Source organism: Thalia democratica, chromosome 6, assembly GCF_965202585.1.
Source record: "Thalia democratica chromosome 6, ktThaDemo2.hap1.1, whole genome shotgun sequence".
NCBI lineage: Eukaryota > Metazoa > Chordata > Thaliacea > Salpida > Salpidae > Thalia > Thalia democratica.
In genome coordinates this window covers 5,560,566-5,632,654 of record NC_139170.1, presented here as the reverse complement: position 1 = coordinate 5,632,654, position 72,089 = coordinate 5,560,566, and the positions used below count along the sequence as shown (strand labels likewise).

Genomic DNA, 72,089 nt, shown 5'->3' with positions numbered 1-72,089 from the left:
CTCTCTATATATATAACAGTATTATATATAATATCTCACTGCTTACTGAAATGTTTGTTTAAGAGAATGTAAACTGCCTAAACATATAGTTTATATTAAATTTAGAGAAGTTTATTTTATAAAATTATAGTTTCACATCTGGGTTTAAATAGAATTAATTGTATATTAGCTACAATCTAAAAAGTGAACATATACTTAAACCTTTTGTTTTAAAAATGTCTTTTAAATTACAACTTATTTCTATTAATAAGTTTATCATTAACTTTTTCATTGTTCTTACAGCGTTCATTTTAAAATGACAAAATTTGAAACCAGTCAAGCGGAAGAAAAAACTCTTCAAACTGAAGCTCTAACCCAAAGTGGTCCGCAAAATAAAACCGTGAAGAATGAAGCTGCTGGCTCAAGCAAGGTGGAAAGTCGAGCTGGTGAAAAAGAAAGTCCTCCAATAGAGACAAATGAAGACCCAGCAAAATCATCAGAAGCCACTGAGAACACGGCAGATAATTCAAATAGAAGAAGTAAAAGGATCGCGGCACAGCCTAAAAAAGAAAAAGACTCGACAAGATTAAAAAGAAAACAGGAAGAAACAATTTATAGCAGCTTAAGAAAGGCAAAACAGAACTCAAAGAAAAACGTCAGACTAGCCGAGGCTAGGAGTGATGATGAACATAACCAAAGGAGATCGACCGAAAGTAGACGTGTTACCTTCGATGAGACTGAGAACAAGGTTGTTTATTTTTTAATTTGCTTAATATTTTGCCAGTTTGTACATATCAGACAAAAAATTAATTTTCTAATTGTCAAAATTAATACGCAAGTTTTTGGTTTCAAGATGTTTTTAATGAAATAATATTTATTTTGTATTTTGAGAAATTTTAAGCTTCCTCGTTTACAAAACGAAATAGAACCAGTACTTTTTATTTAAAAGAAAAACAGCATTGTGTACTTTAAATTTTAAACTAATAGAAAAAGTTCTTATAGCCATGTAGCTATTTATATTTTCTAATGAATGAGTAGATGGTAGTATGCAAAATAGTTACTAGTAGATTTAATACTAAACGCATTGAAAAAATTAAAACTAATTACAACTCTAAGATTATTTCTTTACTTTAAGAACTACGAAAAACTATGCTTATTTTTATGTAATAAATATGCTAAAGTATATATTAAATTTAGGTTAAAAGTTTCGACAAAATAAAGAGGGTAACTGATGTTAAGGTTGCTTCTGATCCAGAAAAAGAAGACGAAAATGGATATTAAGAAAAATATGTAGTTAAATCTCCATTAAGATTTTAATAGAACTGTTATATTCTTCAAATCTGAGCTATTAGTTAAATGTGTTTATTTCATAAATAAATTAACGTTTGATCAAGCAATCTGTTATTTCTAAATTGTGTTTTTTAGAATTTCAGTATTGTACCTTTAAAAAAATGATTTTTAATTAAACCTTCTAATAAATAACAGTAAGCAACAGAATACATTTATGTGAAGTTGTGTGAAATTTGAAAATATTGCAACAAGCCATTTATCTATTACCAAATCTCTGATCATTCAATTGAGAGTGGTCAGATTCTTAGATAATTGTTTTCTAAAATATTAATATGAGATTCCCAGCTTGGGCCCGGTCAGTGAAGTTGGAAGTAGTAAATATATTTAAAATAAACATTTGTTAACATGTTTAATCAGCTCAACTTCAACGGTGAAAACAAAAAACTAAACTTGATTAATCCTTTGATAAATATTAAATTAAAAAGTTTTGACAAAAAAGAGGTGTAGTTGATTGCTATACAGTTTTAACGTAAATTTATATGAACTTCAGCTATATATGTTTTAACTTATGTTAAGAAGTTTTTAAGTCCGAAATATTAATTAAATTTAAAATAAACAGTATTTCTACACGATTTATCCACACAAAGCCATATTTTCTTCGACCCTAAACTAAAAAAAAACCTTTAATGTGGTTTAAGTTAAAGTTTCAATGTTTACAAACAGCTTTATTTGAATTTTTTTATTGACAATTTTAATTTAAAACTTTCTTCTGCTTTAACTTATTAGTATGTATTATATTAAATAATTGTTTTTATTAAATCATTTATTACGAACTATTAAAGATATTGTGTAGTTAGGATTTTACTGGTATTGAAATTGCATCTTGTTGCAGAAACTTCTAATAATTGTTGTTAAACCCGTTACTAACTTAGCGTAGATTGACTTATAGTTTGAAAATATTTGATGACGCCTTTGAACATATACTAGACTTTCAATGTATCGAGTTATTACAAAATAAACACTTAAGTTTAAGTTATGTATGATTTATAACGATAACTTCATTTGAGTGACCTGCATCGTCCATTTATTAAAATTTACCTATTTTAAAATTTAAGCGGTATGTTTTAGTAGTCTATTAAAAGTTGAATTACTATTTTTACGATAAATCATTTAAATCTATTTAACCATTCAATATTTTTATCATTGTTCGATAAATAGCCTTGACATGCTGATGGAATTAACAGTATTTTATTTTTAACAACTTTTTCAAGCTTACACAGAGTTACGTATTGCTGAATTTAAACACTTAAACTGTTAACCATTAACCGTAAAATTAAATAATTTAATTCAAGAACTGTTTTGATACGATTTGTTTTTCAATGAATAAGTTTGTTTAAGAAAAGCAGCTAAAACTACAAATCCAAGTTTATAATCGTAGTAAAAGTTGTATCCTCACCGACCTCAAATTCAGTTCCGACCTAAAACTTAACTAAACTTCAGTTCAATCTAAAAAGTGAGGTTATTTATTTAGATCCGGTAGAAAAACTTTAAACTTTTTGAACTTTACTCAATTGTTTGTCAAAATTCAAATTAAATTTAAAACTAATTAGTGATTTCATGCTTGAGTGGATAAAACAGCGCTTTTCACCATTTTAAAAGCCTTCTGAACTTTGATTTAGAGTTTTGGACACAGTATAAGAACTATGATAACTTTTATTTTTATTTGACTCTCAAATAAAATTAAGTACACAGTTTAGGCGTTTAATCTCAGCTTTTTGGATTACCGCGCTTACTTATTCATCATATGTTAATTTTTTTTATTATTGCTTGTGATCCTGTTTCAATTCAAATAAAATTTTGGTTTTTCTCCTGCGAGAATATAAAACTAAATAAACATGTAGGGGATTTATGTGTTTTCATTTTAGTAAGGTTTTCCTCAGGTCACCTAAGTTCAGTAGAATCTTATATGCATAGCTCAGGCCTAAGCGGGATTTTTTTCTAAACATCTATGTTAAAGGTTATCTTGAAGATTAATACATATATTTTATTGAGTTTTTAGTAGGGAGGTCTGGTTTACAAAGACCATGTAATCATTTAAAGTATCTTTTTTTTTTGTTAATATTGTTTTCAGTCTCCATTTTGATGTTATTGATTATCTATTTAGTTGTGTCATAAATGACTTGTGACAAGGATCAACAGGATTTACAAATTTTACTTTTTTTTTATAATTTATCAGTTTATAATATTTATTTTGAGAGCCTGTTAGTTGGAATAAAAAATCTCAGTTACAATAAGGTATTTTTTTTAAGGTTTTTCATATTCATTTTAATTTATACAAAGAAAGAATATGTACGCAGATGCTTACATACTTTTAGCTATATAATTTTATTACTTATTAAATGGATAGTTTTAATTTATGATATATATGTTATAACTTCACACAATTTTTTTTCAAAACAATAATAAATCATAGATTATTTTTTTACATTATTTAATTTTATAATCAACTTTTTGGAATGAAATAATATTATAAAAACACAGTCTTAAGATAATTAAAGTTATATCAATCTCTCTAGCAGTAAGTGTAGACCTTTAAATTTTATTTGTCTTTAAAAACAAAACCTTTGATAAAAATGATATGACTAATTTTATACTGTCTTAGCGCGGAGGTGTAGTTTACGAAATCCATATATTTTTAAGTAGTTTGTTTGTTAGCTTTTATAACTTTTAGCAATCAAGGGTTGCCAAACACTCAGGGTACTTAGGGAAACGCAGGGTATTTTTTAATTAAAAAAATCTCTGTTAGACTCCGGGAGATACAGGGAAAATAATAAAGTATGTTCACTATTTGCAGTTTACCGGAGATTGCAGTTTAGTTTCAAACCACATACATAGCTATTAAACTTAGCTACGGTTACAATACAGTTCAATTCAAATTCTGACAACTTAAGTTCTTAAAATATCTTTAAAAGACAATATTATTAATAGTATTTCTTTTAAATATAGGTTTGTACGTCTTACTAACATCTATAAGCCATTTTTAATATTTGCAAAGTTATAAATATTAAAAAAATAAGAATTATTATAAACAGCAATATTTTAAAACTTATCTTAGCCTTACCAAAAAATATTTAAAGTTTTGCAAACACTAAAAAATGACCCGTAAATGTTAATAAGACCTGAATAACTTTTTATTTTTTTTTGAAATATATATTAATTTTTGAGTTGTGGCCCATTCAACATTTTTTAAATAATTTGAATTGTTGGAATTTGAATTGTCCTTAACTTAGTTGCCGTGCACCCCTTAACTACATACTTGTGAAAATGAACACTTTTGTAGCAACCTTCTACTTATTTTTCTCTGTAGCAATAGAAATTGGGCTATATTTAAGCAGATTTCTGTACCAAGTTAATTCAGGTTTGCCACAAATTGAGGCTACTCAGGATAACTCAGACTAATTCAAAATTTTGAGAACTTCAGATCAATCTACAGGAAGGTTTGTAGTATTTTGTTAAACACAGGCTAAATTTCATTCATCAATTTGAAGCTTTGATAAATTTAAGTTTGTTTGGATTTTTTTTTGCAAACCTCTATCTATTTTAAATGTTTTTCTTAAATTTTAGACTATTTTTTCAACTTTAACTTATCATTTTTGAAAAAAAAAGCTTTTTATAAAGTCCACTTTTATCATGTTGGCCTTTTTAATTATTTAAGCTTTATTACTATAAATTTCTCTTCAGGTTTTAACTTAAGTTGTAACTTGTACAATTTTTTACAGACTCTGACCAACTCAGGCTAGCTGATTGTAACTCAAAAACTTTTACAATATCTCGCTATTTGTGTGAAAACTTACCATATTTTCCTTTAATAACTAAAATAACGTAAAACAATAAAAAAAAATTAACATAAAAACGTACTATAAAAGTAGTGTATGACAAAACAATGTTAATAAAAATATCAAAAATAAAACAATAATGTAAGTTATTTTTATTTTGTAAAAATAAAAAACTTTGATTTATGTTTAAAAGTTAAGTTTAGCAATTTTGAATTTATTTTACCAGTTATTTATTACTTATTTATTACATGTAGAGTTGATTATTTTTTAACTCTCTATGATACAAGTTTTTGATTTCTTTCAGTACTAAATATAACAGAAAATTAAAAACACTTTTTGTAGTAGTATTTCATTTTGGTTACTTATAAACTGAAGTTAGACAAAAAAAATCAAAAACCTAAAACGTATGTTTCAGACTTAAACAAAATTAATACTTTTTATAAATTGTCTCTCGAAAATTATCAGTATGAATTCTATTCAACATAAAGAAGTAAAAGCTTTTCAAAACTTTATGCGTCTTGATCAAGCTTATAGTTCAGAAGGTGGTGGTTTTATTAACATCTGCAACAATAACTGTCTTACAAAATTGAAGAGTATCAGCTTATTAAATTTTAAGGGACTAAATAAGTCTGGTAAGTTTTATTTTACTTATTTTTTCTACAAAAAAAAACATTTTACACATTTGTTTCTTATACCTACTTTAAGTCATTTTAAATTAGTTATAAAACTTTATAACTCTTTTTTTATTCTGTAGTTCACAATTTTTACCATGTATATGATTAAAACTTATATATATATGTTTATTTATTATATGAATAACACCTATATTTCAAGTTTCTTACAAATGATTTAAGCGCTTAAAGCGTCTCTTCAGAGCTTAAATAAAGTTATTTTCCCATAATTGTTTTAAAAGTTACAAAAATACATAGCGTTAAAATTGTTGTAATTAATTTGAAAAAACTTTATTTTTGCTCCTAAGAGAAGCTTTGAAATTGTTGTAATCAACTGATTAAAACTAAATGTCTGCTCAGCATTTTCCTTAGAGAACTTTGAGTTTCGAAATTAAAAAAACAACTTTAAATGTATTTGATATATTTTTATAGTATCATTATAGTTCAAGTATTTTTTGTGAATTTTTCTCACAGAATTTGTTACTTTTTATTTTTTTTGCAAAGTTATTATCTTTTACACAAAAAAAAATTAAACAATACTTTTAAAACTTACTTGGTAAATTTAGTTCGAAAGTTGTCTATACAACAACGAGTTGTAAAAAGTTACAATATTTACTCAAAATATTTTTTCAAAAAAAAAAAAAAAAACTCAGTACCAAAAAAATTAACAAATTTATAGAAATTACTTTACTACAATTCTAAAAGTAAAAATTTATTGGTACTTCAAAACTTTTATGCTCCTGTGTTTAGCGAATCGAATTACTACTTCATTTAGAAATTAATTACAAGTTTTTCTTTTTCGTTTTGGTAGTTTTAACTAGGTATTTAGTTGAAAAATTGCAATGAAAACTCAATGCTTATAGTTTATTTTGTACTTTTTCCATTAGATATGTTAAAACTTGATAAGAAATACTCAAGCTCATTATAAAAAAAAGGTTAAAAATATTAATATATATTTGTTACTAACATTGCTTGCAGTGCTAACTAAAATAATTTCTATGTAAACTGGTGCAGACGAATAAACTCTTTCTACAACACTGGGTTTTTAAAGATACTAAGCTTAGCTATTTTATTTGTGCTCGTCATACTAAAACAAGTAAAAAGTTATTATCTTTTTAGAGCATTATAGAATTTATTTATCGTTATTTCTAGGTAAAACAAAACTTGAAGACACTGAACTAGCATCGATACTACAATCAAACAAGGTTATCCTCAACCCTAAAACGGAAGCTGGAATAAGCAAGCACTTACAAGATAGTGTAGTCATCAAAAACGTCGTTAATTTCTACAGCCTGTCCAAGCTTTTCAATTTCAGCGGTCTCTCTGAAGTCACGCTGAAATTCATAGAACGCTGCTACGCCATGCTCGTAGAAAGCATGAACTTTTTGGAGCTGGATTATTCGCTCGTTGCTAAAATATTGGGAAGCTCTGGACTGAGCGTAGATTCGGAACTTGAAGTGTTGAGCGCGGCAGACGCTTGGTGCCGCCATTACTTTGGTGAGCGAAAGAAGTACGGAAAGCCCCTCTTCCGCAAAGTTCGCCTGCACTCACTGCCAGATTCTTCTTTAAAGCGCATTTTCAGCAACGAGTCGCCCATCGCTAAATACGTCGATTGCGTCGACACGCTCAAAGGCGACTTGTTTGCAAATGGAGAACCGCTTCAACGCAGGTCGAGGGCTCACTTTTCAAGCAGGCATTGCAACCAAAACGAGTTTGACGTGCTCGTTTGCGGAGGGTCCAACCGCGACGTCAAGACGAAACAAAGCGGATGTGACGTCATTACCGTCACACGAGTCAATGGCAATGACGTCAGCAAGCAAACGCTCCTTTGCCCGATGGAAAACAAGCGGCGCTTCGGAGTGGCGGTGTGTTTGAAGGGCGAGATCTTCATGTTCGGGGGTTTTCGCAAAAACAGCATTGTGAGCTGCGTTGACAAATACTCGCCCTCCGACGGCTGCTGGACCAGGGTGGGCGAAATGCGCGACCGGCGGTACAATTTTTGCGCGAGCTCTTTCATGGGAAAAATATACGTTTTCGGGGGAGCCTTGTTCGAGCACGACGACTCGTTCGACGGGGAAAGCGTGGCGCCCCTGAGCTCCTGCTCGGAGTTCGACGCCGAGCTGGGCGTTTGGCGGGAAACTTTCCGCATGTCGGACGCCAGAAGGCTGGCGGCGTGCACCGCGTTCGAGGGCAGAGTGGTGGTCTGCAGCGGGGAAGGCAGGGACGAGGTGTGTCTGAAAACAGTTGAGTCTTACGATGGGGGCAGCGACAAATGGGAGCCGATGCCGGGCGTGATAAACGGCCAGATCATGCACAGCTTGGTCGCTGCGGGAAGCAAGCTGTTCGTGATCGGGACCATGAAGGGACTTTGCGAAGTTTTCGATAGAAAGGTTAATAAGTTCGTCGCTCTCAAATCGCCCGGTGTTCTCGGGTTGAACAAGGCTTTGGTGGTGGGAAGTAAAATTAAAATGTTTAGAAACGGAACGGAAGTCGTTTTGTGTTACGATGTCGACAAAAACGAATGGACGGAAGAAAGGTGTCAAGCTACGAAAAGTCTCGAGTATTATTCGTGCGTTAGAATTCCTTTTTGTTAGAAAACAATAACATTTTACCTAACAAGACGTAAAACTGTATCCAAGATAACCGAATGGTTTCTTCACGCACTAGGTCCTAGGATCAAATATTTTTAGCGTATTTTCTATCGTTCAATAAACTAATAATAATAAAACTTTAGTGTACAAATATAAAGCACTATCTACACATAGGGTTACTTTAAACATTGCTCAAATGTTTAACCTTAAAATTTTTTTTCAAACATAGTTTGTATTTTGCACTCATTCAAACAGATTTGTTTTTTAAGTTGAAGTCCATTTTTTTTACAGACATAATGATAATTTTTTTTTTATTGCATAATCAATTGCTTTGGTTGTCATTTTATTAATTCACTAAACAATAATCAATTTTCGTTTAAACTTGGCTCAAATTCGTTTAAATATTTCTGTATCTAATACTTTTAGGTTTGATGTAATCTTACAAAAACTGGTTTTCTAAAAAGTAGTATTATACACGGATTGTTTAAGTTCTTTAATTTTGTATTTATAAGTAACTCAAGTGTTAGTGAATTTTAAAATCAAAGACTAAAAAGATATTTTTAAGTACAAAAAAGGTTTTTAGTATAACCTTAAAATATAAGTTATTTTTTTTCCTCATTTAAAAGTTTTGTATCTAAACAGTTTTATTTATAGTACCTTATTTAATCAACATAACGTAACTTATTTTATATTAAACACTGCTAGAGTAATGAAACTTACGAATGTAGTAGTAAAAGTTAAATAAAATGTTTCAAAAAGTAGTTTACATTGACCGCAAAGCAAACTCAAAACAAACAACTTGTCAACAATTAAACTTAACTTTATGAAAATAGAAAATAGTTGCAAGCTAGTTTACAGCAAAATATCACCCAAAACTTGTTTTCAATGTAAATTATGTAAAAAATTCATATCAAACAAAACAAGTTTATTACAGGTTCGTGTCTGGATTAGTTTTAGTGGAGTTACACAGTTTTTAGTTAAATAATAGAGAGTTTTGTGTAGCAGCTTGTAGTTAAACACTGTAGAAAAATATAAAGTGTCTAAAATTTCTCAGGTACATATTTTTTTGAAACTTTGAACATTTTAAAATACCAGTAAAACAGAATGCAAAATCTTAATAAGTAATCGACTTTCTTAACTTTAAATAAAATAATTTTAATATAAACCTAAACTACTTATTGAAAAAGTAAAAATTTTGTGTTAATTTGTTAATCTAACATGAAAATAAATTATGTATAAAAAACTGAAAATGAAATACTAATCAAAACTAGTAATTAGCCTGTCTTAATATTGGAAAAATATTTTTGATAAAATGTAATTAAATTACTTAGTAAAACAGTTCCAGGTAGAATAGTTTAGCTAAAATTAAAATTTATAAAAAATTATAGCAGAAAATTAACATTTATTTAAAAAAATTATGAAAACAATAATTTGTATGTTTACGGTATTTTTAATGTTGTAAAAAAACAATATGTGGCCTGGTCAAAAGTTTCTAAAGTTGAAAATGTTTCAAATTTGTTCAAAAATAGTTTTTACAAAGTTTTTTAATTACCTAATTTTGAACGACAAGTTTCCTTTTACTATTTGTGCAGCACTTGTATTCAAAACATTTATCAACTTTTTTTGATAGGTAAAACTAAATTAAAAAAAAAGTTTTGTTGAGATTAAACTACAAAACATGTGCATTAGTACAGATGTTTTGTGAAATAAACGTAGTTAAGTATGCATTAAAAGTAATGATTTTAGAAATTGTAGCAAAAAGAAACAAAATTAAGGTAAAAAATTGTGTTGTAAACGTTTTTATTTTTACTTAACCATAAAATTACTATCAATTAAACAACGTTAAAAGCTAAAAATTTTTTTTTTTATATAATAAATATTTTCAGAAAATTACCAAGACTCTATATATTAAAAACTAAAGCTAGAAAACTATTCAAATTGAAAAATGACTTAGAGTAAACAAAAAAGTTTGTTTTCTTTAAATGTAGAAATAAGTGTTTTTAGACAATTTGTTCTTATTTACTTGTGTGAAATGGTTTCAAAAGTGAAAATAAATCAAAATGTCAAGTTAGAGAGAAACTAGATACAAACGAAAATTAGCAATTGATCATTTTTTCTAAACACAGATAGTAAAATATTATAGTCAATCAAATACGGTTGTATTAAATTTGAATAACCATCAATACTATACTGGTGTTGTCTTGGTCAAACAGTATTGCATTCTTAACTTTTTAGTTTGTCTTTTTTAACTCGTAAGTACTCAGAATGGTTTATACAGAACTACAAAAAACCTTTTTCTACTTATACTTTTACTTTTAAGTGTGGCACTTGCATTAAAATATTACTTATACATATTACAGAAAACACATGTATCTAAACTCAAGATATAGTATACTAATGTACCTTTTGTAACAGTATTTATTATTGAAGTAGGAGCAGTAATTTTATTAACAATACTTGTCAACTTTTTTTAGTAGGTTCTGTTTTTTTTTTTAACTAAATAGATCGGGCTTTATAAAATCGTTAAAAATATAAATATAAACTTGAATTTAAAAACACAACCGTTTAGCTAGCAACTGCACCTTTTTTTATCATTATTTTTAACCTAAACTTAATAACTGTCAACTTATTATTTAACTTCAAAGTTATTTGCTTTCAACGTCGAAGTCAAGCTAATTAAACATGTGCTTAAAACATTGTTCATTTTAAGTTTATTTACTTATTCCAAACTCACTGACCAAGGAAAAGCTCATATTACAACTTTAGCAAATGATAATGTAGGCATTTATCTTTCTCAATTTAATGATCACAGATATTTGGTAATAAATAAGGATAGATCGATTTTTTAAAGTTTTACCCTTTTCAGTTTTTAAGAGTCAATTTTACATCAAATAACTATTCACGTAAAGCTTTTCTGTTGATTATTGTCATTATTAGAAGGTTTAATTAAAATCTTTCTTATATAATAAGGATCAATATTTAAGTTCTCCTAAATATAATTACTAATAGAAAATTGCTTGATCATGTGATATTTATTTTTTAAATAAGAATGTTTAACTAAAAGTACAAATTCGATGAACAGAATAACACTAACAGCGAAAATTTAATAGTTTATTAGATACTGCCTAGAAACTAAACTACACCTTTTTTCTTAATATTCGTTTTTGTCTTCTTTATCTAGATTAGAAGCAACTTTATTATCTTTTACACTTTTTTCTTCGTCGAAGAATTTAACCTAAATTTAGTATTTACGTAGGCTTATTATTTCTTTTTAAATAAATACCATAGTTCTTTAAGTAAAAAATAATTTTGGAGTCGAAGTCTGTTTTAACTTTTCAAATGCACTTAGTAAAAATCTAACAGTAACTTATTTGCATAATACAGTATACTCATTTCATTAGAAAATATAAAGAATGATTTACATGGTTTTAATTCAATTTTTATATTTAGAAAAATTTAACTATTCATGGTTCTTTAATTTTTGAATAAAAAGCATTGGTTTAGTATAGTTCTGTTCACAAGAGAATATAATTCTAAAAAGTAAAATCAATGTTAATTAATTAAAAACATCTTAAAACCAAAATCTTCCTTACAAACTTTGGTTTAATATGTGTTGCAATTTAAATTAATCTTCTATATATAAACTGGCAAGAAACTAAGCTACTAAACCAACTACCTTGTTTTCTGTCTCGTTGATGGTAACACGCCTTCTTTTTGCAGCTTTACTTTTGCTCGATCTCCTTTGGTTATGTTCATCATCACTCCTAGCCTCGGCTAGTCTGGCGTTTTTCTTTGAGTTCTGTTTTGCCTTTCTTAAGCTACTATAAATTGGTTCTTCCGATTTTCTTTTTAGTCTTGTCGAGTATTTTTTCTTTTTAGGCTGTGCCGCGATCCTTTTACTTCTTCTATTTGAACTATCTGTCGTGTCCTCAGTGGCTTCTGATGATTTTGCTGGGTCTTCATTTGTCTCTATTGGAGGACTGTCTTTTTCACAAGCTTGACTTTCCACCTTGCTTGAGCCAGCAGCTTCATTCTTCACGGTTTTATTTTGCGGACCACTTTCGGTTGAAGCTTCAGTTTGAAGAGTTTTTCCTTCCGCTTGACTGGTTTCAAATTTTGTCATTTTAAAATGAATGCTGAATGAGCAATTGAAAAGTTGTAACTTAAAATTTCTTAAAAAGTAATTAAAATTTTAACAGGCAATTTTTAAAATAGGTTTAAGTTATATGTTTTTTATTATGTAAAATACTAAAAGATATTTACATCATTTTAATCCAGTTACAAACAATCAATTTAAAAAAATTAAATCTCATTTTCACAAGTATTTCGTTTAGGTATTTAATTTAAGTATTTAGTTTAAGTAGTATACATTCGTTTAATTAAACTCTTTATTAAACAGTAAGTTAGGAATAAAAGATTGTTGTATATACATAGTGCTATATTAGTATAATAATAAACGTTGATTTTATTTGTAATCTACAAAGACAAATGAATTATATTTTCCAATATGGTCTTATAACTTTTATATGCCTAGTTTCATAATAAGTCAAAAGTTTTATAAGAAACAGTAGTCGCTCTTCCGAATTTTATTTATTTTATAACATTGTTCGAAAAATAACCAATAAAAATAAAGCCTAAAACTTGTTCATGTTAAATTTTTTTTAACTACTATAGTTTTGTTTATGCTTTAAAATAAAAAATATTACAGATTGTTTAAAGTTGTTTTCATAAAAAAATCTATCTGTTTAAAAACATTAAATAAAATATTTTTTTTATATACTTACAAAACTGAGAACCTCTTCAAATATAGCAGTATACATAAACAGTTCAACAGAATTAAATATTATAATTGTTTTAAAAAGTATTAAACTTAGCTCCAAAAACAACACAACTATTAGTAATATAAATTGGCGCATACTGATTTACTTTTGCGTAAAATAACCTTCCATTTAGGAAAAAATAAACCTGAGAAAATCGTTAAAAACTTTTTAATTATTGTTTGAAATCCTCATAAAAATACAACGGTTTGATAGAAGGTTCTTTACTTATTAAAAAAAAGTTAAATTTTGATAAATAAATATGTTTATTTCTAATGTACCTAAAAAAATAATTAGAACTACCTTTTATTAAAGCTGTTAGAAAAGTTAAATACCCTTGTCTAAAAAAGTGGTATTTAGGTTTTGTTATCAAATAAAATCATGTTTTATAATAAAGATACGAGTTTTATCTGATACCAAATTATTTAACTAGAAAACAAATAAAGTCCTACAAAATATTTGGTCACTACTATTAACTTTATTAAAACAAATAACTTAAAACTACATATATTCCTATCCTAGTAAATTTAGTTTTAAACTACTGTTTATAAAAACCTTTTACCTCATCAATTGCTTAAAATATTTTTACGAATAAAGTTTTGAATATTTAATAGATAGCTAGTTTTCAAAGTTAAAATGGTATATTTTACTACTTTTCTCTAGTTAAAACAAACAGATTATGATATTAAAAAAAGTTAAAAGGGTTGATATTGTATTCTATTTCTATTTTTGTGCTTATTATGAATAACTTTCAAATAACTTAAGATAATATAAACAAGTTTGTTATTCGTATACAACTGTTAGAAATAAAGTATTTAAAAAAGTTTATTGAAAGTTTAACAAAAATTATTTATTCAAAAGGACTATACTCAATCAGTTACAATAAATATAATGACTATATTTTTAGTAGTTAAGTCATTGCATTTTTCATTATTCCTAAGTTAATACTGAAAATGTTATGGTAAATTTTAAACAGGAAATAAAATTGAAATAAAAGTTAAAGTTGTATTATAGTTCACTAAAGTTCGGTAGGTCACAGAGAAATATTAAATTTATTGTTGCATTAAATATACTAACACTTATTATGAGTTACAAACAAGTTTTTAAGAAAACTTAGTGTGAACATTTAGTTCATATTAAATATTGCAAATTGTCGCAGGCTATAAAATTAAAAAAAAGTTTTTGTTTTGAATCAACAAAAATATTTAAACTTTTTTTTCAAAAACGTACACAAACAAGTGGTTCCAAATATTTTTGTGCGTTGCTTATTGAAAGACTAAGTATCAAAACGTTTGATCTAAGGACCTGGTGTACAAGAAAGTCCGAGTCGTACACAATTGGATGCAGACTAATGGGTTACAGTATAACTCAAATTCAACCAATTCAAACTGTTAAAAAGTTTTTATGAAACCATATCTTAAACAGTTACATAAATTTGAAATAAATAAAGTGGCTATGGATATATCTAATAAAACTATGTTAGCAAAATATAAACTAAAAAAATAATTAAAAAGAAGGAATTTTTTTAAATTGCTAAAAAATACTATACTTTTAAACACGTTTTAACTATATCTCCAAAAACATTAAAATTTTTTAAAAAGTAAAACAATGGTCTTGCAGATATAAATTAGACCTACATACATATTTTTTATTATGTTCAAAAACTTATTTCTTTGTTTAAAATTATATATGTTTATTTTGTTCTTTTTGATTTGAGGCCCTTTTGATTTTTTTTAAAGAACTTGAATTGTCCTGTATCGAGATTAATGTCTTGTCCAGGACGTCATTTATAAAAATTTCTCATAACTTCACTTTTAAGTGTGGCACTTACAAAAAATATCACTTTCACATATTACAGAAAAAACATGTACCTAAACTTAAGAGATAATATACTAATGTACCTTTTGTAATATGTTTATTATTTTAGTAGGAGCAGCACTTGTATCTAAAACATTTATCAACTTTTTTTAAATGGTAAAACTAAATTTAAAAACAAGTTTTGTTGAAGATGAAACTACAAAACATGTGCATTAGTACAGGTATTTAGTAAAACAAGCGTAGCTAAGTATGCATTAAAAGTTATGATTTTAGAAATTCTCACAAAAAGAAACGTAAGTTTGGTTAAAAAAAAGGTTGTAAAAATATTTTTTTTTACCTAACAATAAACTTACTTTTAATTAAAAGTACAAAAGGCTCAAAAATTGTTTTTTATCTTATCTAAATATTTAAAAAAACTAAAAAGACTTTAAATACTAAAAAACACAACTACAAAACTTTTTAATTTGAGAAATGATTTAGAAAAGTGATCAAAATAAGTTAATTTTTTGTTAATGTAGAAAGGAGTGTTTTTAGCCAGTAGATTCTTATTTGCTTGTGTAAACTTATTTCAAAAGTTAAAATAAAACAAAATGTTAACTTAGATAGAAACTAGATACAAACTAAAAGTAGCAATTGATAATTTTATCTAGTTAAAGATAGAAAAATATTACAACTAATCAAACACTATAGTTTAGACGTGTGTAAGCATTTTACAATAGATTTTACTAAAATGCAAAATCTGCTGTTTTTTAAGAACAGCAAAAATGTTCTAAATACTAGAAACCATGCAATATAAGTTAATAACACCAAAGTGTTTGTAGAAGAAATATATCAACATAACTTTTTATATATAGCTTTTTGAATGAAATAAGTGCAGTTTTAAAGCTGTTTTATAAAGGTATGTTAATAAGTAATTATAAACAATGTAGTTATTCTAGTAACTATATATTGACGGAGTTTGCAGAAAAAGCAAAAAAATCTATAAAAGTATCGTAAAATTATTTCAACATCATCATTTTTTTACTAAATCAAAAAATTATGCTACATAAAAACTTTTTTTAAAAGTATAAGATAACACAACAAAATATAATTACTATTTAGAATTTAAAAAGAAATTTCATTGTAGTTTTAATTTAAAATAACTTTTTTTTTATAACTAGTGCTTTGGTAAATTGATCTTTTAATGTTTTCGAACTTAAAAAAAAGTTATACCAAAAAAAACAACCAAAGTAAGTAATTTACTATTAAATCTTATGACATATATTAAAACACAATATCCGAATATAGTTGTTTAAAAAATTTTTTTACAATAAATTTCATCAAAACTTGTCGCATTCTTATCAAAAGTACAGCTGATAAAAATGCTCAAAATATTAAAGTCTTTTCAATATTCACAATTAATACCTAAGGTTTTCAAAAGTACAACTTTAATGTACAAACAACATTTACAACATCCTTGTCACATTACAATTATTTCAAAAGCATCTCCACGTTATCCACTTTGCTTTCTTCATCTTCCAAGTTCTTCTTACTTTTCTTCACCACCCTCTTCAGCAAACAGAACACGGCGGTCTCCAGCACCGCGAACGCGACGCAGAACGGAACCAGGAACCGCTCGACGTCGACGCCGACAATCAGGGGGACCACCATTTCGCCCAACGACGCCCCGACCACCATGGTCACCGCCGTCCTGCTGGTCACCCGGATCTTGCCCTCGGCCCACGCGAAGCACGACCCGAACAGGGTGGCTATGGACAGGCCGAACACGCCGATGCCGACGAAGAGGGCGAAGGAGGCTCGGGCGGGGAACAGGTAGGAGGCGACGACGAAGCAGACCGAGACCACGACGCCGACCAGGTTGGCACCGATCTGCTTGGACGGCTTCGTCACCATGGCGACGAATATGGCGGCGAACCTGCCCGCCGCGAAACCGGCCAGGAACGTGGTGGTGAGCGCCACCGCCTGCCCGGTGGTCATGTTCAGCCGGCAGCCGGTGGCGAAGCGGTGGAGGAAGCCGATCAGGGACGCCTCGGCTCCCACGTACAAGAAGAAGAAGGCGAAGAGGAGGATTTTCGCGATGAGGAGCTTGTACGGCTTGATGCTTTCTTTTGGTTCTTCCTCGCCCTCTTCGCTTTTGTGTTTCGCTTCGCGTTCGCTTTCAAAGCTCATGGAGCAGCTGATGGCGAACAGGAACAGCGCCGACAGCGTGGCGATGCCGGCGTAGATGAAGTAGGCCCACTTGACGTCGGCGCTCGAAGTCTCGTTTTCATCAAAACCGCTCAAAGCAGTCACGTTCGAGGTCGTGTTTCGAACGCTGCTGCAGGAAGCCGCCTGCTCTTTGGAGGACAAGATGAAAGGCGACGCGATCATCGGCGACAGGGAAGCTCCGAGGGCGAAGGAGAACTTTGTGGTCTGGATGTAGGGACCGCACCTCTTCCTCCACATCCTGATCAGGAGGACGTTGCCCAGAGTGTCCGCCGACCCCTGGTGAAACCCCTCGATCGAGAATACGAGCACGACCAGGTAGACTGTTGAAACGAAGGGGATCGCGTAGAGGCAGCAGGAAACGAGCAGCATCGTCACGAACAAGTAGAAGTAGGAGTTGATCCGCACTCCGAGGATCCCGCTCAGGATGGAACCGAACAGGTATCCAAGACCTGGGAATATTTTAAATTTTAAAGAAAAAAATAGAAGCTAAACTAGTTTAGTGTGTGTTACTTACCTCTTGCGGTGAATATGATGGAAAGTTGTTCCTGGTCCGAAGAAGTGTTTTCGGAAATGGACGGTAAGGTCGGTCCCACACCACCGTAGACTAGCCCCATGCAGAACTGTGTGCATGCTATTGACAGCGTCTTTACCACTTCACTTTTCATGATATTTTTACGTTATTAATGTGACTATTTTTTAAATCTATTAATTATATTTTGAGACTTTTTTTTAGTTTAACAATTTAGTAGCTAAAATTTAAAGAAAGTAAAACTTCTATGTTTTTGTATTCGAATGAGTTACTCATTGTAGTTTTATTCACATCAGTAGGAAAAAGCTACTTATGACTTATAAACTAAAACTTCAATCGTTCAAGTATTGGTAGGTTATTTTGCTGTTATATTCTAAATTAGTTTTGTGTTTTAAACTTACAATAAAACTTAACTTATAATAAAAAACCATAAAAATTGTTTGTTGTTATATATTCATTAATTCTTTTTAACATGAAAAAGCTTAGAAGCTTTAAAAAACTACTTTTAATTAAATTAACTTTAAATAAAAAGCCTTTAATTTAAAAACTGCTTTGTAAAATAACAAACCTTTAAAAAACGTAAAACAAGCTTTGTAAAAACAAAACAAGCTTTTAATGTTTTTTCAAACTGTTAAACCGCTTTACTTTTCTAAACGAAAGTGGTTAAAATAATAAAACATAATAAAACTAACAAAACTTTCATAAAACAATTACTCTAAAAACACTTATACTGATCCACTTAAAAACGAATTAAAAAACGAAACGCATTTATCAAGCTACATTGATTTTATAGTAAAAACACACTTGTGCAAAGCAAGAAAGTGAACAAAGCATGCAACGATATGAGTGTAAGCTATAGAAGAAAGTAGTTTTTCAACAAACGAGAGAAGGAATTTCAACTGCTCAAACGAGAGAGTGAATTTGTGTGGAAAACAGTATTAGCTTTAAGCAGTTTGAAAACACTAGCGATTTTAGGAATTTTGAACAACGAAGAAAAAAATAACAATGTTAAGTTTACAAACAAGTAGTTGAAATTCAACAAAAAATAGATATTTATGATAAATGTATGACTAACTTAACTTATCTTAGTTATGCTCTTGTATAACTGTTTTATAAACACAGTGTTAAGTTGTTTTTTTTTGATATATTTAAACTATACTTATCACTGTGCGGAGTAATAATTACAAGTGATAAGAACAAAAAAAATTTTAAATTTATTTTTGCAGTAAGGTATCAAAAGTACTGCAGTTTTTTATACTTATGCTTAACAACTTTAAACACCTTTAACACAATTTTTAAAGTGTTAAATTTGTATCAAATGTATTTTTCTTTGGATAATACTTTAGTTTTTCGCTAAACCATTATAGAGTATAGATACATTGATGAATAAAATAAAAAATATTTCAAATGTTATGCTATTCACACGAAAAAGTACTTAGAAACTTTATAATTAACAAGACAAGAACAAGCTTACCCTTTTAACACTTTAAAAACCACATAAATAAGATCAAACGTTTTTACATAATACTTGTAAAATATGATATAGAGTAAAAATTTTAAAAACTGTACTGTAATTTTGTTGTGTTATAAAAGTTTTTAATCTTATTGTAATATAATTTTTTCAAATAAAGTTATGTGGTAATATCCTCTTATTCTATATAGTTTTGAATAACAACAACTAAAAACAATTTTTTATTTTGTTACCAATTAGAAAGAAAATAAAGAGCTAAAAAAAATTAATACTTTTGATTATAAAAACAAATTATACAGTAATGTTCCTTTATTCTACCAACATATTCATACCAAAGATTATCTTTCCTATTAACAACCCAGTTGAAGTGTGTTGATTCGTTGACACACAGAAACATATGTTGGTAGAATAAAGGAAGATTACTGTATAATTTGTTTTTATTTATATTCCAGTGAAGTTACTTTACTAAGATCTTTTGTTAGCAAACAATTAAAACTATATTTTGAACAGTTACTTTTGATTTTACTTATACTACAGAGCAAGGGCCGGCAAGCTGCGGTCCGAGGGCCAGAAATACTTTTTAGCACGAAAATAAATCGTGGTAAACACCAAAAACTAAGTTTATAAATACTTACGTTAAGTGTGGTCGTGAGCAAGCACGGCTGCTGTAAATAGAAGTTTTTATTGCATTTTTGCTTTTATAACATTTATAACATTATATACATTTAAATTAGATAAATATATATTTCTTTAACCGTAAAGTTGATAAAAAAAAGCTATTTTATATAACACAAATTTAGTAATATTATTTTTATATAGTATTAGTTCTAAAAAAGTAAAATTTCGTTACATAAAAACTAATATCTACAGTTTTAAACTGTCGTGCAATCTTTTTATAATTATCTAAACAAGTTGATAATAAATCATGATCTAAATGCATGCTAGTGCTTAACTGTACTTGGGTAAGTTTTTTGAACATATTTTTATTTTAAGTAGATTTTTTTGCATGTTTTATAAACTTTGTTTATAATTCTTAATATAGTTTATAAATTTAACAACTAGCTTTTAAGTTCCATCGTTTATTTCAGGGACTCTATTCTAGATAAACTAAAAGTTAGTCTTAATAGTTAAACTATGCAAAATAAGTTTTGTTTATTAAAATAAGCCTTAAAAAAGATCAGCGTAAAGAATTGTAAGAAAATATCAAAGATTTAAAATAAATAAATTAAAAATTCGCATAAAAACAACAAAAAATATTAAACAAAACGTTGTTAAATTAAAATAATTTCAAACCACCAATGATTACTATAAAAATAAAGTAAAAAATATATATTGTTAACTTACCTAGCAATAAACATTTTTTAATACAAACTTTACTGTTTTCTGACTAACTATTTGAAAAAAAAGTAGTACAAACCATTATAACAGAAGCCACGTACGGAAATTTAAAATTAAGTCTGTTTTAAAATAACAGTTTACATATTTAATATGCAGATCAAGGTATTACAACTAGATGTCTCTAGATCAAAAAACTCAAAAAAATCCAAAAAGGTACGTGTAAAACATGTGACAAAAACTTGTTAAAATGAGATACTAAATGAAACTAATTAGCAAATGCACGTTAAAACAATATACATTGTTATGTGTTTTAAGTGTATATGTATATATATATAGTTTAATTTATGTGTTTCAATTTGAAAAGTCTTTCGCATTATACACACAGTTTAAAGGTTAGCACTTAACCGGCAGTGGCATTTCAGTAAAACCCTAAATTATTTAAGTGTGCAAACTAACATGTTGATACGACACAGATATTAATATAATCAGCGTTTTTACATGTGTACAAATAACAATTTAAGTTGTTTACAGATTACTTCGTTTTCAAATTATTTTTTATCAAAACTAAATATATTTATTAGTTTTGATATCTCATAGTTCTGCTTTTTGTTTTTATTATATTTTGTTGTTTTAAATTTTTTATTATTATATTTTATTAGTTTCAATTAAGTATTTGTCGCAAAAACCATAATAAAATGTTTGGATAACATCAAAAACGCCTAGATATCAAGCTAATTTACGCAAAAAATAGTTATTTAATTTCAACGGAAATAAGTCAGTAATCTACATAAGCTTAATGAATCACTTTTTACTCGTATATTTTTGTGTATTCAGTATATGTGTTTTATTATCTTATAGCTTGCAGTTTTATTTTTGTAATTTTTTTCTTAATTGTCTTCTCAAATAAAGGCGTTCAGGTTTGGTTATTTAAGTATAAAAACACTACATCAGCTTCTATTTAAAAGATTGTAGGTTATTTTTTAATTAGCGTTTTAGTTTATTGTTTATTGTCATTTAAACAACAAGTTTTAGATGTATGTTTCTAAACAAACAACCTTTTTTTGAGTTTACTTAAAACTTGTAAACTTTACAAACTGGAAAAGTACGATCGCAAATGATGTTAATGAGTAGCACTTAAACTACACTTTACAAACAACACACATTTTCAAAAAAAGAAATTTAAAGCAGACTTTTTAATTATTTTAGTACAAACCATAAAAATTTTTTAGAAAGTAAATAAATAAATAAACTGTTCACAACAATAAACAGAAAAAAAAACAATATTACCGTTTTAAAGAAAGTTTATAGAAGTAAAGTTTTATAACATCTAAAAAAAAATTTAAATCTTATATAACTTGTTTAGTTCCTCGTTTTTTTCAATTAACTTTTCCATATTTTAAACTATAAACAGCAATTAGCACTCTTAGTTGTATTGATTTTTAAGGGTTTAGACCAGGGTTTCCCAAAGTGGGCCAAGTGGCCCCCTAGGGGGCCATGAGCAGCAAAGGGGGAAGAGGGGGGGCCATGAGCAGTAAAGGAGCCACAGGGGGGCCATGAGGCCATAACTTGAAAGTTACACTAGATATTCTTGAGTTGCAGATGAAGAGCAAAAAAAAAAAGGTCTTATGTGTATTTTATGGCAGTTTAGAAACTTACACTAGATATTCTTGAGTTTCAGATGAAGAGCAAAAAAAAAAAAAAAAGGGTCTAATGTGTATTTTATCGTAGTTTATGAGCAATCTATATGTTGAAGGGGGCCATAACTTTTTCAAACTCTTTAAAGGGGGCCATTAGCAAAAAAGTTTGGGAAACCCTGGTTTAGACTATATACTTAAACATATCTTAATGCGTTCAATTAACAGTTTACAATTTAAATTTTGGTTAGTTCAGGATTAACTGGTAAAGAAGCGATATGCAATTCAAACAATCTATGTTGTACACTTTTGGTTTTGTTTTAAGAGCAATAGTTACCTTTATTGATTTGAGTTTTATAAGAAACTATAAATTTAACATTTTAATGAATTTCTTAACAAAACATTTTATTTGACTAATTTATATTTTGTTTTTAAACACCTTTTTTTAATTTTTTTTTTCTTTTTTAATCGTATATTTAAATCTCTTAATCATCTTATTAACAAATTTCGTTTATAGTCTTATTCATATTTATAGATTTAATACTCTTTATAAGCTTTTTATTTTAAATACGTAGTTTATACATTTAAATTGTGCTTTATTACTTCATATATGTTTGCTTTAATTTTGAATTTAATTACAGTTGCAGGGCCTTACAGGCCAAAACATTATTTTGTAGATTGACTAGTATTTGAGTTCTTAATTTTGTAAACTATTTTGTTGAAATTGAAACTTTATACTTTAAAACAGGTAATGAAAGTTTAGTAGTACAAAATGAAGCGTTTGAAAAATCAACTGCAAACCACGCAAAAAGAACAAAAGAAAGGTTATTTTTTATTTAAAAGATACTTTTATTATTACCTAATTCCTCCGGGTCATAACTTAATAATTGGAATCAACTTTGTAAAAAACGTTAAAACTAGTTTTCAAAGTTAGTGTAATTAAAAAAAAAACTTAAATTTAATGTACGTTAAAAATTTTGAATTATTATTTTTTGCTAAACTGTTTATCTTGCTTAAACGCAGAAAGTTGTTATTAATAAAAATAACAATACAAGGATTGTATTGTTAGGAAATATTTATTAAACTTATTATAATTACTTATGTTTTTGTTTGTGTTTTATGTATAAGCTTATAATCGAATAAGCTCCCCACTTGTAATTATTGCGTTTTTACTTTTTCTATAATTTTAATTGCAAACAATTACGCCTATTCTTACAATAACAAACAAAAAATACTGCAACTATTTTGTTATCTGATAAATTAAGCTTATTATATTCGACTTCTTTGTCGAGTTTTTAATATATCATAAAAAAAGGTCTGGTTCTTAAAAATCATAAAATAAAAATTGATTAATTATTCACAGAATTGTTGTTTTCCGGAGGTTTTTACAACCGAAGATCGTGCTACTCATTCAACCTTTCCAGTCGGCAGTGGACAAAACTACCAGATCTTCCGAGCGACAGATACGGTCACGGGTCGATGATCGTTAACAGTTCTACATTCCTAGTCGGAGGTTTGTACAACAAGACAATAGATGAGCTTAACAGTTCTACAAAGTCCTTAAAAACAGTCGCAAATATGAAAGAACCTCGATATTGGTTCGGGTCTTGTGTTTACGAAAGCAATTCGTTGTTAGTTGCAGGCGGCCTTTATGACAACCAGCAAGCGACTAACAACTGCTTTCTGTACAACACAAGTACTAAAACTTTCAAGGAAGTCGCAAGCTTGAATGTAAGGAGGTTCGGGCACGTTCTAGTGAATTTAAACAGGGTCGTGTACTCGATCGGCGGCGTGAACGAAAAAGATGAATTCCTAAACTCGATCGAACGTTTTGAAGATGAGCGATGGAAGATGTGCGACTTTGAACTCAAAATTGCAAGAGCGTATCATGGAGCTGCGGTTCACAAAAACCACGTTTACGTTGCGGGCGGTAAAGGTGGCAAGCGCACGAACACGGTGGAAAGAATTGACGTCATCGGTGGAAAAGCCGACCTGCTCGACGTGAGACACCTAGTGGCGAGGAGCGAGTTCGCCTGGTGCAAAATGAAATCGAGTGTGCACTTGTTCGGAGGGCACACCGGGGTGAACGGGACCAGCTCCGTTGAAGTTTTAAACCTGGACACGATGCGGGTGGAGGAAGGTGTGAACGTGCCCGTTCCAGATCACGGTTTCTCTGTCTGTGCCGTGTGAGAACTGTTCACCATTTCATTCAAACACTATACGATTATGTTATATATATATATAATATCGTTGAAAGGCAGATATCAGAAAAAAAATAGCTAATCGCGTAGCTTTTCAATCAGTCGTAATTTTTATTTCTAAGTAATATACAGGACAATGTTTTCTGGCAGCTTGAAGTTGAAAAAAAATGAGTGCCAAAAATATATAAATCACACTTAAATTGATTGTAAACAAAAAACTTGTGATAATTGAAGTAAGTATGAGCAATGTAATAGCTTATACATTTGTAGTTTATTTTTTCTAATTTTACATCCGTCATTTGATGGTAAATTAGACTGAGTATGTTTAACTACCGAATTTTACTTTTAAAAAGTGCTCACTAAGTTCTTTGAGACAATCTGTATATACAATAATCAACTAGACTTACTATTTAATTGATAAAATAAAAATTTTAATCCTATCTAATAGTTATCATAACAATGTTGAACCATCAAAAACTTTTTCATTTAAATAAACTATAAATTTTTAATCTTACAAAAAAATCTATATAAAAGTTTTGTTTTGATCGTAGTTTAAAACTTATTGAAAAAATATAAGGCAAGTTAAAATTACATATCGTTCAATAGTTGTTACTTTTGGAAAAGATTTTCCTTGCAAAAACAATGAATAGTACAAAAGTGGTTTTTTGTATAAGTCTCTTTCATTTATTTCTCACTTGTTAATGGCAACTTGTTAAATATTTGATGTTTATTTTTTATTTCCACATAATGCCGCTATTGATCGTAGCTTTTTATTTAATTTATTTTGTTTCGTTATACTTCATAGTATTTTGTTTCTTTATATTTTTAACACTGTTTTCACCGCTTTAATATTAATTAAATGTTAAAAGTGCACTTTACTGTGTTCTAAGCCTTTTTTAAGAAACTAGGACAGCTTACTAGAACAAAGTTTTTCGCGGACCCCACTAAAATAAAAAATCATTTCTGTTTTTTACTATTTTGAAATGCTTTAATTTAAAATAAAAGGAACTATATAAAAGCATATGTGTAGTGAAATAAGCATAAAACAGGCAACAAAGTTACTAAAAAACAACAAAAAAAGATCACACTAGTGAATTTTGTTATAAAAAGCTTACACTTTTTTTCTGCAGTAGTAGTTTTAAGTAAAAAGCACTTCGTTGGCTCATTTTGACCGCGGTTCGCAGTTTTCCAACCCCTACACTAAATTATATATAAAAATTAAAATATATTTAAAATATATTTTTTTAATAAGTACTATTTTTAAAAATTTATTAACTTTTTTATACATGAAATTTCGAATGTTTTTTTCAAACTTCTAGAGTATGGCGAGTTTCAGTTTGTTTAACTATCATAAAAAAACGCAACTTTAAGTCGAATGAAACAATAACAAAAATTTAAACATTCGTTTAGATACCATGAACTTGTAAATTTTGAAAAAGTGAAATTTAAAAAAATCCAAAAGTTGATACAAAATATCAATAAAAAAATTTATGTCTATTCACATTAATATTTGAATTTATATGAGGGTGTTATAACACTTTATTTTTCTAATAAAACAAATAATTTTTAAACGTTCACTAGAGAAATATAGAATCTATGTTATTGAAATTAATAATTTTTTAAACAAAGCAATGATTAAAGTTTAGTCAAAGTTTCAATAATTCTCACTACTCTACATAAAAACCAATTTACATTTAATTTTTACTTTAATGCCAACAAAAAAAAATGAAAGCTTCATTACTAAAGGTTGTCTTGAAGTGTTGGGCTACATAGTACTTAATCAAAACAAAGTTTTTAAATTCAAATTAAAAAGTACTACAACATAAATTACATCTATTATTACCATATTTGATAGTATGATTGTACTTGAGTATACGTAATTAAAGTTGGATTAAAATTATTCCACACCGGCAAAAAACGGGTTTTTCGAAGTTCAAATTTTGAATGGCCTCAGGCGTTCTACATTAAAGCACTTGTTTTAACAAAATCATTTACAAAACTGGCTGCAGCAGTACTTTTATGAGAAAACTTGTTTGTTATAACTTGATAATATTATGTTAAAACTATGTTACGTTTGAAAATGTTCTAGATGCATTTTTAGTCAAAGTATATGATTTTTTTTTTGTTTTTCAGGTTTGAAGTATAGCTAGTCCGGTAGCAAAAAAAAATTACTCTGTAAACATTTTTTATTAAGATATTCTTGTTTTATAACTTCAATAAAACATTTATAATAACAAAACCAAACTTTCAAGTTAAAATATTTAGATAGTTATTTTTAATAAACAAAACAAATTGTACAGTAATTTCCTTTATTGTACCTTTACCAATAAAGGAAGATTACTGTACAATTTGTTTTATTAATATTCCTGTGAAGTTATTTCACTAGGATCTTTTGTTAGCAAACGATTAAACCTATATTTTGAACAGTTATTTTTAATAAAATATTTTATTTATTTAATAATGCAACAACTAATTATGTTTTTGCTCAGTTTGTTAGTATATTTAATTTTTTAAATAAAGAAATACAAATAAAATTTTAAAATAGCTCTTTATTTAGTTAAAAGTATATTTAATTTAGAGTACATAAAAAGCTCTTATCACACTTTATGGTGTTTAAGATTTGTTTTATACTACAAAGTATGTGTATGTATAAAGCTAACAAACACCAAGATTAAAAATGAAATGAACAAAGCGTTAATAAAAAGTATTTATGTTTTTCTGACTACTTCAAAATTTTTTTTTAAACTTCAAGAAAATGACAAATTATCTTGACAGTAGGTAAATTAACAAGTACAAAGCATTAGTGTTGTGTGAGCTCACCACTTGTTGACAGGTAAAATGAGAAAATAGTTGGGAAAATATTGCAAACTTATAAATAAATCAGCAGTAAAATCAGCTACTTTCCAGTAGCATTTGTTTACTAAACTCCGGCTAAACGTGTTCAGTTGAGCTTTTTTCACATAACAGTAGCTACTAAGATTTAATTTAGCTAGTTTCTTTTAGTGATTTTCAGTCAAAAATATTTCTTCTCAGCCTATTCTGTTTTTAATTAAATTTGAATGTAAAAGATTTTTGTAAAGCTTTAAGACTTTAAAGTTTAAAGTGTTTAAATCTAAAAAAGGAAAAAAAAAATGTGTCAAGGTTTTTATTTTTGTTTTATTTATATTTAATTTAAACAATAATAAGTTATTTTTTTTACCATGCACAACTGTTTTAAATAAGTATTTGTGGAAATAAAAAAAGTCAAGAAAGTATAAAATGATTAACAAAAAATTTAAACCAAGAATAGAAAAGATAGTTGTGTTTTTCGACAACAAAGCGCTGATATATACATTTGTTTACTTTAGTTAATTATTAATTTCATTTGTCTTTATGGTGTTTTTATTTTTACAAGGAACCATGTAGCAAAAATTTTGTTCAGTTAGCAAAGTTTTTCATTTTGCGTTTTTAAAAGTATACTTTTTTTTAATAAGTAGATTTTGCAGATTTTTTTGAGCACCAATAGCTTAGAGCTTCAGCTACTTTTGATTAAGTTTACTTTCTAAAAGTCCAAATAAAAAACTTAAGCAAGATTGTAAAAGCTATTCAAAAAAAGGTTCTTTGTTTTATAAAAGACTTTAAAAATAGTTATTTAAAAAGAATTAGTATATATATTTTTTGGATCTCAACAAAAGTAATACTAAAAACTTTGTGATGTTGAAGAGTGTTTAGACCTATTTGTTTTAGTCTAAAAAGTTACTTTTGCTTCTTACTAAAAAATCTGTAGATGCCTAAGTTGTAAAAAAAAAGATAATAATGAAGTACTTAAATTTAAAGTTAGTTTAGTTTTGTGCATCTTTTTGTATAAAAATTACCTCTATTTACTTTAAATATATGTTTACTCTTAAACTTATTTTACTCGAAATAAACACAATTTTAATTATTCTTGTGATCTGTCGGATCTACAAAATAAAACTTGGTTTGATTCAAATTGATTTTAGAATTAAAGTCAGTTTTTATATTAAGTTAAAGGATAATTAATCGTTTATTTGCAAAGTACTACTTATTGATAAGATTTTAATCATACTATCTGCAAAACTTAATGACCCAAACAGTTTGAACTTTGTTTCAAAAAAACCTGGCCTAGTCCGGTATATCACTAACTTATGTAAACACATACATTTTACTGTAAGTATTACTGTTGTATAGCACTTGTGTCATCATAATGATGATTCAAAATTGTTTTGAAAAGTCATTAGTTTAAAAAGCTCTTTGCTAAAATTATTAGTCTAAAAAGCTAAAAAATCTAAAAAGCTAAAACATTTGATTTGCGTTTAACAAGCATATACATTTCATTTTGCAAAAATTTAGTATAGATAATATAACTTTTAAGTTAGTTGTGAAAATTGGCTCATTTAAAAACTATGTAAACGTTATTTGATATTGAAAACAAAGTAGAAAAGTCAAAGTTTTTAATTCAATTCAAAAGTTTGATACTTAAAACTTACTGTAATTGTTTAAGGAAAGGTATTGGATAGTAAATTGCACTTAAACAACTTTTAAAAGTTTTGTTATTTACTTTACGTATTAAAAAGTTTTAGAGAAGTTTAGGTTTTTATTAAAAATCAAATAACTTTGTGCCATATTTAAACGACTTTATTATTTGTTATAGACAAAAATTGAAACAAAATAAAAATCAGTTAGAAATATTCACAAACTTTCACTATAAATTATAACTCTGTAATCGTATAAGTTTTGTATAATACAGAGAGAATTTTTTTGACTCGTATAACGTTCTTTGTACTGCATATCATTTCAAGTCTAAAAGTCTTGTGTGATTAAATTTAAAACCGATAATAACTTTGAAGTTATTTATAAAAGCTTTTGAGGATAAAACAAAATATGAAAGACATTAAGCTGCGAATTCTGGTAGAAAAACTAGTGTAGTTTTTGTGGTTGCAATTTACTGCTTTTTTAAGTAATTTAATAATACTTTAAATTTTATAGATGCAAACTATAACAAACTATAAACACAAATTTTAAATCAAGGAGCAAAAATGGTCATCGTACAGCAAGTAAGTTTTTTCTACAAGTTAAATTTTAATTTTATACTCTACTTAGTTGCTAAACATTAAACGAATAGTTTTATAAAGTTAACTTTTGGAGTACTTTAGCAGAAGTAGTAGTAGTGGACTGAAAAAATATTTTATATAAAGTTATTTTATAGATAGAAAATGTTAATTTTTATGAATGAATATTTCTATCAAAAAAAAAAAAAAGCATGAATGCATAAGCAATTGTAAAAATTATAAAAAAGTAGTCTAAGGTTTAGTTGAGTACGTTTTCGATTTATCTAGTCGAAAAAGTTTTTTGATACTTATCAATAGCAAAAATAAAGTGCTCCTTTTTATAAACTTTTAAAATCTACTGTACCATAAAACATCTATTTAAATAAAAACACTTTTGGTTTGTTTTGTAATTAAACATTCATTGAAACTAAGTCTAGATATTAAAATTTCATAACGAATTGTCTCACTCAAGAGCTTTTGACTTTAAAAGCATCAATTAAAAACACTTACTTCGGAAATCAAGTTTACACATTCGACAAAATATGAAATAAGCACTTTAGTTCATTAATTTGTGCTTTTGAGTAATGTTATCACATTAGTAACATGTTTTATTTACCTTAAAAGTCGTAAATGAATGGGGTTTTCAGTAAAATTTAACCAAACATGACGTAGAAAGAATGTTAAAAAAGGAAAAAAGAAAAAGTGTAAACATTATAACATTTGTTGCATTAAACATTAACAATTGTTAAAGTTTTATGAGTGCAGGTAGCAAAGGTTATTTTTAGAAACTTTAGGAAGTTGGTTTTTTAAATGCTCAATTTAAAGCTATAAGGCATTTTATACTAAAGAATGGTAATTTTTAGTCAGGTATGTTTGTGAAATTGTATAAAACTAGCATATTCTAACTTTTTTTCAGCAGTATTGACACTTTAGCAAAAGTTTTTCAAGTTTTTTACATTAAAGTACTATGCATTTTACAGTACAGCAATAACAAGATACTACAAAGCATTTTTAAACATAGTCTATAAAACTTACAGAAATTTTATAACTGCTTGTCTGTTTTATCCGAGCCTAAAGTTTTCAACAAGTAGTATAACAAAATAAGTTAAAAATGTTTAAACTGCACAAATAAATGACAGAGTAAAAATGTTTGAACTTTTTATTTTTTTAGAAATAAAACTTGAACTTTTCATTACTTAAGCTTCAGTCGCATTTTTTGATAACAAGTTTTTGTACTAATTTTAATTTTCTAAATACAAACTATAATCATAAGTTCTTGTTCAAAAATACCAGTTGTAACAGTGTTTTTGTTGCATATATTCAGTTTTAAAAACACAAAGTTATTCAAATTTGTTACACTGTCAAAAATATAGTAATATAATACTTTTTTTTTGTTTTCAATGTTTCAAATAATTTGAAAATAATTTCTTCAAGGGGGACCACGTGTGGTTGTTGAACCAACCAAATCATGAGCAACCCATTGGGGCGGTGGTCAAACTGTCAGACAGCGGGCAAGTTAAAGTCACCGATGACAGCGGAAAAGTTTATTTTTTATACTGATATTAGTTTACATATATTTAATTTTATAAGTTAAGTATTTTATTTTTGTTTCGAAACTTTAAATTAGTATTTATATCTCAATAGAAAAAATTAACATAAACATTTTTCTTAACATTTAAGAGAAAGACTAAATTTCTATAAAGTAATATTAAAATCTCAAACTTAAAACATTAAAAAATTTTTTTTTGTCATTTATTTTTTGCACATTAGTTAAAAAATGTTTAATATTTTTATTTTTATTTTTTTTACTATGACGTTTCAATCAGGACCACTGGCTGAAGACGCCGCTGACGAACATCAGGATAATGCACCCGACATCAGTTAGGGGGGTGGAGGACATGATACGCTTGGGCGATCTTCAGGAACACGGGATACTCAGGAACCTGCTGATCAGATACAAGGAAGATAAAATTTACGTTAGTTTATTTTAATTACATGCATTTTTAAGTTCGGACTGCAGTTTTTCAGTTCTTAATGTACTTGTATAGTAAGGTACAAACGGTATAAAATCTATGTTAGATTATACTATTTTGAATTCTAATTTACAAAAAAACGAGTATTACCTATTTTTTTATAATTTTTATAACTTTTGTCGAACTGATAGTTTTTTATAAAACCTTTAATTTCACCGTCACCAAAAAAATTTTTTTTATGTAATTATTGTCATAGTTGTTTAAAATAAAAATCAGTAATGTACATTAAGAATTGAATAAAAGATTACTAAACTTAGTTTAAAAATATATATTTTACTTATTAAGTCCCTTATACATTCATAAATATTAAATATATTTTATTGTTAGCAACCTAAAATTATAACAATAAAGTTTATTAGTTTACGTGAGCTACCAATAGAACTTTTTATCAAGTTAATAAAAATATTAAACTACTTTTAACTAAACATAGTCGAAATAATTATACGTGCGACTGAAAAAACAAGTTTGAAATGTAAAATTTTTAGTGTTATAAACATTTATTCAAATAATTTTGACTGTTCATTGTGAAGTTATAGCAAATATTTGTATTTATGGCGTAGCTAGAACTGGTTTTGAATGTTTTTTTGCTTTCGCTAACACTTGTACTATATTTGTTTAAAAACCTAAACATTTTTGTTCTGAATAAAAAAATGCTTATTTTTGGATTTATAATTAATAAAAGTAACTAATATTCTATCAAAATCTTTTGAACTGTAACTTTTATTTAAAATTAGTTAATTAGTTTATACAAAAAAATACATTTTAACTTCACAGTATATAGCAAAAAAATTTTTTTTGTTACATAATTGTAAAGGAATGATTGGAAATTATAATGTACTTCGTTCATTGTGACGAAACTACTACTAATTTTAAGTTAATGTTTTATCCAATTACAAATGTTAATACACTTCAAAAATATACATCTCTAAAATATTAAAGCAATAGTAAATAAAAAAAATACAAACCATTTTTTTTATACAACAAAACATGTTCACTAACTATTTAGGTTAATCATTGAGAAGTATTACCTTTTAGTTTGTTTTTTAGTGATTTACATTTTCATTGTATTTTGTACGTTTTAATCACTTATTTAATTTAAAAAACTAAATGATTTGTACTTGATGATAACGAAGCTTGTGTAGATTTTATCTTTTCTGATAATGTTTACTTTTTGCACTGCTTTTTCTACTTAGGTTTTAATTATTAATGTATTGTTTATTAGTTTTATGGTTTTTCAAAATTAAGTTTGCTTAAAGACAATATTTTGAAACTGTAATTTTTTTTTACTTTTGTTTATTTAACGATGAAACAACGCTTAAAATGTTTGGTCCTAGCACTTGGTGCACAAAAAAAACTTTCGATTATCGAGTCGCACACCACTTGGATACCTTTTAACGTCTTGTCCAAGACTTATTTAATTATATTGGTTGATACAAGCGCAATTATTTTTGAGAAATACTTTTTGAAAACCTGATCAACACGCTTTTTTGAATTAATAATTTTAATATTATAATTTTTTTAGAGAATTCGAAAAACATTTTAAATTTGTTACTCCAACTCTTTTAGCCCTTGATTAACCCTTATTCCCTAAAGTTTTTAACTAAAGCATAACTCAAAACTTAATCAACCGTATCGGTAGAACTCACACTAAAATTTCTCAAAAATGCAAGTGCCTCAATTGACCTATTTTTCCTATGTTTCTACCATAACTGAAAGTTGTACTAAAACAGCGAGTTATTTTTCTAATTAAAGCATGTACTGTTTTTTTTTTTGCAAGCAACTTATACTTGTATTTGGTTTATTAATTATTGCGAGCTGAATTTTTTTTTGAAAATGAAAATAGAATTTGTAACTGCATCGGCTGTTGTGTTGCTATATCAAAACAAGTTTATAAAATAATATATGTTGTTACACTTTATTAATAGTTTCAGTGATTTTACTTAGGATGTTTTACAAAATAAAATACTTTAACCACCAGACAAAGTATTTTATAAAAAATATAAGCTAAAGACAAGTTTAGAATAACCTTAAACCCAATACTTCAAAGCATACCTTTAAAAATTTCTAACATTTGAATATACAAATAAATTAATTTTAGCAATCAAAGCTACAATTTTTAATTTGATTAATTGAATGTTCTTAAAATCTAGACATTTTTTTTCTCACAGACATACACAGGAAGCATCCTTGTAGCGGTCAACCCATACAGGGATCTTCCCTTATACGAGAAAGATTCGATCAACCGGTACACTGATCGCAAAATAGGGGAACTACCTCCGCACATATTCGCCATCGCAGACAACGCTTACGCCAACATGCTGAAAAATAAAGTCAACCAATGCGTCATTGTCAGGTAAGAGTTGACTATTAAAAGTTAACGGTAATTAACTGTTTGGTAACTGTAAACCTTTTCTTTTTGTTATTGTTTTTATTTTTATGTTGGTTTTTTATTGTTTTAAGTGCTGACCTAACTGACTTTTCGGAACAAACAGTTTTAGTTTATATTAAACACGTGTCTGATTGTATTCCTATATGTATTCATGCTCATGTACAAAGAAGTGTATACGTATTAAACATAAAATTGTAAATAATTTTGGCACACTTTCAAAAATGAGCAGCTGTTTTTGTGTTTTTACACGTCTTGAGAACGTTTTTGAAAACTTACACATTAAAAACAAAAATTAATTAAAAAAGCATTTTTATACTTTTATGAATTGGTGGCTGTGCTATTACCGTTTTATTAAAAAAAAAGTTAAAGACAATTGTGCAGATAACTTTCAATTTGTATGTAATGATTAATCAATTTCCGTATTTTTGTAAAACAGGATTTTATTTGCACACATTATCTTCTCAAAAACTTTTGTTTGTCAAATGGTGTATTTTATTTGCTCAAAAGTTTTAAGCTATTATATTTTGTCATGGAAGTAAAGTCTTTTTTTTCTCGAAACACTATCTGCTACACATTAGCAATGGTAATTAAGAACTTATCTGATCTTTTTTCGACTAATTAAACCTTTTTTTATATATATCTTGATTAGTTTTTATTGAAGTTTAAAAATAAAAACATTTATCTATCAATAAAGTATACAGTAAGCAAAAACTTTCTAAACTAAAGAACAACAGTTTAAAAACTCAGTTAAACGACTAAAGGCGACTAATTTTTAAACAAGCAAAACATTTACAACAAAAAAGGTAGCAATGATAAAAAATAAAAAACTTGTAGTTTGAGTAAACAACGGAATAAAAGTTTTCTTTTTTATTAGAAAATTACGGTTGCTTCAAAGTAGTAAGTGGGGTGTTAAGCTAAACACTTAAGGTGTCCTTTAAATCCGTTTAAATCAAAAAGCTTTTAATATTTTATCCAGAAGTTGAAGCACTTTAATTCGAACTTTTTTACTCAAAAAGAGGCGAAAAAACGGAGAAGTGCTTTAAACTTTTAATGATAAAACAAAACAAACAACTCAACAATTTTCCAATAAGAAACAGTAGCACAGTGACACAACAACTTTGGTGCATTTATGTCCTTAGTTTTTAAATGTTCAATTTTTATTTCAATTAGAACCTAAACTTATTCCATAATTCAGAATCCTTCGTACCAAATTTAACCAAATGAAATCATACAACTAAATGTTTTTTATTATCCAATCACAGCGGGGAATCGGGAGCGGGAAAGACGGAATCAACGAAGCATGTCATGCAGTTCCTGGCGGCAACTTCCGGCCAGAGGAGTTGGATCGAACAACAAATATTGGAAGCCAACCCCATACTTGAAGGTTCAGATTTCATGTTTGTATAAAAGAGTAAACAAAATTATAAATACTTTACAAATTTAAAAACATTCCAAAGAGTTTTTTGTTATCTATACTTAAAGATTTGAACTTGATTGTCAATTAGATGTTTGTAAAAAAAACAGTTTAAGTATAGTATGGCAGTATGTAATTAAAAAAAGTTTAGTAAAACTTGATATAAAATTTTTCGACACTTTTATAAACTTAACTTTGCAAAATCTATTGAAAAACCATTTACTATGCTTTAGTTTATTGTAGTTGTTTTATTCTATTTGTTATATATTAAGTGATTATTACTAAAAAAAAAATTCAACTCTGATTTTTTTATTTACTTTATAAAAGTATTTTATTTGAGTTGTTGGAAAAAATTAAAACTTTACCACTGTAACTTTAAACTGTGATTAGTTGGTTTTAAAGGTCATATGGTTATTGTTTCTATTTCTACTTATTGAGTTAATAATGCTTACAATATTTCGCTAGTGAGTTTTTTTTCAATATAAAATGTGCTTAAATCTTTTCAGTCAAAACTACCATTAAAAATACTGATCTTTTTTGTTTTGAAATAGTTTTTAAAGCTATACAACTTCACAAAAAATAAATGATACTTTTATATTTAGATAAATTGTAATTTTTGTTTGATGATTTTTTATCAAAACAAAACAGTGTCTTGTCATCGTATTTACAACTAACTTATTCTTGTTAGGTTTGAATTTTATCTAAACTACATTTAAAAAAAAATACATTATATTTTAACTTAACTTACCTAGTCATATCAAAATTTACAGTTTATACTTTAAGCTATTCTTAGATATTTCAGCTATAAAAAGTCATTGAAACATATATTTATAGTAGAAAAAACATTTGTTATTTTTAACCTACTTTTACTTATGCTTTCAGCTTTTGGAAATGCAAAAACGATAAGAAATGACAACTCATCTCGTTTTGGAAAGTTTATAGAAATCAGATTCAGTTCTAAAGGGGTCATTCAAAGTGCAAAAATAGACCAATACCTACTTGAAAAATCAAGGTTTTAATGGAAACATAATGTTATTTTAACTCAGCAAAAATATATAAGTTATTGATTATATTTATAGATGTTATATATAAGACAGCAACCAATTATTGCAAAGATGATAGTGATTTTTAGTTTTTTATGTAACTTTTAATAGTGCTTTATAACTAGTTATGACTATCAAGTAAGTAACATATAAATAACTTTTTAGTTTAAATATTTATTTTGTTTTAGAGTTATTAATATGCTTGTACTAATGTAAATTGATGCTTATTAAGGTTGGTATACCAAGCAAAAGACGAGAGAAATTACCACATATTTTACTGCATGTTGGCCGGCTTAAGTAGAGAATGGAAAGCAAAGTTAGGATTGGGACAACCTTCGGAATACTACAACCTTACCCAAGTACTTATAATTTAGATTTTCAGAACTTAAAATATCTATACATATGTTTTATTCTACCGTAGGCTATTTAAATTAAAAAAATATATAAAAACAGATTGAACAAAAGACATTATTACGCTTTAAAATGCATTTTTAGAATGTAAAAACAAGGATAAAAAAAGTAAAGTAAAAACTGGCTATATTTATTTATAACTTTACAAAAAAACATTGGATAGTTATATGTTTTTTAGTGTAATCCTGTTTACCGCATTAAATAAAAACAAAACTTAAAGTCTTTTAGGTACATATTTTAATTAAGAGTTTGGAAATTCGTTTTAAAAGCTGACTTATTCTCACTTTAGTATTAAGTTGGATACTAAAAACTGTATTTTTGTTGTTATGTTTTTGTCAGTATAATGAGTTATTTTTAAATAAAATAATTTACATTTAACAGTTTAAGTCAATATTCGATTGATTTTAAACAAATATGTATACGTTGGTTTTCAGTTTTTCCTAGGAACTTTGTATGTCCACTGAAAATTGTTTAGTTTTATAATTTTTAAAATGTAGTAACACTTATGAACTACATTGTGACGTAATAGGATAATATCAACAAAAAAGCATCAAATGCTTGCTTCCAAGACGGACTGGTAAGTCAAGGTGACTAACATTTTAATATCATACTACTAAAATAAAGGTGATCATTAATAAAATTAACCAAAATTGCTCAAATTTTTCTATGTTATTTTAAAACTTGTTTAATATTGCAACTTTTGAACTTTGTTTTAAAACAAAATTAAGCTGTTTTCTTGTAAAATTATGTACTCTTGTAAGCTTCTAAATCTGTTTAGTTTAATAGAAAACTAATTTAAATTAAAAAGTTTGTTTTGTTTATAATTAACTAAATCTACTATCATGGAATTTGTTTCATTTCCTTAAAAGTTTTACATATTTTAATTCTTATATTAAACTTTTTAGTCTAGACTTTAAATGTTTTTTTACCAGATTTGATTTAAGATCAACTGTTATATATTTTACTTGTTGTTTAGCACCATGCTAATTCACTCTTACTTGTGATCAAGCATGATGAAGTTTTCATAACTAATGTAATATAAAAATTCACCTTTTGAGTTTTTTTAAATGTTACAAAAGTATTTTTTACTATTTATGAATCAATTTTCTTTCTTTACGCAAAAGAAAGTTCCTGTTTATGCTTGCTTCATCATAAAAATCATTTGCTAAAGTTCGATAAAATACTAATTATTAAACTTTCTAATATTTTTTGTTACTTTTTGCTTTGTTTTTAGTTGATTACTCTACAAAACTTTAAGCTTTTTTGTTAATACTTTTTACAGTTTGATATCAAGTTTTTTTGTTGTTTTTGCGACGATTAAATTTTATTTATGTTTAGATTCATTTCAGACTTTCAAAAGTACATAAACATATAGAAAAAAATTAATACTTAATTATTGTTACTTAACATTGTTAAGTATATTTTATAAAGTTATTTTAATAAAAATAGTTTAACTACAAAACTAAATTCATTTACCTGATATTACAATAAACAACTTTTTTATTTTAAAAACATTAATAGGGATCTTGTTTACAATGCGCCGGAAGAAATGATAAATTGGATTGGACAGAAATATTAAATGGAATGAAGGTTTTGTTTATTTTACAAAATATTACGTAACTAAAATGTAACTATTTATAGGCATATTTTAAAATTGTAAAATGTTTTATTTGTTTCAATCAATTAGCTAAAAGTGTGAAGCACTAAAATTTTTGCAAATCGAAAGCAACAACATTTTATTGAATGTATTTTAATATTTAAACTTTTTCTTCATTTTATTATTGCGTTTTTAACCTATTTTACTTGCATTGAGATAAAAACAAAACTTAAATATTTTTTTAATTAAATAAAATCAATTGGGATTTACAACAGTAATTAGTAAGTAAAATTATTAAAAATTCAAAACTTGCAGTGTGTTTTTCCCGACAAAAATTAATAGTTATTAGTTATTTTAAAGTGTAAGTTTAAAAAAAAATTAAATCAAATTAGTTTATTTTTATTTATTTTTGTCTTTCAAATCAGGTGCTAGACTTCAGTGAAAACGAAATCAAAGAAATTCAAAGAATACTGGCAGCAATTTTACATACAGGTACATTAATCTAACTAAACTTATATTATTTAAGATGGAGCTTTATATTGTAATTGTTTTAATATAAGTTTAGTATCAAACTCTTTGAAACTTTAAAATTTACTCTCTTTTATGAGCACATTAAAAACAATATATTTAACATTTGATCTTAAAAATATTACTACAATCTAATAAAGTTGTATCTTTTAAGTATATTTTGAACCGTACTAAATAATTTAGATTTTTTGTTAGGTAAAGTGTTAACATGAATACTTTATATAACACCTTTAAGACAAACTTCTGTAAACCTATACAAGCTTCCGAAATAAAAACTTAATTTTTGAGATTATACATTAAACTAACTCATTTTACTAACAGTCTTAAACGTTTTATTCATCCAGGAAACCTGAAATTTAAAGAAAGACTGATAGACAATTTGGACGCTGTAGAGTTCGTTCACACCTCAGAACTAAAAATGACCTCTGATTTGTTTGGGGTCAGTTAAATTTAAATATAAACTCGACTAGTTTGAATTTAAATAACATTTTTATCTGAAACTAAAAAAAATATGTAAACTCAATAAAAACTTATCAAGCATTCCTAACCTGTTAAAAAATCAGTAGTATATGTAAAAAATTTTGGACAAGGAAAATATTTTTAGTATTATGTATTATCTATATATGAAGTAAAAAAAAACTATTGAGATATGTAATTTTTACCCGGGTCCTTTTTTTATTTTTACTATTTGATCAGGTAAACGATCAAGCGTTTTCGAGAGCGTTGACGCAGAAAACATTGCGTACGAGGGGTGAGACTGTGACGTCACCAATGAACTTGAACCAGGCTAATGACGTCAAAGACGCCTGTATAAAAGTATGTTTGTAGGAAAATATATATAAAGATGGAAAAAATTATTTGCTGAAAACTAAAAACTTTAACGATAACTGATAAGCCATATATAGGATTGTTTTATAGCACTGATTAAAGTATTAAAATCTGTTTGATTTAAAAAAAAATAAGTTGTCACGAAAAACTAGTAGAAATTAAATACTTTAATAGTAACTAAAAAGTCAAAAAAGTAGAGTTATAATGTGTAATACAGCACCTAATTATTTAAGATGTACTATTAATCAAAACAGGGAGTATACGGGAGGCTGTTTGTTTGGATTGTTGACAAGATAAACAGCGCCATAAACAGGGAAGCCAAGAAGAAGGACAGAAAGGGCATGCACTCAATTGGGTTGCTGGATATTTTCGGATTTGAAAACTTTGATGTTAACAGGTTTGTGCCTAAAAATTTTTTTTTTGCATTGTACTTAAAAGTCAATGCACTGGTGAAACCATTAAACTGTGTTTATTATGTGTAATTTAAATTTTGAAATATGGTGTATAGACTGTAAGATCTTAGTTAAAAGATAAAATATATTTTGACGATTATTGTTTATATAAATGAAAAAATCATTTAAGTAAAGCTAAAAAAAAATTAGAACAACAAATTTGTTTCTAGATTAAAATGAATTTTCAGAAATAAATTTACTTCTATAATTTTAAGCATACCAGTATCTAAATAAATAAAAACAAAAACTAAAAAACTTTTTTTTTCAAACTAAAACTTTTTTTCGATCCCAAAATATTTCATAGTTCTTCTATATGCCAAAAACATAACTTTTGCTTTTATAAAAATTTTCAAACTTCAATGTTTTTTCAGCTTCGAGCAACTTTGCATCAATTTTGCCAACGAAAACTTGCAGCAGTTCTTCGTGAGGCACGTGTTCAAATTGGAACAAGAAGAATATAATCTGGAGTCTATTGACTGGACGAAGATCACTTTTAGAGATAACAAGGTTTAAATTTGAAGCTGAAATCTAAAAAAAATTTTTAATCACTGTTTAATCTACTATTACTACTTAAGTTTGTTCGATAAACTTTTACTTTGGTCTCAAATAAAGGCGAATTTTGGTTTAAACGTGTTCTTTTTAAATGAAATGTCTTTCAAGTCGGAAAGCATCTAATTTTTTTAGTTGTAATCTTTTCAAATGTAACTACCTTGATTTATTATACTTTTAGAGTATGTTTTTTAGTTTTATATACAATTTGTTTGTTTTTGACAATTCTACATACAAATGATTAACAGAACGTCTTGGATATGATGTCTGCTGCTAAAATGAATATTTTTTCACTGATCAATGAAGAAGCCATATTCCCAAGAGTAAGTTAATACATACTTGTTTAGGTCTTTGACCGAAACTTAGTTTACTAGTCAAAGTATTAAAGAACAGACTACATTAATCCTCTTCTGGAAGTTGAGTTCTTTGTATTTGTATTCAAAAAATCAAAAAATATAACATATTTATTTAGTTTACATAAAACAGTAAAAACGATGCATTTGTACTTTTTTGTATTAAACAATAATTTTGCCTTGTGTTTCTCAATAAAGTCGTATTGTTATTTTTATACTTTTTAGGGTACAGATAGAACTTTGTTGGACAAACTAAAACATCATCATGGTACTAATAAATTGTTCATCAGTCCAAAAACAAACAGGTAAACTAAAATTGTAATAAATGTAATTTAAGTATTCAAAAAATGTTTCTTGTTACTTACTTTTTGAAAACTTTGTCAAAGCATATTTTTTGGTAAAGTTTTTAGTTAATCACAGCATTAATCACAATATTAAGCAGTAATGTTTGAAACATATTTTTATAAAACTAGAGATGAAACATTCGGAATAGAGCATTTTGCCGGTACTGTCCAGTACACTTGTAGAGGTTTTCTTGCAAGAAACAAAGACACTTTCCATGTAGATTTGTTGACTCTCATCAAAACTTCCAAGAACAATTTCCTAAAGCTCATCTTTTATAAAGGTAACAAGTTGTATACACTTTGAAAAGTTTTATAAAAAAGGAATAAAGCTTGAAAAAAAATTATTACTTTAGATAACTTGTTTAGAATACTTTAGATTCAGATAAGTTGTATGTTTTTTTCTTTCACTTATACGATGTTCATAGTAAATTTACGTAATAATGCAAAGAAACTGCTATGCGCGAATAACATACTGTAGCACCCTTTCGTAGAATATCTTTGTTATTTTCAAGTGTAAATCATAAAATTTGCTTTAATTCATCTTGATTCAGTAAAATAACTAAAGCGCAAAATTTCATAAACCTACCTTTTAAAAGATTTTGTTTAGTTAAAAGTTGAAACTTATGGAAATAAAATTTTATACATAACAGATTTGAAAGAGATTAAAACAACACAAAAGAAGAACCAAACCTTGGTAGTCCAGTTCAAGAAGTCTTTGGACGATCTGATGAAAACCTTGTCAAAGTGTCAACCGTTTTTCGTAAGATGCATAAAACCTAATGAACTGAAAGTTGAACAAGTTGGTAAAAGTTTTTATTAACAGTATTAAAAATCATATAACTCTAGATGAGCCAACGTCAATACCTTTCATTAATTATTTCTTGCTAATAATCTTTATTAATCCTCTGTATATATATCCTTTTAACTTGGGTATTAATCTTTATATAAACAATAAAAGCACTAAAAGCAACCAACTTGAACCATTTAATCGAATTTTCACAGCAATTCAACCGATCGTTGGTGGCGAGGCAGCTCAAGTACTCGGGAATGATGGAAACCATCAAAATCAGGAGGGCCGGGTACCCGATCAGGTATACTTTTCAGGAGTTCATCAACAGGTACCGAATAATTTCGCCCGGAATGAAGATGGCGGCGAAAGAAAAGAACTTGAAAGGTTTGTTGAACACATACTGGTAAAAAGAAATAGATAACTGTTTTAATATGCTTGCAAAAAAAAACAGTAACTCTTATTTTTACGTAAAACTTGAAATAAACCAGAAGTGATTGCGTCGAAAAAAACAGTCTTTGTTTGTGTATTAAACCTCTAACTTTAGACTTTTCGCCTATGAATATATTTTCATCGTTTTGGAATGTTTTAATAAAAATTTATTGCTTGTTTACGACTTGTATAGTTTTAACCATAGAAATCAACTTTGAATTTTTACAAACATTTTTGTTACATAGTTTATTTGCAATATACGTTTTGCTTTGTCAGTTTTGTTAAAGCTATTTAAGTTTCTTCAACAGAAGATGTTTGTCTTTCGCTTTAAACCAGAACAACTTTTTTTTTTCCATAATAAAAAGCTGCTGAAAACAGTTGTACATTTCAAATAGTTGTGAAAGTTCACCAGTTTTAAAACGCTTGCACTTTTCAGACGGCTGCAAAAAGATTTTATCGAAAGTGTTGGGTGAAAAGTCTGACTGGCAAATAGGAAAGACTAAGGTTTTCATAAAAGATTCCCAAGACGCCTTGCTGGACAGCTTTAGAGAGCAAATGTTGACTAAGTGAGTATATTAAAGAAAAAATATTATCAAATTAGTTTAATTGTTTTTGATAATTTGTTGTTGTTATGAATACAGTTTTAGAATATTAGTCATAAACGAGTTGTAAATGTAGAAAGTATTTGAAAAAAGCACTAAAGTTTTATATTTTTCAATCTAAAGTGTACTATAATTTATTTTTTTATTACAAAATCTCATTATTTACTAAGATAGTTGCGGGGTTTTACAAAGTTTTGAATAAATTTCTTATATTTTTCGAAAATTTCAGTTGTTTTACTATACTGCTACCTAAAAAAAGTAACTAAAAATGTATTTATAGTTATTTAACTGTATTGCTGTGATAGAAAAAAACTAATCACTCTTTTTTCAAGCTTACAGATCAGTAGTGATAATCTAATGCCATTACCAGTTAAACAATCAAAGCTAAAAAAAATTACTCGCAAGGATTTCTTCTATTCATACATACTCACATACTTTTACCTTCAAACAGATCAGCGGTGATAATCCAGCGCGCGGTGAGGGGATGGTTCTGGAGGTTGAACTTTTTGAGAAAGAGGAGAGCCTGCATAAAGATCCAAGGATGGTGGAAGACCATGCACGCCAGGAAGAAATTCGAACTTGTGAGATACTTTATTCTTAATTAGATATGATAATTGTGAGGAATGTTAATTTGAATTATTTAAGTTATTAATCTCTGTTAACAATTGATACGTCTTTTAAATATAAATAAACATAGAACATGCTTTTATACAGTTTGAACTAGTAAGCCAAGTTTTAGGGTGAAATTTAAACTGTGAAGATTTTTTTTAAGTATTGATAAATATTTTTTTTGATGCAAATTTTAAGCTTGTTTAAAAATAAAAAAAAAACACATAATTTTAATACTTTTTATATTATTTTATAAGGTTTAATGTCAAACTAGTAAACTTAATGGTTTTTTAAATTTACAGCCTTACTGTAGCAATCAAAATTACTTTTTTTACTTTTTTGTTTAAAACAGTAAAGAGTTAAAAATTATTTACTTGTACAAATATGTGTACATTAAACTTGAATAATATCACTGTTAGTCACTACTGCTCATCGCTCAATTTTATTTGAACAAAATACAAAACAAAAAATAAATAGAAGCTTTAAATAAAACAAGCATAAAAGTAGATAGTAGTTGAATCAACCACTTTTATTTTGTTATCTTACAAATACGCAACTTACTTTGATTTTCTTCAGATCCGAGGAGGGTTGTCTCGACTACAAGCGGTGTGGAGGGGTCGCAAGCTGGCCTTCGACTATTCGTTCGCTAGGAGGCGCATATTGAAGCTGCAGGCCGCTTGCAGGGGATTTTTGGTGAGGAAGGAATGTTCTCACCGCTTGTGGGCGGTAGTGTGCGTGCAAAAGTACACCAGAGGTTGGCTATTTGTTATAAATATTCAAAAAAAATTCTTGCTATACTATTTCAAAAAAGTTTACACAAGAGGTTTGAAGTTTTTAGATATTAAAAAAAAACTTGCTTACTTCAAAATTACTTTAAAAAGTTTTACAAAACATTATAAAGAGTTGTAGAAAGTTAATATTTATCAGCATAATTGAAAACGTTATTTTAAAAGAAAGGATCACTTTCTAACTGTTTTCTATTTAGAATTGAGACAGCTTTTTTAATGGTTTTTTGACAATAACTATAAATTTTTATTTAAGTAAAAAAGAAATTGATCTAAAAGAAAAACTATAAAGAGACTAGTGACTAAAAATTAGCGTTGTGTAAAGTTATCATAAGCAGAATATTTGATTTAAAAATAATAAATTTTTGTTTGTATTTTAAAAGCTCAAATAAATTTTAGACTTTGAATAAGATTTATCTAAGCACTGACGAGGTCATTGACCTAAACTTAGTTTGTAAAATAAATTTTTGAAAGAATAAATTCATTATTTCTCCTCCAGTAGTTGAGATCTCTTTATTTGTTTTCTTAAAACCAAAACATACAATAAATTTTAGACATTAATCTCAGTTTTTAATTTTTTTTTTGTTTTTGTTGATTAATTTTATGCAAAAATAAGATTAGTAACATAAAGAAAGCAAGGTAAATTTTAGAATTATTCAACTGCTAGTACTAATCTATACAATTTAACTCTAAATTTGTTTATTGTATCATATATTAACTTTGTGTAATCACTGTTATGTTTAAAGACTAAATTACCCTTTTGCTAAAAATTAAATAATCATTTACGTTACTTAACTGAATAAAACTTTTTTGTTACACTAACTCTAACTAAACTGTTAAATTACATTTTTTCGCAGGTCATTTAGCAAGAAAGGAGTTTAAGTTCTTAAAACGACTGGCGATTGTAAACAAGCTGCCTAAGAAAGAAAGAGAGGTAAGTTTAAATAAACTAGAAAATTAATATCTATATTAATTAAGTAAATATCAGAGCTAACAATAAAATGTGTATCAACTGGTACGACTATAAAAACCTTGAAAATTAAAAATTAAAGACAGAAGTAAAACAAAATTCATTTGCTTAATTTATATACTAACTTATATAAGTAGTTGCATTTATCAAATAATAATTTTAATGCAAGCTAATAAATGGATTACCAACACCATTTCTTCAAGTAAGGCAGAACGCATTATATGTATTTACACTGAAATATTAACAAACTATTATGTGTTTTTCTTATTAATTTTATAAATTTACTTTTTAAAACTACTTCGTATTGTTTCAAACTAAGCTATGAAGTTTGTATCAAAATGATTTTTTGTAAACGCCTAATATAATTGTTACTTACTCTAGCAATAAAATTAAGTGATTGTACTCTTTGTTTAAAGCACAATCTTCCATCAGAATACCTGTTTTTATGTATTTATCATGTAGTTTGTTGTTATGACTAACAAAACGTTCTTTGATTGTTCTTAAACTTTTTGTATTCATGTTATGTATTACACAATGCTTTACGTTTATAAAATTTAATGAACAGAATGAAAGAGTGCATCTAAATTTTAATTAAGATTTTAGCATCTTAAGTAAGCATGTCATAAAAAAACTTTCGTTATTTTAAATTAGAATAAACATGTATTTAAATTTGTACATTTCTTGTTATAAAGTTTATTGAAACTTAATATCCATTTAAAGAGTTTATAAACATCATACAATTTTTCAGTTACAAATTTACAGTATAAGATATTACCTTAGTTATAAATAAATTTGCACAAAGTTGTTTTAGTCAGAATTTTAGTTTATTTGAGTTAAAAACAGCTGTTGTGTATTTTTGAGTAAAAGTAAATTTTAAAAAATTTTGTTGTGCTGCTTCAAGTTAAGTTACAAAAAAATCACACGAAAACATAGCTTAAAAACAAAGTATCTAATAGTTAAAATTGATTATAGTACTCTTGGTAAACATAGTTTATTTACTGAGGTTTGTCAACTATTTTGACTAACAAAGTGCTTTTTTACAGGCTGCAATGAAAAGACTAGAGGAGGAAGAAAAATCTAGAATGATGAAACTCAAGAAAAATAATCAATTGAGAATTGATGCTGTTAGTGTATTTTTTAGGCAGTTTACTTTAATTCACTAAAAAAACGTTTATATTGTGTACAAACTTAATAACTAGAAAGAACTTTTAGATTAATCATGTTCCTAAAGTAAAGTTAGTGGATTAAAAAAGTAAATTATGGTTATCTTTAAATAATGCTCACAATTTTTTTTAGTAGAACAAATAAACCAAATTAAAAATACCATAATTTTTATTAAACTACTTTAACACCAAAAATTAAACTTTTCTATCTTTTACGAATCTGGTTATAGAAACAATGATTAAAAAAAAAGATACAAACAATAAAACCAAACAGTTGTTAATTTTCAAATCAGTATGAAATGAATTTAGTTGAAATGCATTAGAACAAATAAAGTAAAGACTGAGTACTAATAAAACTATTTACTTCGTACGTTATAAAACTTAAAGTTATAAATAAAAAAATAAATAAAACCAAAGTTGTAAACAATTTTTTTATTTCAATCAATTTCAAAAAAGTAAAAAAAATGTTTTGAAAGACCGCCGTAACTACTTTATTATGACTAAAGTTAAAAAAAATAGTTTGTAGGAACAGAACAGACTAATATAAAGGAGGCAAAAGGAAAATTAAATAAACTACTTAAACCATGCGTTACTAACTTGAAATAAGTTAAAAAAGCATTTCTAAAAAATAACAAAACTCAAACATTTTCACAGGAACGCACGAAGCGTGTGAACGCGGACGCGGAGATCGACGACATGTTCCGCTTCCTCCCGCAGACTCCCTCCGAAGATGAGGACATGATGCACAAGTTCGACAGCGCCATTCCCAACATGGAGGACAAGGAGAACGTGGACGAGTACACCTTCACCAAGTTCGCCGCTACCTACTTTCAGGTTTCATTTTTAATTAAACCTTCACCAAGTTCTCTGCAACCTACTTTCAGGTATAAAACTTTATAAGAAATGGTTATAGTTGTATGGTTTATTACATGTTTACTTTTTTTAAATTTTATTGAGTTTATTTCGTAAACTATTAGTTTGGTCTACTTTTAATCTTCACCAAGTTTGCCTCTACCTACTTTTGGGAAAGTAGAAAACTTAAAAGTTAAACCAAGCTTGAAGTTTGAGTTTTTTTACTGAAACATTTTCAATAACTATAACACTTTTAAATAAATCTAAAAAACAATTTTTTTAAGTATGCTAATGAACCACTTTTAAAACCATTAATGAATTTTTACTTAGCATTAAATAAAATTAAACAAATCTAAATTATATATATTTTTTAAATTTAACCTTTGTAATTAATCTCTGTTATTTGTCATAAAAACTTTTTTAAGATTGCGTGTCCTTTAAACTTTAAAACTATTGTAAAACTTTCAGTTAGCTTATTGTAAAATTTTAAGTGATTAACACATTTACAATGTTTCAATTTTCCTCACAGTCGACTCACGTACACCACCACGTGAGAAAAGAAATAAAAACCCCTCTTCTGCAACACGAAGACGAAGGAAACAAGCTTGCTTCGTTGGCAGTCTGGGTCACTATACTGAGGTAACAATAATATATTTGATCATTGTTTCAAAAAAATTTAAAAAATTTACAAAACAACTTAAGTAAAAAAAAGACAAATAAATAAAAAAACTGAAAAATTACTCTTTCTATGTGTATGACAACTAACTTCACCTTAGCATTTAAAAGAAAGTAAAAAAAATAACATTTTTATGTTTAAGATTTAATTTAGCCTAAACATTTTATGTCTGTAAGAAATTATACACTTTATATTGTTTGTTATAATTTAGATTCATGGGAGATCTTCCGGATGCGAAGCCAGTGGATGATGAAGATAATGCTTCAAACAAACCAGTGATGAGCAAGATCTACGACACTCTGGGGAGGACGTACAAGACGAAGAAGCAGATGGAAGAAAAGTACAACAACAAGGTTTAATAAAAAAATCACAAACTGTAGCAAAATAACGATATTTGTTGTTAGTAGTTAAGTTATAGAAGTATGGTTAAGTTAACCAGTTTTAAAACTTTTAACTATTCAGGTTTTTCACATGTATGCTATTAAAAAACGTACAAACATAGCCTTTATTGAACAGTCTATGCTTAAAAAATATTCGAGCTGGTTTTGTTTTGTAATAATTTTTTCATTTTCTCACAGTCGAAGCGCAGATCAATATCGAAAGGCAACAAAAACAAAAAGTTGATTTCGATGACTCTGAAGAAGAAGTCCAAGCTGACCGGGGAAGTGGCGTATAAACTGAAAAACGATAAAGAATATGACGTAAATTTATTTAAATTTTATTTTATTTCTAACTCAAAGCTCAGCTCAAAAATTAAATAGCTTCAATACTTTTATAAGAATTTAAGAAACTTGTTGAAATATGCTTGTTAATAACTTTTAAGATACTTACACTATTTTTCAATTGCTTTGTTGAATGTCAATTAAAAATAGAACTTGCTTAAGTACCATGTTATAAAAAAGGCTTAAAATTTACAATATTTTTACGTACTAAGATTTTAGCAACAGTTTACTTTATAAAATTCAACTTTCTAAAAAATTAAGGGGGAAGAAAACCATATGATGATAAACAAGCCGACAAGTAACCTCGAAAAACTGCACTTTATTATTGGAAACGGAATACTGAGGCCTTCTATCAGGTTTTTAAATTGTTAATAATTTGATAGTAAAAAGAGTTTGAGTAACATTTTAAATTTTCCTGTAAGTTTGTAGCTTTTTATTATAAGATTTAAAATATAGTAATTATCAAATGTAAAAACAAGTTTTGAGATGTTTTAATTAAAAAACACTTTACGAAACCTTTAAATAAGAATATTATTTTACTAACACAACTGCTGCGAACGTAGTTAAACTTTTTAAAGATATTTAAAAAGTGGCATGAAAATATTCCTTGCTAATATGGATAATTTCAATCATTTTTAACTCCTGTAACGGAGATCTACTGCCAGATGTGCAAATAATATTTGCGTTGTTTTATTTAACTATAAATGTAAGAAATTAAAAAAAACGTATACAATTACTTTAAATAATTATATTTCTCATATCACAGAACGGAGATCTACTGCCAGATGTGCAAATAATATTTGCGTTGTTTTATTTAACTATAAATGTAAGAAATTAAAAAAAAACGTATACAATTACTTTAAATAATTATATTTCTCATATCACAGAACGGAGATCTACTGTCAGATATGCAAATAATATTTCCGTTGTTTTATTTAACTATAAATGTAAGAAATTAAAAAATAACTTATACAATTACTTTAAATAATAGTTTTTCTCACATCACAGAACGGAGATCTACTGTCAGATCTGCAAGCAGCTGACCAACAACAAGCGTCAGACCTCGCACGCCAGAGGATGGATCCTCATGTCCCTGTGCGTCGGATGCTTCCCCCCTGACGACAACTTCGAAAAATATTTGAGAAATTTCATCCGCAAGGGGCCGCCAAACTACGCTCCCTACTGCGAGTCTAGGATGAGGAGGACGTTCGCGAACGGGAGCAGGAACCAGCCTCCTTCGTGGTTGGAGTTGCAGGTTTATAAGTTTAAAGCTTCTATGGATAAATAAAACATATTTTAATATTTTTATTTAGTTTACTTCTAATTAATATACTGATTTTTTGAACGACAAAACAAGTGCTAACAAAATTTGTCTAAGGACATGGTATCAGGGTTTGTGCGCGTAAATGTGTTGTGATAAATTTGTTTTGGAACTAAAGAAATTTTTTGTTTTCATTTATAATTTAAGTTAAGGCTAACATAATTAAGCATGTTTATTTTTAACTTATTTCTTACTGATACTAATTTAAATTTTGAAAAAAAAATAGTATTTTAGCAAACTATAATAAGTTAAATTATTGTTATTATTTGTTTATTTTCAATATATTCTTAAAGGCAACAGATTATTTTTTATCGTTTTTTCTAAGTTAAAACAATACCACTGTTGTACATTCATTTCTATACCTATAAAGGCAACAAAGTCGAAGAAACCAATCATGCTGCCCATTACCTTCATGGACGGAACGAGCAAAACCTTGCTGGCTGATTCCGCTTCTACTTCAAAGGAGCTCTGCGACACCCTAGCGGATAAAATTAATCTCAAAGACAGATACGGATTTTCGCTGTTCATTGCCTTGCTCGATAAAGTTTGTTCTCCTTGTTTACACTAAGTTTTAAACAGATTAACATTATGTTTCACTTTATTACAACATGTGCCTGTTTTTATGTTGAAAAACAGTTGTAGTTTATTTTCTAATGTATTATATTATTTATAAGTTCTATTTTTATATTCTAAGAGAAACAAACTGTGCAATATTTTCATAAACTGTTCCAGGCGTAAAAAACAACCTTTTGGTGTTTTTAAAATAGTAAACTTTAAAAACATCTATTCAACTTATATTTTTTTTTATAAGTACGGCTCACTTTACGCATAACATTATTTAACCTTTTTAAATGTGACTTTTTAAATTAAAAACCTCATATTCAAACATTTAAGATACCAAACCACCATATTTACAGGTGTCATCGCTGGGACAAGGATCGGACCACGTGATGGACGCGATCAGCAACTGCGAGCAGTACGCCAAGGAGCAGGGGTCCCAGGAGAGGAACGCTCCGTGGAGACTTTTCTACAGGAAGGAAATCTTTACTCCGTGGCACAACTCCGCACTGGATGATGTATGGAAATATGTTGTATATTTAGTACAGAGTTTATAAGGATTTCCTTTGCATAAGCTTAAGATTCAACGACATGTTAATTGTTACTATACTTTAAATTAAATAAAGTTTACAAGATTCTATTTGCACACACAAAAATTCTAAAAAACTTAAGTTTTAGAAAGGAACATCGAAATCAAACAAACTTAACCGACTTCTAAGTATACTAATACAAAAAAAAAAGAGTATACCCTTAGGTAGATTTAAAACATATCATTTGATGGTGCACCTGTATGTTTTAATTTCATGTTCAAAAATTTATTTTTATTTTTTATACGTGATCAAAACTTTTTATTATACCAGGTAAGTTCAAATCTGATTTTCCAACAAGTGGTGAAAGGTGTCAAGTTCGGGGAATACCGGTGTCAGAACGATATTGAACTTTCGCAACTCTGCTCCAAACAATATTACATCGAGTATGGGCAAGACTTGCAGGTACTGATAATTCAATATTAGTTGTTTAATTTAATGGTATTAGACACCGCTACAAAATTTTAAACTAAATTAAGAAAAGCTTTTGAAACGCGTGACTTTTTCAAAAACTCCTTTTAATTTAGTGAAAATAAACTGTTTTTTTTTTATGTAATACAGTTGCAAATATTACAATACGACCTAATAAATGTTATTCAAACTTTTTATTAAATACTTGAAAATTTCAGGCAGCAAAAATAGAAAACGCCTTGTCTTCGTACCTTCCAGAAAGAGCGATTTCGCAAACAAAAGGGTTGCGATTTTGGAGTGACAAGTTGCAAAAAGCTCATAAAGAGGTATATTTTTCATTTGAAACAGATAACAAATAACATAAGTATATATCAAAACTTAAGCAAAATTGCTGTCTAAAAATCATTACGTACCTTGATTGTTAAGAATAATTTTACTATTAAAAGGTTTTCACTTTTTTTACTTTGTTTCAATGTGCATATTCAAATTCATATTTAGTAATTATACTGGTTAGTACGCATAAACAGAATTAAATAAAAACCTTTTAGAAAATGGTAGGCTCAAGCTTTACTAAAAACAAACAAAATCACAAATGCGATATCAAAATTTTCCAACTATTAAACAACTATGACGTAACAGGCGTTGTACGTGCGCGAGAGATGGGAACCGAAACGCGTCATCAACGACATTGTGACGTCATCAATGCGTCAGTGGTCTCTGATGTTCAGCCGCTTCTTCGAGGTCTTCCACGTTTCCGGTCCGTCGCTAGCCAAGTCGCACTGCATCGTCGCCATCAATTGGACCGGTTTGTTTAAGTAAAGTTTTTTTTAACTAAGCTTAATGTAAATAATAGATACTTTAACTTGTTTTAATTAAAATAAACTTAGCTAAATAGACTTCAGTTTGGTATGTTTAGTTTTATTCATACTGTTTTTAAATGTATGAAAATGTTATTTTAATCAACAATTTAATGGAATGCACTGTACATTATACATACGTGTCTATTTAAAGTGACCTTTAAAAAACAGTTTTTTATAAGCTCTTAGAAAGTATTTAGAATGCCTTTATGAACTAGTTTATAATAATTATCTGTATTTACTACAACTATGTTCAAGCAAAAACATTCTTTGCACTTTACAAATAACAAATAAATATAATATTTTTAAAGGTTTATTTTTCTTGGATGACGAGGAAAAAGTTCTGTTGAAAATTTTGTTTTCAGAAGTGACAAGCATAGCTGCCACAAGGTTAGTTTGTGATACAATTAAATAAATTGCTGTTATACAACAAGTAAATATTACGGAAAACTAAGTTGTTACATGACGGGATTAATCAAAAGCTCAATTTAAGAAAATTACAGTCATCTACTAAATTCTATTTAAGATAAAGTGTACTTTAATGTTTAAGGAAAACAAAACAAGTTATTCGTTTAAATAATTAAACATAAAATGTATTTTTAGTGGTACGCCGTACAAGGTGAAAGGAGATTGTTTTTCAATAAAATCTTGCCGCGCATCAGTGAGGACGTTCCACTCGATAAACAGCAACGACATAGTGGAACTGATCAACCATTTCGTGGACGGACTGAAGGAGCGGTCCAAGTTCGCCATTGCCCTGTTTGACAGCACCAAAAATGAAAGCGGTCAGTAATGTTTTGTTTTTTAAGTTTGACGTAAGTGTTGTTGTTGGATTAAGGCTGAATCTGTGCGATGCTTTAATAAACAATGTATCAAACAGAAGTACTTTTACTTCTCCTTTTTATTATTCTTATTATTAATTCGATATTTTTACAATTTTAACAAACATACAACCGCCTTAGATAAAAATATTTAACTTTTTTTCATACGTATTTTCAAAAAATTATCAATCTTAAAGCGTACCAATCTACCCTTTGCTGAAAAATTACAAATGAAATTTTACTTTTTCATTAACAATTAATACATTTTTTTTTATTTGTACTATTATTATAAATATGTTGTTTCATCAATAAACTAACAGACGAGGTGAACATCATGCCGTACAAGCGGGGCGACTTGATCGAGATGGACAAGGTGGCCGGTGAAAATTTTACAAGCGTTGGGTGGCGCAACGGAGCTAACGACAGGAACGGCAGAACGGGGAGTTTCCCTACTGACGGGGTGTACGTGCTGGCTTGCATGGAGAAACCCGACAGTGAGCTCGTGCAAGTTGGTTGAATTTATAAGTACATTGTTTATTCACTTATCCGGACAGTTTAACTTGAGAAGAAAGTTAAAAAAAATCAAAATTAGACAAAGATATTTTTGTGTAATGCAAATTTTTGCAAATTGCAAGTTGGTTGAATTATAAGTACTAATATGTAAATAGATTCAATTACAAAGTAATTTATTGTTATGTTTCCCACCATAGCAAAATTCAATTGGTCTTTGATATATTTAGCAATATACTAAAGTTGTTGTCTTAGTTCTTAAATACTATATGTTCTATACGATATACTTGTTATTCATCAGACAAACTATTCCATTATTTTATTCTATTCAACAGTACTATACCAAAAGTTTTTAAATAAAATTACGTTTTTATCTTGATAACAGCCTAAAAACAAGTTAGTTCAAGGAATTACATTATATAAGTTTAACTTAACTTGGTCAACCACATACAGATTTTTATGAAATTGACTCAAGTTACTTTAGTTTTACTTGCCTTATTAAAACTTTGTATATAACAGATATTCAACATGGATCCGATGGAGTTGGAAGAGCAATTGAGAAGCATTCAGGATGAAAACATGAACAGCAATGAAGACGACAGCGAAAAACCCTATACCTTGGAAGTGTACGCTCAAGACTTCTTCAGGTGTTTTGTCATAAACTTGATTCAATATTAATCAGACTAAAATATAGTAAACTAATTTCAGTGCACTCTAGAATTGTTTCTAATTAATAAAAAAATTGAAATTTAAGATTGTTATGAGTTTATAAATTATTAGTCAGAGTATTTCTTAAGTTCTTTACTCTTAAACTATTGATAACTAATAAAAAGATGAAACAACTTTATAAGATTAATATTTTTTTGAATATTAGCATTTTAGATGTTTTCAACAAAAAATCAATACTGGCAATGAAAAACTTAAGCAATAATAATCCTCCTATGAACACACTTGTAACAGAATATCAAGTTGTTACAGGATTAACAGTAACAAGATTACTGTTTAGATTTGGTTGGAAGTTTTGAGCTAAAAGTTCATTCAAGCGTTAATAAAAAGCTCGCAAGGTCAAGTTTTATACTGATGCAAGTTTAATACAGTTGACACTCTCTCAATTGTTCACTCAAAAACTCATTCAATTGTTGTGCCTGGTTATTTATAGTAATGTTGATATCTTGTATCACTAACTCTAGGGTAAAGTAATAATTATGTCAAATCCCAATAGTAAAGTAACACTCAGATTAAGCCCTAAGCGTAAATATTCAAGGGTAAATGAACCTTTAGATATTGGGTCACTAACACCCTTTGGTTTCAGTTTCAAAAATTTCAGATCACCGATGCAGCAGACGATGAGCAAGGCGCCGACATCCCGGATGCGAGGAAAGGAGAAAGTGTGGAAGCACTCCAGGGACATGATGAAGCAACCTCTGCTGAAGAAGATACTTCACGACAACGACCTCGTACAGGTGTTACACAATTTACTTTTATGTTTAATGTTTTTCTGGAAGACTTTTGTTGGTGCTTTAGCACGGTGATTTAAACAAAAATATTTCTAAGAAACTCATTTATATGCATTCTGCTTTATATGCACTCGAGTTCATTATTTAATTGATAAAACCTTTTATTATATAAAACATAACAACATTTTATTCAACAGGAAGCGATCGCGACGTTCCTGGCGATAATGAAGTACATGGGGGATTACCCCACAAGGAGAACGTTGCACGGGAGCGAACTGACGGACCAGATCTTCGAGGCTCCTCTTCAGTACGACTTGTTGAAAGATGAGGTTTACTGCCAGATCATGAAGCAGCTCACCAACAATAAGAACGGGTTCGTTGCTGAGTTTTTTATAGAATTTTAAAATATCAAATTTTAATTCGGAGGGTTTTATTGAAAGTGGTGCATTAAGCGAAATTCTAAAGTTTATTTGGAGTTAATGTTTTTGCTTTTACGTATAAAAACCATAAACTAGACGATTTAACTTTTATACAACCATGTTTCTTATAAACAAACTTCAATTGCTGTTAGCTTACAAAGAAACAAAATTTAAAGAAAAAGGACTTTAAGTTCAGTCAAAACAATGAAAACACGTTAAAAAATATAGAAAAAGCTCAGATTTTCTTTAAAACAAATTAGTTTGTTTTACAAAACCGTTTTAATGGTTTCAGAAAATTAAATTGTTTAGTTTAATTTAATCCTTGCATAAACTTAATAGCACATAGTCAACAAACTGGAATAACTAAAACCATATTTTTCAAATAAAATAAATAAAACAGGTACAGTGAAGAGAGGGGCTGGGAGCTGATGTGGTTAGCAACGGGCATATTCGCCCCTAGCAACCAATTGTTACCCCATCTACAAAAGTTCCTGCAAACCAGGAGAAACGGAAACGCGCTGGCTAACGACTGCCTTTTCAGGTTTTATTTTATTTATTTAATTGTTTTTCAAAATAACTTGTGTTATAAATATGGATTCTTTTTCATTCAATTTATTTTGAAAGCAGTTATGTTTTATACTTTATATTTTATTGTGGTACGATTGTTACAACAAGTTATTTTTTTAAGTTGTTGTTTTTGTTTCAGTTCTTTGGTAGCAAAGAAAAACTAGTAAACTTGATATTACAATCAAAACAGATATCAGAGACCAATAAGGCACGGTCAACGTAAGTACCCTCCCCACGTGGTTGAAGTAGAAGCAATTCAGAACAGAACAACCCAGATATTCCACAAAATCAACTTCCCTGACGATACCAACGAGGTTTTATTTATATTTTACACACAAAAGCTTTTCTAGTTATTTTATATTTCTCTAGCGCTTTCAAAGTAACGTTTGAATGTTTTCATTGCTGGCTATTTTTTACTTTTAAAGAAACCATAACTGACATGAAACTATTTTAAAACAAGTAAGTTGGTAATTAAAAACATTAAAAAAAATACCGATTGTTCACTTGAAACTAAACAACAAAACCACATTTTTTTTTCAAACTAACTTCGTACAAACTTTTTTTTCAAATTTACTCCATACGAACAGGCGTTCGAGGTTGAGTCTTGCACCAAGTCACGTGACTTCACGCAGTCGATAGCGAACAGGCTGAGGCTGAAGAAGGCCGACGGGTTCTGCTTGTTCGTGAAGATCGCCGACAAGGTGATCAGCGTCCCGGACGGAGACTTCTTCTTCGACTTCGTGAGGCACCTCACCGATTGGATAAGAAGGGCCAGGCCCGCCGCTGACGGTTAGAAATATTTTAGTGAATAGACTATTTTGTATCAGCTTTTTAGCCAGCAGTTGACAGTTAAATGTTTTATATTAGTTTGTGATTATTTTATTTGTAAAAATTCTTATCTAGTATTTTAGGCCTGCTATAGACAGTTAAAAATAACTCAAGTTAAGTAAAAAGCTGGTATGTGTTTCGTAAAGAGGCTCTGTTAATGTTGTTTTAACAAAATTGTTTTTATAAACTGAAAAAATAAACCTAGTATCAACTCTTTGAAAAGATGAAATACTATCCGATCGATTTTTTGCATCCGGTTATATTTAAATACTGTTAATATTTTAAACATATATGTTAAAGCTTATTCTATATAGAATGCTTCACTTTAAAATACCTAATCATAATTACCACAACAGGGGGAATATCCACATTGACGTACCAGGTGTTCTTCATGAAGAAGCTGTGGGCGGGAACGGTTCCTGGGAGGGATCCGGTCGCCGACAACATGTTCCACTTCCACCAGGAGAAGCAGAAGTACCTGAGGGGATACCACAAGCTCACCAAGGAGGACGCCTTCCAAATCGCCGCGTTACTGTTCAGGTTTGTGAATTTTAGTTGAGATGGTAAGGACTTTGTTGAGGTAGGTGACTGTTAGAATATTTTTATATAAAATTTTTAGTACAGCTGTTTCCATGCAAATATATTTGCGTGGTTGGTTTAAAATTCAAAAACATTTTTAAAATTTCGGCTTTTCTCTTCAAGTTTCTTTTAACTGGTTTAATTAATTTTATGAATTAAATTTTTAAATAAACTTAATGTATTTTTAAGGTAAAGTTTTTTAGTCTAAATGCTTGTTTTTTTTTCTTTATGTGAGTTATTTTAAACTCACAAATGTTTAAATAATTTCGAGTATAGAGCATTCTAGACTGGATAAGGTAAAGTAAATGTAGTTTATGGTAATGAAACACATCAGTAACAATATTGAGAGCATAGTATCTACGTTGTTATTAAAAACGCAACCAAGCTCTTTCTTTTTTGTATTATCGAAATATATGTAATTTAATTTTCTAAAAACAGAGCAAAGCACGGAGACAGTAAGGATCAGATCCCAAACATTCCAAGGATGTTAAAGGAACTAGCTCCATTGTACTTACTAAGACAAGCCAGTCCCGATGAATGGAAAAAAGTTCGATTTTGTTATTAACTTCATGAAACAGATACTTTCATTGTTTGTAAAAAGTAAAGCAAAATTTTTAAGCTTTATCTAAAACTTTTATAAGATTTTTTTTTTAACTTGAATAGTAAACTATTGAGCTAGTTAAAATCATAATATGTATTTTTTTTTCGAAAACTAACTTAAAAAGATATTTAACAAGTAAAACAAGTAAAAAATAAACTAGTAAATAAACAATTTTTTACAGAGAATAATTTACTTCTACAACAAAAACCCACTTAGAAATAGAGAGGATGCGAAACTTGAGTTTTTGAAGTTTGTTTACCAGTGGCCAACTTTTGGTTCTGCATTCTTTGAAGTTCGGGTAAATAGTTTTCTAATGTTTTTATTGAATTCTCTTCACACAGTAGATGTAGTAACATTGTGGTTGTTAATCATGTTAATATCTAGCTTAAGTACTTTTGTTGCTCATTAAAAGCATAAATTAACAACATTTATTTAAGCAGAATACTTTTCATGCTAATGTTTTGTTGATTCGTTTAATTGAGTTTTTGCATTTAATCTTTATTCAAAGATTTTGTAGCCTACCAAAAATCTCTACACTTCACCTCTAAATAAACAGTAGTCAAAGTATTAAAATGTGTGATATAAATTTAAAGTCGAAAATTTTAAAGAAAAGTTTAAGTACAACAACTAAAACATGAAGCTCATTTAACAAAAAATCTTGAGTTTTTTATCATCGTTTTTTATTAAACCTTAAAAAGTAAAATCAGATCAATAGAATGGAATATTTTTTCATGATAATCGTTTCATTATGATTAAAATTTTACGAGTTGGCTTTTTTAGTTTAGTAAAATCGAGAATACATTAGTTAAAAATAATACTTTTGTTAATAAAATAATCACTTTAAAAAAAACAGTTTTAGTTGTAAACTGTTTTTTTTTAAAGGTGCTAGAGAAAAAAAATTAACTTGTAATTATAAGTAACATAAGCTCTTAAGATTTTCTTTTGTAATAAATTTAATTATAGTTTTGCTGAATAAATAATCTATTATACTTTTAATGAACAAATAATTTTTTTAAACTTTTATTCAGCAAACAACGGACCATTCTTACCCGGAGAATCTTGTTATTTCCATCAACAAACAGGGAGTCAGCCTGATAGATCCGAAAACTAAAAATGTAAGTTATAGTCACTTATTTAATTTGCGATTTCTATATAAAAACTTACTGTCATTATTTTCCTTAAAAAACAGGCAGTTTTTGAAGAAAACAACATCAATCAAAATTTCTGATGCTTTTTTACTAAAATCTAATTAAGAAATTTTTTGAAAATATTTTATTGCAATAAACTTTTGAATGATTGATAAATATTTACAAAAAAAAACTTTTATTTAAGTTTGTTCTACATAAAAATTCCGTATAAATGTATTTAATAGCACTTAGTCAACGATAAGAAAATCTAACACTTTTTACAAATATGCAATGCGAATTTAAATAACTTATAAACTAGACATTTAACCAAAAAGTTTCATCTTTAAACATTTGTTTATAGTAGTCTAGTAACTTTTACGTTTCGACAAGAAAAAGTTTAAGTTTCAAGTCAATGTTGAATGTAAGCTTTGAGCTTCTGAAACTACCATTTCTATATATAATCGCCTTTATGCTTTATTCATATTTGAAAATTCAAACATAGATGCTGAAAACGTACCCATTCAACAAGATAAGTAACTGGAGCAGTGGCAACACTTACTTCCACATGACGATAGGGAGTTTAGTCAGGGGAAACAAATTACTGTGCGAAACAGCCATGGTAAGTTTGCTGGTTTGAGTATAAACTAAATTATATATATTATTAAGTTAAAATAAATGCTACTTACCTTTTTCTAAACATTAGTTAAATAGCTTACAGTAGTTTTAACAAGTATTATTAACAATTTTATCTATTTAAAGGCGTGATTTAACACTTTTTCTAAGATTTGTTCAAAAAAAATACATAGATTAACTTTAAATACAATATTTTTATAAAACAACCAAAGTTAACTAAGATATCTGAATTTTTACAAATCAGTTTTTATATAAAAGTTTTAAACAGCATTTAACATTAACAAATCAACTGAAAAATTAAGTTCTTTTTAAATGTCTCTATAACAGTTTTTTGATTTTAAAATAATTGAATTTTAACAGGGGTATAAAATGGACGATTTGTTGACATCATACATCAGCTTATTATTAAGAGTGATGAAGGAAAAGAATAAAAGAAGATTGTAATATTTTTGTTATTTATTGCTTTTTAATCGCTGCAATTTCTAATCATCCTTAGTTAATTCATCAAATTTAATTTAATCTTGTTAAGCGTTTTCCTTGTTTGAAAGTTTTGTACTCTTTAAGTTTAAGATTTTTGTAATTTTTATCTTTTTATGTGCATTATGACGCTTATTTATTAATTTTTGTAGATGTTATATGCAAAATATTTCAATTTCTGTACTTTCCAGTATGATTTTAAGTGGGATTGTTTATGATATGAAATCATGACTGCGAATAAAGTGTCAATAATATCTTGTCTTTTTTACTTCAGGCATTCGTTTTTACAAACAAAAACTAAACTTAAATAAACTGCTTAAAATAATATCACATGAAGATTTTAAAGGGTTTGTTCAGATACAATACAGTTTAGTTTGCATAATTAAGTATTTAAAGAATAAATATTTTATATAGTTTCATTAACTATACAACCTACTTAAAATTCGCTGTAGTTGTGGGTATATACAAAAGCTATTAAAAGTTTTTGCTTCTTACAATGTGTACAGCAAAGTGACTGATTTTACAGTGTAAAGAAACAAGACATATAGATAATTCTATTCAAGTAGAGACTTTTATTTAGAACATACTTTTGTTAGAACAGTTGACCTTAAGAAACGAGTCAGTATTGATAATAACATATTAAATGAGAGAGCGTACTTTGGTGTAGAACTTTTTTAGTAACATATTAGTATTTGGCAGTAAACTTGATTATGAAACGCTTGTCAAATACAAATAGCTAGCCGTTTATTTTGTTATTGTCCACTTTAATCCTTCAACCGCTTTTTTCGGATTCTTGATAGAAAATATATATTTAAAATTACGAATTATACAGTAATCTTCCTTTATTCTACCAACATATGTTTCTGTGTATCAACGAATCAACACACTTCAACTGGGTGGTTAATAGGAAAGATAACTACCCAGTTGAAGTGTGTTGATTCGTTGATACACAGAAACATATGTTGGTAGAATAAAGGAAGATTACTGTATAATTTGTTTTTATTTTATTCCAGTGAAGTTACTTCACTAGGATCTTTTGTTAGCAAACAATTAAAACTATATTTTGAACAGTTATTTAAATTTACGTGAATTTTACATTAATATTTTATACAAGTTTGTTAGTTACTTTTAAGTTGATAGTTTGTGTACTACTTCATAATTGAAAGAGTTTAGAAAAAAATAGCCAACAGGTAACAACTTGTTGTGTTTATTTTAACAAATTATACAATGAAAAATTATATACAAATTATGCAAAAACAAAGTTGAAAACATAATAGTATTGAACTGAAGAGTTGAAAGGCGAAACAAAATAGAAATTTATGCAAGATACAATTAATTCTTACAGCAGTCAACATTATAAATATCTTAGTAAAATACTCAGAAGTTCTAGTGGTAACAACTTTTGCTATTCTTTTATATTTGTAATTTTGCTACGATTATACATAGTTGAAGGCTATACATTAAAAAAACTGTTTACATCAGCTCTTATTTTTCAATTTGTTTTAGTAACAAAATACTGCAACAAATTTTTTTTCAATTAAATAATTCTTGAACTTCATAACTTGACTATTTAACTATTTTTGCATTTCAAGATAGATTTTTTATCTGACAAACTTTTTTAGAAAATGTAATCGTGTTATTAAATATAAATAAGGTACTTTATACTTCAGTAATATAAAGTAAACAAATGCTAATGATAGTAAAACTTACAGATCTTTACAAAAAACTTAAAGTTTTCTGCAAACTACATTTAGACTACTTTTATTTTTACGATTAATAAGTTAATATGTTGTCCTCCTAAGTATAATCAGTAAGTGTAAATAGAACTTTAGAACAAGCCTTTTTAAAAGTTTAGTAAATAAGAAATGGTAGGATTGGCATTTATGTTTAAATTATTTTGTTATTTTTGACAATAAGTCTACATTTGACTATAGTACCAACTTTTGATAACTTGATAGTTTTACTGAAATCTTGTTCACTAAAAATTTTATGCATATGTTCTATACAAAATATATTTTATTTATTTTTTTTTTTATTACTTTTTGAAAATTTTAAGCTAATCAACTACTAAAAAATAAAAAAAAAAGCATATAAAAGTTGTTTAATTTCGAAATATGCAACACCATAACAATTCACAATAGTATTTGACGAAATAACTAATAGTTTTAAATTGTTAGGCAATCAAAAGCTAACTTTTAACGATTAGTGTGATATTAATGAAAAATCTCGAAGATAGCTAGACTTAAAAAAAATGGTTCTATAAAAGATTTTTATTTTTTTAAACTAAGTTAACTTAACGTTTTAGAATGAGAAAATCTAGCATATGAACTTAACAACTGTATAAACGCTAAATTGTCCTGTTGACATTTAATTTAATGTTTAAAAAGCAAATAAATATTGTACAACTATTTCGCTACAAATATTACGACTAGAATTGTATTCAAATATTTTATTTTAATAAATCTATTTCAAATGGGTTTATGTTAAAGATAATGTGTAGTCGTTTAAGAAGAACTAGAAGAGTTGAAATAACACATGTATGTATATACATATACCATTTGTAAACAGATACACTTTGTGCGTAAAAAAGTATGTATTTTCCAAACTAGTTTTACTACTATTCTGCGTGGCAGAGCTGCCAAAAATCCTGAAATTAAGAGTTTTAAATACTGAATTAGTGTATTTGTTTTTCTTTATATCATGCTCGAGTTATGTTGCTTGATACCTGGCAACTGTGCTGCCAGGCAGGCATGCCATTTGTCAATCAACAGTCCTACCATCAGTGATGTCACAATGGTAATTGAACGCTGGAGTGAAACAAACTTTTGTTTGTTTTTATTGAAAATTTCACGCTCGAGTAAACAATTAGTTTTCGTAATAAGGCTGCTAACAACAATTTACCGAAATTTCTCGACCATGACGTTCTATTTTAAATCAAATAAACATTAACTAAGTGTTCAGTACTCAATTGGCATACTAACATTAACATTCTGGAAACCCTGCATAAATAAAATTAATAGTTAAAATTAGTTGCAGTATTATAAGCAAATAACGTATTTTGTTAGGGTTAGTTTAAATCTGATTTTTGAATTTTGATCAACTATGAACGGTTACATTACAAATAAAACTTTTAGATTTTAAATAAAATAGATGATTTATTTTGATTGAATTTAATTTATTTTTTTTATTAGGACATTACCCTAAAAATAATTTAAAACTAAAACTAAGTAGAATGGTACAATAAGGTTTAATTAACAAAAACTATGACAATAAAAATTTCTCAAATAATTCTTCAAGACAGATACTTTACGATTTTTCAGAATTATCGGAGATTGAAGCATCGAAATATTTAAGGTCGTAAATTAAAATTTTGTGTATTTAATATAAACATATTTGAACATATTAAAAAAAGAAATTGAATAATCTTCAAAACATTTATTTTCTTTAACCATTTCTTATTTCTAATCGGCTAATGTAGTTTAAATGGTTAATCAACTTAGTTATTCATTGGTATTAGAAATAAAGTACTTGATTAGTTTTTAAGAATAGTTTTTTTTTAAATATCTAACAAAATTTAATAATATTTTTTCTAAAGAAAAACGTAACTTATTTCTTATAAAACTACACTTTAGAAAAAAGAATTAGCTTAGGTTTTCATAAAATAAATTAAAAAGCAAAGTGATTTCACTGAACAAAAATAGTCCCTCTTTCATTACTTAGTACTTTTTTGACTTCTTAAATGACCCACTTTAGGAAACCCTGGTCTAAGTGGTAGTAGAAATGAAGTTAAAATAAATAATATGCTGCATATAAAATTTAATTTTATTAATTTTAGTTGGTTTAACTTTTCTAAACCTTTTCAGAATCAGTAGTCTAATCTAATTTGTTTCATGTTAATAAAAAGAATCATTTTAGAATTTTTTATTATAATCAATAGTTCATACATAAGTTTTAATGTTTTACTGCAGTACACAGACATATTAAACTTTTTTATAAAATTTGACATTTTTTTTTCTTTTTTATGACAACTTTAATAAACTGTATTTACCTATACAATTTTCAAATTAGGTTACTTCACCCCTAAACAAATACAACCTTAGTTAATAATTTTTAGTCAAGGATTGATGCAGGGTTAAAATTTAATTATTTTACAAACTTCTATGTTTTATAAAATACTAGTTTTTTTTTTGTTTGACATTGTTATAAAATTAAACGTAAGATAAAAAGTTTCTTAAGTTGTATAAAAATGTTTCAATGTTACTGTTATGCTATATAAACAGAATTGAAAATGATACATAAAAACTTACTATATAACACAAATTTTCGTATTTAATCAAAACTTCAATAATTTACATGTAAAAGTTGTTTAATTTTACAGATTTTTCAAAGTTTATTTCTAAAACCCCAGGTTTTACCAGGATTCAAGGTTTATTGGCTACTCTGTTTTTTGGGAGGTAAGACTTGTATAATAATTTTAGTAAGTTAAGTAACCAGGAATTTTTTCCGTAACTTATTTAAATTAATAAAGAACAACATGCTACATTTTAATACTATTTTTAAAAGAAACTAGCTTAAAAAATATTTCTAAACTCATAACTTACACTAAATTTCTTATTTTCCTAAAAGGTTCTTTAAAAGTTATTTTTAAAATGTTACAGAATAAAAGTTAATATTATTTCCTATAATCTAGACACAGAATAAAAGTCTTTATTACATTGGCATTTACTCTTTCTTTAAAATGAATTATTTTTTTTAAGTACAATTCCAACAAAGTTTTTGACATGTATAAAGTTTTTTAAAAAGACCAGTAGGCGCAACTAAAAACTAGCCTTTTAATTATAATATTTACTTAACAAAGTTTTTAAAAGCATACGTAAAGGTAATGTTTTTAACTCAGCTTTTACAGGGTTGCGAGTTTACCTGGTAAAACCTAAAGTATGAGAAATTTTGAAAAAAAACCTGGAAAAACCTGACACTTTAAACAATTTTTTCATGTTAAATAGAAAAATTTTAATTTGACACAAAAAATCTACCATATAGATAAAAAAAATTTATCATCATCAAAATTTTATTTATTAAAAATTACTTTTTAAGTAGCTCTACAGTATCTTTTCAATGTTTTCATACTATTTTACACAGTTTTTTACCTTAAACTTAAGTTTAAACTAAAAACAGACCCAAAAACAACTACTTTTAAAAACCTGGAAGAAATTTTGAATACCTGGAAAAAGTTTGCCATAAGTCAGTGGCAACTCTGTTTTAGTAATTTGGTATTTTATTACTTAGATAATCAATTTACAGAAATTAAAATAACAACTAACTTTTTTTAATTGGTAAATATGCTTCAAAATTTACTTATTTTTGTTTAATTAGTTTCTTAAAAGTAAAACTTATATTATGTTTAACACATCATGCAAAAATGTTTTATTGTCTGTTGATTTTAAAAGAAGTCTATTTTTTTGTTTAAATTAAACATAGTTGATTTTTATTTCTTAATAACAATGTTCAGATTCCATTTTAGACTTACACAAGGTTTGGTTAGATTTAGATTTTGACTATTTCTAAGTGGCCACTATAATTAAAGGTTAAATTGAACTGAAACAAAATGCCAAGTCAGCAAAAAATTGTGGTTTTTATATTCTAATTATCCAAATTTTTTAAATTTTGATTTAAAAAGTTAGGGTAAGTTTAGTTAGGGATAAGTAAAAAAATAAAGATTATTCAAATTTTTCTGACTCAGCTTCTTTTATATATTTTTTCAGCTCAAACTGACCTTTTTATATACTATTTTTTCTGAGTAAATTTATATAGTTGCTGTTTCATCAAGAAGAAAAAATTTCTTAAATGAGTTTTTTAGTTTGCAGCATTTGCATTAAACTTTAACTTCTACATTTTATAAAAGCTTTTATTTTTCATCAACAAAATTTATTACAAGCATTAAATGAACTTGTAAAAAATTATATTGATAAACCTGTATCACATAAATTACTGCTTACCATGTTTGAAAAAACATAATGCTTATAACAAAACATAAATTCACTTAATAGTTTTTCATTTGAAAATTTAAAAAAAATGTATAATCTGTATAATAACTACTATTAATATAATTTTTTATATTTTTGTTACTTTTTAGTTTAATTAGTTTAAAATCAAATATAGCAAAGTATGGCAAATTTTAGTAAATATCTACATTTGAAATTTTTATCCATGAAAAGATAATTTAAATTTATTAGTTATATTAGCAAATTTTTATACTGGTTATATTAGGATTCTTTACAAAGTACTCTAAAATGACGAGGGTTACTTTGCATCGAATAGCTTTTTTTTTGCAATATTTAAAAAATGTCCAAACTTAAGATCCAATTATTTTCCTTATCTTTAAAGCTAATTTTGAAGGTTTTAATATCCTAAAGAAAGTTCTTTTGTTTTGCTTTTCACAATAACTTCAATCGAATTGAGGTTTGACTTTGAGAGTGGGAACTCTTTGAAAATATAACTTAATTTTTCTATTTTTTTTTTATTTTAGCTTTTATCAGAAAATAAAATAACAGTTTTTTTTTAACTTACTTATTAAACTAAGATTGTTACTAAGGATTTTTTTTCATTTAAATTTTTTTATAAGATATTCCCTGATAAAATTTTCCAAAATATTTAAATTTCTAATATTTTTAGTGCACTTATACAATATTCAAAAAAATCTATATTTTATATATTCTTTTTTAATTAAGTTTTATATTAAGGAAATATTTATTTCAGTTTTTTTTTTTTTTTTGATTATATGACCTATCCAAGTTTTACATAAATTCACAGCTCTTGAGCAAGAATTCCCTAAAACAATGTAAACAAATATGAATTTATGTAAACATAGGTCATATAACTAAAAAAAAATCGATAAAAAAATCCTGAATATATAACTTATTTATATAAGAAAATTGAAAATAATTTATTTCAATAGTTTTGTATGATTGCAGTAAAGCAATTATAAGTATGAATTTTTTGGAAAATTTTATTAGGGAATATTTTATAAACAAAAAATAAAGGAAAATAAAAATTCCTTAATAAAAATTTTAGCTAAATAAGTTTAAAAAAATGTTATTTTTTTTTTTAGAAAAGCTAACATAAGTAAAAAAGTTGAAAAAACGATAAATCTTTAAAGGGTTTCTACTACTAAAGTCAAACCCCAATTCGATTTAAGTTATTGTGAAAAGCAAAGCAAAGAACGTTCTTTAAAATAAAAAAAAGGTTCCAAGTAAGCTTATAAGATAAGGAAAATAATTAGATATGAAGATTTGACTTTTTTTTAATTGCAAAATAAGCTATTCGAGTAAAAGTAACTCTCGTGCTAAAATTTCTATTTCTTAAAACGGGTTTATTTTATAAATTGGTCCTTTAGTGCATTATTCTACGAGCCCATAAATAAAAAAACAGAACATACTTTTCTATAACAGGGATCGGTAAACTGCAGCCTTGATGTACTTTAATAAATAACTAACTTCGAATAAATAAGTATTGAAAAAAAAAATATGTTAAAAATAACTATAAGATTCTTAATTTGACAAATATTTTATAATAATGCTCTCTTATTGATTTTTAATCAATTTTTAGTTTCAAATAATATAATTTTGTAGTTGCTAAAAATGTTTTAAAATAACTTCGGCTCGCGGAAAATTTTCTATATACAGTGCGGCCCGCAAGCAATTTAAAAACAAAATTGGCCTGCGATTTTAATAAGGCTGCCAATCTTTGGTATATTACAAGGCTCCCTTAAGTTGGCCAAGTGGCCCCTTGGTGGCCATAACAGATATTCAGGGGGCCATGATCAGTTAAGTAGCCACAGGAAGGCCATCCTAATTTAAAAATAACATTAGATACTTTTAAGCTGGAAATGAAAAAAAAGGTCTTAAGTTTTTTAATGGTAGATTTTTCAGTAATCTTGTTGGAGGGGATCATAGCTTACTTAATTTCTATAAGGGCCTTTCGAAAAAAAAGTTTGGAAAACCCTGTTTAGTAAATGCGTTTTATAGAATAACCATAAACAGTAGCTTAGTTTTTTTTTGTAGGGCTTACCACCAAAATTAAGTGTTCTTATATTTTTCAGAAAAACAAAAAAAAAACAATGACACTAATTTGGATTTTTAAAATGTTTGTATTTGTAACACTAAGATGAACCTGAAATTTTCTTGACTAGTTTTGTGTTGCTAATAAAAACTATAAAAATCATTACGAAACTATTTTCGCTTCTTTTTATTATAAAAAAATTTATTGCTTTAAAATTTATTGCTCTTAGTTGCTTGAATTTTTAAGGATGCTTAAAGATATTGAATGCACTCAAGTTATGAAGTAACTTTAGTTGATTACTTTTAAATTTTAATAGCTTAATTTCAACGTTTTGTACTTAGTAGCTTAAATAATCTTTTTAAATAATAGTATTCTTCACATAATAATATTCTAAATAAAAATATACTTCACGCATGAATAAGTTTTCAAACAACAGTGTAAATAACTAACATTGTTATATGCAGTTTCATATTTTATTTTTTGCTTGAATAGGTCGCAATCTCTTGCCACCGAAACCGGTCGCGAATAAAATATACAGTTTGCATAAATCTATTTAAATAATGGTACAAGAAAAAACTCATTAAATTGAAATTGAGAGAACTTTGCTCATTTTGTGCTCAACTTTATTGTATAAGTTTATTGGGTTTAGACAGCAGTAATAATAACTTTTATATATTTTTTTCAATTAAGACCGTTAAAATTACCTACCTTCGGCTCTGTTTCGTTGTTTTTTTTGTGATCAAAAAAACTCGATGTCTATCAAATCTTAAATACTTAAATAAGTTTACTCAAGTTTTTAGTATTTTCAGCTCAAGGAACAGCAATGAAATTCTAAATCTACATTTGTGTTTAGTTGTTTTAAACAACAGAAGTTTTTAAACAGGATATTTTATAAATTTTACAAAGAAATAGCATGACTTCTGCGGCGCTACAGGAACAGCTGAGGCTGCAGCAAAGTGTTCAAGATCAAATAAAATTTCATTTGTACTGCTCAATGTTGGGCAGGCTGGAGCAGGAACTTATTTCGAGAGAAATCCCAGTTGATGATATTGACGATGAAATAGAAAAAGCGAAGTTGGAGCAAGAAACAGTCCTTAGTGACCGACAGAAAGTCGATGCAAGGATCGACACGGTGCGAAACAAAACGGGTCGGAGGGACAGATACGAGTTGAAGTTTCTTCTGTTGATGCAGAGGAGCATGAGATGTGATGTAACTTGCGTTGCGAGTCTGAGGGAAGAAAATGAAAGAATTGAGGAGGAAATCAGAGACGCTTTAATACGAGACGTGGATGCGTCTGAAGAAGACCTGGAAAAAATTGAAAGGAAAAAGTTACCAAAGCTAAGTGTGACTTCTGAGGCGCTAAAGAAACAACTCAAACTGCAGCAAGAAATTCAAGATGATATAAGATTTCACTTGTTCAGTTTCTTATTGGACAGGCTGGAGCCGGAACTGATCTCAAGCAAACTCCCAGTTGATGAGATAGACGGTGCAATACAAAGAGCGAAGTCTGAGGAAGCAGAAGTCCTTAGTGACCCACAGAAAATCGACGCAAGGATCGACACGGTGCGAAACAACACGGGCAGGAGCGACAGTTTCGAGTTGAAGCTTCTTCTGTTGATGCAGAGGAGCATAAGCTGTGACGTAACTTGCGTTGCGAGTCTGCGCGAAGAAAACCAAAGAATTAAGGAGGAAATCGGAGACGCTTTGGAACGTCACGCGTACGAGTCTCAAGAAGGCCTGGAAACGATCGAAAGGTTCCACCACTTCGAGGCCGGGGAGGGCCGCGGCGAAAAGTGCGCGGTGTGCCTGGCCGAGGTGCGGGCCGGCACGAGTGTCGTGCGCCTCGACTGCGGCCACCAGTTCTGCCGGAGCTGCGTCGAAACTTGGTTCGCCAACCACACCACTTGCCCCACCTGCAGACATCCTTTTAATTAAAAGGTTTGCTGATAAAAGTTATATAGTTTTTTACCCTCGGTCAGTAGTTTTAATTTGGTGCAAAAATGGCCTTCCATGTAAAAGTGCAGTTTTTACCCGTCGTCAGTTTTATTTTATGTTAAAACTTTTAGTAATTAAAAGCCATGGTTTAAACGTAAGTTTTTAATTAATAGTATATTTCTATGAAAAGCTAAATAAAGTTAGTAGTTAAGTGTTTTAGGCATGTTAAAATTCTAAAGTTTTGTTTTGTAAAATAACTTTAAATGGTTGATTTCGTTGCAATATAAAAATTAAAAACATATTCATATCCAGTGGCGTCGCGTGGTCTTTTTGTTAGGAGTTGCTATAGATTGACACTGTCAAATTAAAAATCCTCTAGTTTGAAACATTTATATTAAAATCATAAAGGTAATTTAAAGAAATAGCAACTTTTTTAGAAAAAAGTTGAACATGTTTGTTTAATTAATATATAAGACATAAAAAAATAAATAAATAAAAAAACCTATCTTATACCTTTGTATATAATTACCTTTTTCTAACAACTACGGCTACTTTTATTTTTTTTTTATGTACATGTAAGTTTCTGTATTTGCACAATAATAAATTTACTAACTTAATTTTTTGACTTGTCTAACTAGTAATAAAAAACAAAAAAAAACATGCAAGTAACTTCAAAAAACGAGGTTGCCTCTGCTCGAGTTGCTCCTGCTCAAGTTTTTCCTGCTCGAGTTGTTCCAGCTCGAGTTTCCCCTGCTCGAGGTTTTGCTGCTCGAGTTTTACCTGCCTGAGTTTTCCCTGCTCAAGTTGCTCCTGCTCTAGTTTTTCCTGTTTGAGTTGTTCCTGCTTGACTTTTCCCTGCTCGTGTTTTCCCTGCTTGAATTGCTCCTGCTCGAGTTGCTCCTGCTCGAGTTTTTCCTGTTCGAGTCGTTCCTGCTAGAGTTGCCCTTGCTCTAGTTTTCCCTGCTCGAGTTTTCTCTGCTCAAGTTTTTCCTGTTCGAGTTGTTCCTGCTCGAGTTGCCTCTGCTTGAGTTCAACTTGTCTTACTGTTCTCGCGTTGTAGTAAATTTTAAACAACAGTCATAATTTAATTCACATGGTGCTGAAAGTTCATGCAGCTCCAGAATTCAACTTTTCAACATTTTTTGCATTGGAAACTTTTAAACATTTAAGATGCAGCTGACACAGATTGAGCTTGCAGCTCCAATTTGACGAACATTTTGAACATCCAATACAAAACTTGAAAAAAAAAAATTTAGCAGGGAATTAACGACGTTCATACACACATTTGGCTGCACTTTTTGTACAACTTCATGATTACATAACTTTCTTATTTTTTAATCTAATATAAAAAGTTTTATATCATTTTAAAGCT

The 72,089-nt window shown here is 27.8% G+C and overlaps 4 protein-coding genes across 4 annotated transcripts; 3 read left to right on the top strand and 1 right to left on the bottom strand.

The window, feature by feature from the left end:
- Positions 1-4,424: 4,424 nt before the first annotated feature.
- Positions 4,425-8,370, top strand: LOC145838177 (kelch repeat and BTB domain-containing protein 3-like). The gene is made up of 2 exons (XM_082945734.1): positions 4,425-4,431; positions 6,929-8,370. The coding sequence occupies exons 1-2, from the start codon at positions 4,425-4,427 to the stop codon at positions 8,368-8,370; spliced, it is 1,449 nt and encodes a 482-aa protein (XP_082801860.1).
- Positions 8,371-16,472: 8,102 nt separating this feature from the next.
- LOC145838175 (sodium-dependent glucose transporter 1A-like) lies at positions 16,473-17,875 on the bottom strand. Its single transcript, XM_082945731.1, has 2 exons — positions 17,725-17,875; positions 16,473-17,659 (listed from the first exon to the last, which is right to left on the bottom strand). Exons 1-2 carry the CDS (start codon positions 17,873-17,875, stop codon positions 16,473-16,475), a joined length of 1,338 nt encoding a protein of 445 aa, XP_082801857.1.
- Positions 17,876-22,954: 5,079 nt separating this feature from the next.
- On the top strand, positions 22,955-24,372 carry LOC145838172 (kelch-like protein 36). Its single transcript, XM_082945729.1, has 2 exons — positions 22,955-23,006; positions 23,546-24,372. The coding sequence occupies exons 1-2, from the start codon at positions 22,955-22,957 to the stop codon at positions 24,370-24,372; spliced, it is 879 nt and encodes a 292-aa protein (XP_082801855.1).
- Positions 24,373-30,174: 5,802 nt separating this feature from the next.
- LOC145838398 (unconventional myosin-VIIa-like) lies at positions 30,175-60,725 on the top strand. Its single transcript, XM_082945983.1, has 50 exons — positions 30,175-30,298; positions 30,866-30,973; positions 31,258-31,407; positions 33,633-33,817; positions 35,116-35,237; positions 36,150-36,279; positions 36,543-36,669; positions 37,251-37,298; positions 38,243-38,311; positions 38,744-38,810; positions 39,191-39,285; positions 39,543-39,662; positions 39,929-40,071; positions 40,498-40,633; positions 40,924-40,998; positions 41,254-41,333; positions 41,502-41,653; positions 42,023-42,171; positions 42,375-42,546; positions 43,028-43,157; positions 43,645-43,774; positions 44,379-44,556; positions 45,445-45,521; positions 46,601-46,681; positions 47,375-47,554; positions 48,102-48,211; positions 48,460-48,601; positions 48,827-48,949; positions 49,232-49,326; positions 49,979-50,225; positions 50,662-50,835; positions 51,209-51,367; positions 51,710-51,841; positions 52,066-52,173; positions 52,487-52,652; positions 53,016-53,094; positions 53,308-53,489; positions 53,846-54,033; positions 54,555-54,682; positions 55,363-55,498; positions 55,690-55,865; positions 56,312-56,452; positions 56,669-56,792; positions 57,066-57,267; positions 57,663-57,846; positions 58,324-58,432; positions 58,668-58,784; positions 59,515-59,601; positions 60,116-60,232; positions 60,607-60,725. The coding sequence occupies exons 1-50, from the start codon at positions 30,281-30,283 to the stop codon at positions 60,688-60,690; spliced, it is 6,432 nt and encodes a 2,143-aa protein (XP_082802109.1). The 5' UTR covers positions 30,175-30,280; the 3' UTR covers positions 60,691-60,725.
- Positions 60,726-72,089: the final 11,364 nt, after the last annotated feature.

What these genes read in the sequence shown, in the direction of transcription:
- LOC145838175 (XM_082945731.1), bottom strand. Translation starts at nt 17,875, where the DNA reads ATGAAAAGTGAAGTGGTAAAGACGCTGTCAATAGCATGCACACAGTTC. An exon ending in CATCATATTCACCGCAAGAG is followed by an intron (nt 17,660 to 17,724) that starts GTAAGTAACACA and finishes AAATATTCCCAG; the next exon opens with GTCTTGGATACCTGTTCGGT.
- LOC145838172 (XM_082945729.1), top strand. Translation starts at nt 22,955, where the DNA reads ATGAAGCGTTTGAAAAATCAACTGCAAACCACGCAAAAAGAACAAAAG. An exon ending in GCAAAAAGAACAAAAGAAAG is followed by an intron (nt 23,007 to 23,545) that starts GTTATTTTTTAT and finishes AATTATTCACAG; the next exon opens with AATTGTTGTTTTCCGGAGGT.
- LOC145838398 (XM_082945983.1), top strand. An exon ending in ACAAGGAAGATAAAATTTAC is followed by an intron (nt 31,408 to 33,632) that starts GTTAGTTTATTT and finishes TTTTTCTCACAG; the next exon opens with ACATACACAGGAAGCATCCT. An exon ending in ACGACAACGACCTCGTACAG is followed by an intron (nt 55,499 to 55,689) that starts GTGTTACACAAT and finishes TTTATTCAACAG; the next exon opens with GAAGCGATCGCGACGTTCCT.